The following is a 72,089-nucleotide window of genomic DNA, read 5'->3' as shown; positions in this document are numbered from 1 at the left end:
ATTTCTCAGGAATCATATTGTTTATTTTCATAATACAGGCAAGCTTACCTATCTCAATGTAACTCTTGTTAATTGACTTGGTGGTGTACATTTCCCCAATCATGTTATGGTATCCTAACCCCTTACCTCCCTGAGGCTCACAACTCACCACCCGGCAATCTGAGAATAGAGCGTATCTAAACTCCTCCGGGTAACCACCAACCCCCTGCTGAATTCCATGGAACACCCCCCACCCCCGCCAAAGTTCAGTAATGAAATGCATATTTTGCTAGCTATTACCATCCATCTTCAGGAAAGTGTTTTCTCGTTTTCTTTCTATCTTCCTTCCTTTCTTTTTTTCTCTCCCCCACCCCCCCCAGTATACCACACCATAGAAAACTGGTGGAAAAATACTTCTCCTTTTTCCTGACACTAGAAAGCGTTTCTCAATTCCTTGGATGTGAAGAGGAGATCTGACTCTGCTGCCTAATGATGGTGATCACTATATACTTAAGGTTTTTTTTTTTTTTTAACTCAAATTATTCTATTTTGGGCAGAAAACAGGATCAAAAACTAGGCAGAGGATAACATCATCACTATCAGAAGCATTGAAGAATATAAACAAACAACTATTTTCAGCTGTTTTCTAATTTTTACTATTCTTACAAACATGTCACCCACCAACTATGAATAAATATGTACATTTTAAGTGATACTGTAAGAAAGAGTATGCTATTGGACTGTCCTCCTAGACAAAGAAAGCAAGAGTGAATCTTTTTACATATGCTTATCAAAAGCCCTGGGAGAATATGTTGACTCACTTTTAGGACTCCCAGATATGCAAGAGCATAAGAATCGAGACATTTGGGTCCACTACTAAGTGGCTAAATAGCAGCATGTGTGTGGCTCAGTGAAGTATCTGCCTTCTGTTCTGGTCATGATCTCAGGATCCTGGGATTAAGCACCATGTCAGGCTTCCTGCTCAGTGGCGGTCTGCTTCTGCTTCTCCTTCTGCGCCGCCACCTCTACTCGTCCTCTCTCTCTAATAAATACATAAAATCTTAAAAAAAAAAAAAGTTTAATTGGCTAAACGTCCCCAGTTGGCAGTTAGCACACCTGCATTCATGCTTTGGTTTTGCCACTTCACTAACTATAGGGTGTGGGGCACATAAAGGGCACAAATTATAAAAGCCCATAGCAGAATTCCAAAGGAAGAGAACTACCTTTCAGAAGCAAATCTGACTGCTGACTTTGGTTATAAAATGATAGCCCTCGGCCTATTGTCAGGATGGTTGAAGACAGGAAAAAAAAAATCAAATAAAAATACAAATAGTTATTAGTTAATAATAATAGTTTAATTAATTAATTAAATTAATTATTAATTATTATTTAATCAATAGTTTCCAATAGCAGCCCAAGAGGAAAGGGATTGGGGCAGCAGTAGAGACGAGCACAGAAAACTGTAGAATGCAGGAGTGAAGCCAGACCAGCCAGAGGGCAAGGGCCAACCTGGGACACAAATGTACAGAACAATCTTTGACCAGTGTCCCTGGAAAAAAAGATGGCTGATGGAATTTTAGGAATAAGGATGTGTAACGTTCACTATTAAGCATTTTTTTTTTCAATGTTAGGTTATGCTATTCAACTTAAACCACTAAGGAAACAACTTTTCTTAAACATAGCTCCTCCAACCTGTCAAAGGACTGACAAATCATTAATAACTTGTCTCTTACTGTGTATAGGAGTGGGGTTGAGGAAATGCAACATGGCTGCCTCCCACGGACATGGAGTGGAAAGGAGGCCACAAGTAGTCTAAGGGAAAAGGAAGTTAAAAGAGAAAGGAATTTAGAGGAAAATGTGGCTAGGAGGAATTGCCATCAGTTGTGGGCGACACATTGGGACTTGAAGCCATTTTTATTGAAATATCAAGGGATCATATTCCTCCACCCACTGAGGCTTGAGGAAGCCCAGGCAGCTGGCATCCGGGCTACAACATGAAGTAATTAGCTTTGGGGTCCTGAGTCCAGTAAGCATTCACTAAGTCAAAGGCCAGCCAGAGAATGAGTACATGTGGCTATTGTGGGGCTATCTTAGCAATGTTTACTTTACAAGTGTATAACTACATCTTCTCTCTGCCTACCTACTGATAAAAAAATATAGCTCAAAATAGCAGTCATCTTCAGTTTAGTAGAAAATGTGATCATTCAAGAACCATAAGCAAAATAATCTGCTTTTGTCAAATTCTATCTTGAAGGCAACAGCTCTGAAACTCTTCAAGTTACTAAGAGGATCATAAACTAGACTCATAAGTTAATTAACAGGGAGACCCATAAGTTAGACTCGTAAGTTAATTAACAGGGAGACATATATATATATATATGGAGAGAGAGAGGGCAAAAAAAAAGTGTTGGTTCCCACAGCTGCCTACTCTCTATCTATAAGAACTTGAAAATAGACAAAATAATACTGTCCTATGAAAAATAAATTGTAAATTCAATCCACAATGATTCAGAGCAGAAGTAGTACAAAAGACTTTTAAAGGGATGTAATAACACAACCCAAGCAAGAAAATATTAGCCATGAAATAAAGGGGGGAAAAAAAAGGAGGTTTTTCAAAGAGGAAAGCTCTAAGTACTTATTGGAATACTTACTGAGAAAATAGTACCTTATCCCTAAAGTCGCGACTTGTTGAATCAATGGGTGTCAGGCACATTAGGTTCCCTCAGTTGGGCATCTTGAAACGTTCAGATCATGAACCTAACTCCACAATTACTCAACAAGCAAACTCCTGGGTAGAGTTTGGCTTTCCATGCAGCTTGTTTGGAAGGAGCTAAAACATTACTGTAGGTTAATAAATTGGCCCTTCTGTTTATACATCAGAGTTCTGAGTTCATAGTGTAAGTTTCTCCCTGAGAGACAAAGCCACTTTCAGAGAGCTGAAAAACAGGCTGCTGAGTCTAGAAAGCTGAGGGCCACGTTCTGGATCATTACAAACAACTCAAATAATAACCACCTGGAGAAATCTCTTGCAAAGTAGCAAGAGAGTCTCCATCAGGTGTGACTCTTACTGTTCAAAGGAATGAAACTGAACAGGAAAACACTCCCACTAACATTCATTATTTTCTCAATCTATAATGACTCAAACTAGTGCTCTCAAATATTCTTATCTCAGATAAAGAATTGGAAAATAATAAACTGTATTCCATTTAATGCAGTAAGCTATTAAAAACAGCAGAAATGGGTGTTAAATGTAACTGATGAATCCTTGAACACTACATCTAAAACTGATGATGTACTATATGTTAGCTTATTCAATTTAAATTAAAAAAAGAAAAACCAAACAGCAGAAATGGAATGGCTAGATTAAAATATATCCCCCACAAAAAAGCCCAAAAAACAAAAACAGAAAACAAAAAACAAAGCCCTGAGAAATTTAATTTTGATTTAGTTTGATTTAGTTTGAAAACTAATATTTCTTCATCTGTTACTACATATAGTACAATTTAGCTAATCGTAATGTAATATAGTAAGTTTAGGTTTTCCTTTTTTAAAAATGTGTTAAGCTCAGAGATCTAGGTAGCACCTTTGTGATGTTTTTTCTATTACTTCCCAAGTAGAGAAAAACTTTGTTATCTGGGAAAAACATTATTTTTGGCTTGATCTTGTGTAGAAGACTATAATGACACATGCAGCTGTTGAAATGTAAATGAGAAATAGGTTAACCACAGCTGGAAACTGCACTTTTTACTCCGGCCTTCTGCTCCTTTCATTTAGCCTGATAAGCTGTACTTAACCTTTGTTTAACGGAGAACACTATTAGGTATAAGCGATTTAGCTCAATTTCTGATATTTCATATTAATTATTCTACTTTCATGGGGTAGAATTGAAAGAGATCAGATAGTTTAACTAAAACGTGTCTTAAATGATACTCCATTGAAGGATATATGAAACACGTTTTATTTCCTTGTCTGGAAAAGTAGACATCGCTCCATGTAGAGTCTGTGTAAGCCGATGGGAAATATATTCCCAAGTGTAGTCCATGTCACCCACTGACCACAAGAATCAAGACAGCTGTCACTCGGCTTTGAGACCAAAACTCACAGAGCTTAACACATAAAAGTGAAATATAGATTATAAAACTTCTTTAAAATTTGAGAGCATTTTTTCATTCACTTAATAAAGATTGATCTTTAAAGTGCTAGAAATTATTTGGTGGGGGAGGTACAAACCCCTGGAGCTTACATTCTCAGGTGGAGATCAATCCTAAACCAAATAAATTAAAATGTACTGTCCACTAGATATGATACATGATAAGGAGAAAAGCAAAAAATGGAACCCACAAGAATTTTGGGGAGGTGGGTTTTGCAATTTTAGATAGGATAGCAAGAAAGACTTTCCTAACAGAAGACATTGGCGTAAAAAACTAAAAAGATAGCGTGCCTGGGGGGCTCAGTCAGTTAAGCGGCTGCCTTTGGTTCAGGTCATGATCCCAAAGTCCTGGAATAGAGCACCGCATTGGGCTCCCTGCTCAGTGGGGAGCCTGCTTCTCCCTCTCCTCTCTACTTGTGTTCTCTATCACTATCTCTGTGTCTCTCTCTGTGTCTCATGTCTCTAAATAAAATCTTAAAGAAAAAAAAAACTAAACTAAACCAAAAAACATGGGGAGGAACCCATGCAGATTTGGGGAAGATCACTCTAAGCAGAGAGAGCAAGTGTGTTTTTCTGACTGAGGTAGAAGCAAGCCCAGCCAGCCATTTCAAGGGTTTAACAGGCAAGTCGGAGCAGCTGTGTGGAGCAAGGGGAAGAAGGGAAGAGTAGGAAGAGATGCAACGAGAGAGGGAAGCGGCCAAGGTAAGAAGGGGATTCTGTAGAATCTCCTGGTAACAAAAGGACTTTGGTTTTCTGCATCAAATGAGAGCCACTGGAAGGTTCTGAGCATGAGCACCATGATCTAAATTATCTTTTAAGAGGATTTCTCAGGCTGCTGTGTTAGGGAGATAATGAAGGAGTCAAGAAACCCACAGTTGAAAAATGCTGGCATTTCGAAAGTTCTTGACTTTTCAGTCAAGAACTATTGCTTGAAAAAACTATATATATTTCTTGTGGGAATCATGAATATATTAGACTTCTCCAGAGGAACAGAACCAATAGGATATATATATACATGATTATGGAGTCTGAAGCTCTGAGATCTACTGGGAGAGTTCACAGGCTAGAGACCCAGGAAGAGCCTGATGTTTCAGTTAAAGTCCAAAGGCAGGAAAAAAGCCAAAATTCCAGTTCACAGGCACTCAGGCGGGGAGAATCCTCACTTACTCTAGGGTGTGTCAGCCTTTTTGTTCTATTCAGGCCTTCAAATGATTGGATGCAACCCAATCACATTAAGGAGGGCACTCTGCTTTACTCAGTCTGCCAATTTACATGTTAATCTTATCCAAAAAGATCTCACAGAAATACCCAGAATGGTGTTTGACCAAATAGCTAGGCACTCCAGGAGCAGTCAAGTTGACAAACAAAATTAGCCATCACAAGTGCAGCCTTTGTCAACATGGCCTCATACACCACTCCAAAATTATTTGGAGATTAATTTATACTTAATCTCCAAATACAGATGAGAACAGGTCATTATCCCATCTAACACGATAAAATATCTTACATACAACCAAGTATGCACTAACCACTTCCCCAAAAGAAGTAAAGTCCTTGAGTGATGTTTACTCTTCTTATAACTTAATACTATGGTATAAATTAGCATTACTTAAATACTATGACATTAAGTCAATACATCTTATGTCACATGATGAGGCGGTAAGAGAAAACACAGACATTATGTATATTATTGTGAATATTTTGTTGTGAATTATTTCTCTTGTGTATATACATAAATGTATCTGTAATACATAATATGGCTAAATACAAATATATTCACAAAATAAGAAAATATTCATGAAAATTACAACCTTCATTTCTATAACTGGTCATATCATAACTGGTATTTATAACTATCTTTTCCCATTATTTCTTCTGTATTTCTTTTTCCTTAAGCCTCTCAGCTGGTCATAGTTCTTTACCTGTTGGGGTAACTCAGACTTTCATTCCTGAAGGGTCATTAGTAGTTGTGCCTGGACTGTCTTTTAGTTTTTCATACACCTTAGCCACAGGGCATGGTAACATCAAGAAACACCCTAAGGAATTAGGAATTATATTCCAGACATACTCTCCTTTATACCCATTGTGGCATCATATACCAATTTCTTCAAGATGCTCAGGACCAGTCATTCCCAATCAGGCAGTAACTCTATGTTTTGTCTAATGGTTCAAAGGCCTGAGAAGTCCCAAATAGCCATGCTTCACTCTTAACTTTCAGTTCAGTGAAATCATTGTGTCTCCTGGTGGATGCATTCCTCCCTCTGGAAATCAGACCTCTAGGCCAGCAGAGCATAAGGGCGTGTGAACAGGAAGCAAAACTTTTGCTGTGAATCACTAGAAGTAATGATGAATGAAGCCACTCCCTTTTCCACCCATTGATTCCTGGACCCATGACTCCTGGCTATCAAGAAACAGCACCATATACTGGACACTAATTCAGAGAGCATGCAGCCTTCTGGGAAACCTTGCCCCTAGCCCTGTAAGGTATTGTCTTCAAGCTGGCACTATAGCTCAGTGCTCAATGGCCATTCCAAACTTCTGTCAAGTCAGCTGCCTGGAGGATGGTGAGCATTACGGTAAGACCAGTGAAGTTTATGAGCATAGGCCCACTTTACTTTCTGTGAAGTGAGTTCCTTTACAGAAAGGAACTTTTCACAGTTCATCGGAGGCAATGCAGTGTGGAACACCATGGCCATGGATAGGTAAGGCATTCTATAAGTCCATGAATGGTAATTTTGGAAGAATCACTGCATTCAAAGGAGGCAAATTTTTATTCAGACTGCCTATTCCGGTTAAAAAAAAAAAAATGCTGCTCTTTTCATGAAGGAAGCAGAGCAATATAAATGACCTGCCATAGGTATCTGGATAATCACCTTGAGGAATGGTGCCATACTGGGAACTTGAGGTTGATCTCAGCTGTTGTCAGATTGGGCACTTGGCAGTGGCTGTTGCCAGGTCAGCCTGGGTGAGTGAAAGTCCACGTGACTGAGCCCATGAGTCATCTCCATCCCTGCCACTGTGGTAATGACAGGGATGATTGGGGAAAGAGGCTGACTGGTATCCACAGCATGGGTCATCCTGTCAATTTGGTCATTAAAATCCTCCTCTCTTGAGGTCACCCGTTGGTCTCATTCACATGGGACACAAATAGCCTCACATTTATTGCCTATTCTGAGAAGACTATCCACATATCTCTTTACGAAGTTTCCTTGTGACTAATTTTCTAATCATGTTCCAAGTCTCCGACCATCCAACTGAATCATTGGCAACAGCCTGTGAATTGGTGTATAATCATATGCCTAACCATTTCTCCTTTCAAGTAAAGTGAACAGCCAGGGTGAACTACTTGGAGTACTGCCCACTGGGAGGATTTCCCTTCGTTGCTGTCCTTCAGAGTGTTTCAGAAAAGAGCAGTAATGCTGCAACTCGCCACTTTCAGGCGGTGCCTGCATATCATGCTGAACCATCTATAAACTGGGCCTGAGTCCTCTCGTCCTCTTTAGCTAATCACAGGGAAATTCCCTTGAGGTCATATGTGCAGGCTTAGGAGAGAAAAAGTAGCATGGTTGGAGAGAGGAGCATGAACATTTGAGCCACCTCTTCGTAGGGCCTGGTTAATCCTAATTATGTATGTATCACTTCTGTTAGAGGGAGTACTGCAATGCACACAACTATGTGGCCTGTTGGATCATAACACACAGTTTGTGATGGACAGGCCACATGGTAATTTGGTGACCCACAACAGAGCATTCAATCTCTTCTAAGTCCTAAGAGCAGTCCAAAAGTTGTTTCTCAAAAGAGTAATTATCTGTGAAGGATGATAGGGCTTGGCTCCAAAATCCCAAGGGCCTTGGCTGCAATTCACTTACAGGGGCTCCCAAAAGCATCCCTCTCTGTCATGGACACTTCAAGCACCATTGGATCTATTGGATCCTATGGCTAAGGTGGCAAAGCAGCTTGTACAGTAGCCTGGATCTGCTGCAGACCCTTCTCTTGTTCTGCACTTCACTCAAAACTAGTACCTTTTTGGATCACTAGATAAATGAACCACAGTAACGACCTAAAGGAGCACTATGTTGCTGCCAAAGCACAAAGAAGATGCTAAGCATTGTATCTTTTCTTGTTGTAGAAGGGGCCAGAAATAACAACTGACTCTCGAACTTAATTGGGAGAAGGGGGTGGGATTATGGACATTGGGGAGGGTATGTGCTTTGGTGAGTGCTGTGAAGTGTGTATACCTGGTGATTCACAGACCTGTACCCCCGGGGATAAAAATATATGTTTATAAAAAATAAAAAATTAAAAAAAATGTGTTATCTCAGGATGCCTCACACCACTGGATTCCTAGAAATTTCTGAGGTAGGGGATCCCTGCTTTTTTGTGGGATTCATTTCCCACACTTTGACATGCAAATATCTTACCAATAAGTCTAGAGTAGTTGCTACTTCTTACTCACTAGGTCCAAGCAGCATGATGTCATTAGTGTAATAAAACAGTATAATATCTTGTAGAAGGGAAAGGCAATCAAGATCCTTGTGAACTAAATTATAACATAGGGCTAAAGAGTTGATATACCCCTAATAAGGAAAGTGAAGGTGTAGTATTGCCCTTGACAGCTAAAAGCAAACTGCTTCTGGTGGCCCTCATGGACAGGAATGGAGAAAAAACACTTACCAGATCAATAGCTATATTTCCAGTACCAGGAGATGTGTTAATTTGTTTAAGCAATGGAACTACATTTGGTACAGCAGCTACAAATAGAGTCACCACCTGATTAAGCTTATGAAAATCCATGGTCATTCTCCAAAATTCATTTGTCTTCAGCACAAGCCCACCCAATATGTGAGTAGAATAGGAATGTGATAGAAATCACAACTCCTGCATCTTTCAAGTCCCTGATTATAGCACTAATCTCCGTAATCCCTCCAGAAATGTAGGGTTGCTTTTGATTTACTCTTTGCCTTGATAGAGACAGTACTAATGAATTTCATTTGCTCTTTCCCACCAGAATAGCCTTTCCTCCACAAGTCAGAGAACCAATGTGGGGATTGTGTCACTTAAGTCTGTCTATTCCAATGATGCATTGTGGGAACAGGAGAAATAGCCACAGGATGAGTTTGGGAACCCACTGGACCCACTCTGAGATGGACAGGAGCTTAAATTACATTTGTCATCTGAGCTCCATAAGCCCCTACTAGTAGACCACAGTGATGTTTTGGAATCAAATCAGAATTAGTATCTAGTAGTTCCTGAATTGTCTGATTATATCTTTTTCCTCAGAATATAGTTACCCTGAAAAAAAGCTTTAGGTCCCTTTGGGAAAGGCTGGAGAAAGATTAACAGCATGGCCGTGTTCCAGGATCCTTCCTCAAAGGGACTTGGTCTTCTATTCATTCAAGGGGTTTGAGGTCTGGCTCAAGTCTGGGAATTTATTGAGGGATCATTTCATGTTTTTATGAGTCAGTTTATACCTTTGTTCATTTAAACTAGAAATGTTCTGCATATATATATCAGGTAAGAATTTAGTAGGCTTCCTATCTATTTCACTTCTAGGAGCACCGTGATCAACTAGCCAACACCATAGATCTGTGTGAATCAGACTACTCAGATTGCTTTCATTCTGCTATCCATTACACTAACCACAATCTCCTTGCTTTTGGTGATTAAGTGCTGCAACTTAACCTCTACCACATAGGGATCCAATTACTGCCATGAATTTAGCTTTCCCAATCTGGTGACCTCAGTTCCCACCATGAGGTCTGTCCTACAGAGAAGAGTGGTCACGGAGCTCTTCAAGGATGCGGGGGCTCCCCTCACAAATTTATGTCTCAGAGTAGTGGTGAAAGGTATGACTTCTGAATCCTCCCAGAGTGGGTGAGTGGGTCTGAAGTGACAAATCCATTCTAATATTCTAATCTCCCTAAGCCTTTGAACACTCTACATTAAACAAAGGCAGGCGGGGCCTTTAACTCACTCACTCATTGACTATGGTCTAACATTTGGTCCATGTTTCAGCAACAAACCGTTTGACCCCTTTGAACTCCATGAACTGCAACAGTAAATTCATAATGTCTGCTTAGTAAGCCCCTGTCAAAAAATTCAGCCTGATCCAACTTAACATTTCTTCTACCATTATCCCAAACCCTTACTATCCATTCCCACCAATGTTCCCCAGATTTTTCTCTGTAGAAATAAAAAGCTCAAGCAATTATTTTACAGTGTAGCCCATGTCCATGTAAGTCACACTTTGTACCTCACCTTTAAGGGCCTTGAGTCTAGTTATGGGTGTAGAAGCAAAGACGGCTGGTAGAGGTAGGTGCTGAGGAGAATCAGCATTGTGTTGCAGGGCAACTACTTTAGGAAAAGCCACTACAGTTTCTTCAGGTGATGCAGAATTAATCTCCTCTGTCAGAGTGGTGAGGATCTTCAACTAGCAAAGAAGACTCATCCGATTTTAGGTGTTCATTGTCCCCACTTTCATCAGTCTTCCCACATGTACCCATTCCAACTTTCAGGATCCCATTCTTTTTCCATCAGTGTTCTTACTTTACAACTAAACACACTGCAAACCTGGGAGTTCAACTTGGATTACAGTTCAGCCAGTTGCAGGATGAGATTCTGGGTTTGACTAACCGATCAATCTTAACCTGCAGCTATAGGACATAAGGGTCTCCTTTGAGGAATACATGGGAACTTTCCTGTCACTTATGCCCCTGAGCTGGGAATTTGCATCTCTGAGCTCACCCTCTTCTTTCACCATTTTGTCCAGAGACATTAGGAGCAATCAGCCAACCTCATATTTATTTGTTTGATAAAAATATCCAACAATATTATACCCATAGTCCCCCAGATACTTGCTTCTTACAAGTGATTGATTACTGTATCAGACGGTAATATTTTGCACATCTCTATTCCCAGATCATGCCACAGAGTATTAGTGATCTCTTTACTACTATAAACAGAGTCACTGGCATCTTTAAATCTAATTACATGATAGAGCCAATCCCAGAAACCCCAGAACCAATTCATAAAACTCTTCCTTAAAGTTCTATTCCTCTAGGACCATTCTTGATACCAAAAACTGATATTATTCAGCATTCTTTACAGAAACAACTAATTATACATATTATATATACTAGCTATATCTCAGAAAGGGAGAGAAAGAGATTTATTTTAAGGGACTGGCTCACAGTGGAATCTAGCACAAGTCCTAAGACCAGTACGGTGTCAGCAAGCACAAGACCAAGGAAAGTCAGTGATATAGTTCCAGTCTGAAGGCTGGAAGCCTTCATAAGCAGGAGGAGTTGATGTTTCAATCTGAGCCTAAAGGCTGTAAAAAGCTGATATCCCAATTCAGGGGCAGTCAGGCAGAAGGAATTCTCTCACTTAGAGAAAGGTTAGCCTTTTTGTCCTACTCGGGTCTTCCCCTGATAAGATGTGGTCAACCCACATGCAGGAAGATAATTCACTTTATTTTGTGAACTTAAATGTTAATATTCAAAGAAACTCTCAGAGATGTACTCATAATAATGTATGACCATATATCTGGGTACCTCATGGTCTAATCAAGTTGACAATAAAGTTTACAAGCACAAACAGGTTTTAATGATAAAAAAAATTATCAAACATTTCTCTCTCATATACACGCTACACACATACAGGTATACCTCATTTTATTGAATTCATTTTATTGCACTTCACAAACATTGCACCTTTTTTTTTTCTTTACAAATTTAAGGTTTGTAGCAACCCTGCATCAAGCAGATCTATCAATGCCATTTTCCCAATAATACATGCTCATTGCATGCATCTGTGTCACACTTTCGTAATTTTCACAATATTTTGAACTGTTTCATTATTGCTATATTTGTTAAAGTGATCAATGATCTTTGATGTTATTATTGCCATCGTTTTGGGTTTCCACAAATTCTGACCACATAAGATGGCAAACTTAATAAATGTGAGTATGTTCTGACTGATCCACTGACCAGACTTCCCCATCTCTCTCATTCTCCTTGAGCCCCCCTATTCCATGAGACACGGCAATGCTCATATTAGGTCAATTAATAATCCTACAGTGGTTCCTATGTATTCAGTTAAAAGGAAAAGTCATGTGTCTCTCACTTTAACTCAAAAGCTAAAAATGATTCAGCTTAGGGAGGAAGGCATGTCAAAAACCAAGATAGGCTGAAATCTAGGCCTCTTACACCCATTAGCCAAGTTGTGAATGCAAAGAAAAAAATTCTTGAAGGAAATTAAAACTTCAACTCCAATGAACACACAAATGATAAGAAAGTGAAACAGCTTTATTGCTGATATGGAGAAAGTTTCAGTGGTCTGGATAGAAGATCAAAGCAAAGCAACAACTACATTCCCCTAAGCCACAGCCTGATCCAGAGCAAGTCCCAAACTCTCTTCCGTTCTGTGAAGGCTGAGCTAGGTGAGGAAGCTTCAGAAACAAGTTGGTAGCAGAGGCTGGTTCATGAGCTTTAAGTAAAAAAGTTAACATCCAATTTCATGGTAGAGCAGCAAGTGCTGATGTGGAAGCTGTAGCAAGTTTTCCAGAAGATCTAGCTCAGAGAATTAATGAAGGTGGCTACACTAAATGTTTTCGATGCACACAAACAGCCTTCTATTGAAAGAAGATGCCATCTTGCACTAGAAAGAAGTCACTGTCTTGATTCAAAGCTTCAAATGACAGGTTGAGGGGTGCCTGAATGGTTCAGTGGTTAAGCATCTGCCTTCAGGTCAGGTAATGATCCCAGGATCCTGGGATCGAACCCCGCATAGGTCTCCCTGCTCAATGGGGAGTGTGCTTGTCCCTCTTCCTCTGCCTGCCATGCCCCCTGCTTGTGCTCTATTGTGTTCTCCCTCTCTTTCTCACTGTTAAATAAATAAATAAAATCTTAAAAAAAAATAAAAAGGTCAGGTCTATGCATCTTAGAAGATAATGCAGCTGGTGACTTTAAACTGCAAATGATAGTGATTTTCCAGTCTAAAAATCCTAGGGCTTTTAAGAATTATGAAGAATCTATCCCACCTGTGCTCTATAAATGGAACAGTGAAGACTGGATGACAGCATATCTGTTTACAACATATTTACTAAGTATTTTAAGGCCACTGTTGAGAACTACTGTTCAGAAAAAAAGACTCTTTTCAAAATATAACTGCTCATTGACAATGTACCTGGTCACTCAAGAGTTCTGATAGAGATGGACAATGAGATTAAAGTTGTTTTCATGCCTGCTAACAAAACATCCATTCTGCAGTCCATAAATCAAGGAGTCATTTCAACTTTCAAGTCTTATTATTTAAGAAATACATTTTGTAAGGCTACAGCTGCCACAGATAGTAATTCCTCTGATGGACCTGGGTAAAGTCCACTGACAACCTTCTGGAAAGAATTCACCATTCCAAATGTTGTTTGTAATATTTGTGATTCATGAAAGAGGTAAAAATAACATTAACAGGAGTTTAGAAGAAGTTTATTCCAATCCCCATGGATGACTTTGAGGGGTTCAAGAATTCAGTGGAGGAAGTAACTACAGATGTGGTGGAAATCGTAAGAGAACTAGAATTAGATGTGGAACATGAACATGTGACTGACTTGCTACCATCTCATAATCAAACTTGAAATGATGGGGGTTTGCCTGTTATGGATGAGCAACAAAAAGTGATTTCTTGAGATGGAATCTACTCCTGGTGAAGATTGTTGAAATGACATAAAAGGATTCAGGATATTATATAAGCTTAGTTGATAAAGTAGCAGCAGGGTTTGAGGAGATTGACTCCAATTTGGAAAGAAGTTCTACTGTGGGCAAGATGCTATCAAACAGCATCACAGGCTACAGAGAAAGGAAGAGCCAACTGATGCCAAAAAAACTTCATTATTGTCTTATTTGAAGAAGTTGCCACAGCCACCCTAACCTTCAGCCACCACCACCCTGATGAGTCAGCAGCCATCAACATCAAGGCAAAACCTTCTACCAGCAAAGAGATTACAACTCCTGGAGAGCTCGGATGATGTTAGTAATTTTTTAGCAGTAAAGTATTTTCTAGTTAAGATATGAACACTTTTGTTAGACAGAATGCTATTGCACACCTAATAGACTATAGTATAGTATAAAAATGACTTTTATATACATTGGAAAGCAAAAATGTATTTGACTTGCTTTATTGTGATACTTACTTTATGGTGGTGATCTGGAACCAAATCTGCAGTATTGTCAAAGTATGCCTGTGCTCAAAATGATTCATAATCTGCATATTAATTAGGAGATCCTGTTTAAAGTCAATGCCTGGTCTTTTATATAGTATTAATATTTCTTTCAGAGTATGCCACAGACATTATGTGACAAATATTGTGAAATGTTTGTGATTTATCTCCAAGTATGAAACTAAGTCTGAGAATGATTTCACAAAATTTTCAGCTAAAAATATCTTATACATCTTTTAAATGTGTGAACTAAAACTTTAAATCTATTTTAGCTTATTCTTTATTTTGGTGATGATTTATTTATTTTTTTTCCTTTTTATAGAAATAATATAAGAGATTTTGCTGCATAATTTTGAAAATTATATAAAACTCTATAGATTTCTTCTACTATATGAAAAAAATTTACAACAGACAACACACTAGAGGCCAGGGTCAAAAGTCCCATGATCTAATGAAGTCTGATTTTAAAATATTCATGAACATGTCTCCTACTTAGTTTTGCTCTATTCTTACAAATCATCATAATTGTAATTTCACTTGTCCCAGTAGCAAAAGACTCACATTCTATAATGAAACTGTAGTTTTCTTTGTACTTACTGATTATAAAATATTTTTAACTGCAGCAATTGTACTATTATTTTGTTATTAATTTAGTACTTCAGCAAAGTATATATATATATGTTTTTTAAAGATTTTATTTATTTATTTGACAGAGCGAGATCACAGTAGGCAGAGAGGCAGGCAGGGAGAGAGAGAGAGGGAAGCAGGCTCCCTGCTGAGCAGAGAGCCCGATGTGGGACTCGATCCCAGGATCTTGAGATCATGACCTGAGCCGAAGGTAGCGGCTTAACCCACTGAGCCACCCAGGCGCCCCCAGCAAAGTATATTTTAATTGTTGATCCATTGTGAATTCAGGATATACTCGGTACTATGGTCTCAACAACATAAACAATAGGATTACTAATAAGCCAAGAATAATACATAAATGATATGAATATGTTACTTAAACTAATTCAGAGCTTGTAGCGCATATACAATCCTTGAAAACAAAATGATTACTCAGAACATAAAGGAAAATCATTACTATTATTTTATTTCAAATTTATGAAATTTATGTGATCAAATATTTCATGTTCTTGTCCTAAATTGCCTAAAGTCCTCTGAATCACTCATAGATCATCAGGGACCACCAGGGACCACCAGTGTTCCATGGACTGTGCTTTGAGAAATACTTCCCTAGGAGTTCATTGCAGATACCTTAGAGAATGCGCCAAAGGCAAGAGGAAGGAGAGGGGCTGACAGAACAGGAAGACATCTCATTTCAAAAAGAGGATTCAGCATTGATCTAATTTCCATATTGGGTTGACAAGAAATTTTTTTTATTCCTAGAAATATTTCTAGTGATTAAAAAAAGCTTAAAAAGTATAATGTCTAAGTTCATCAAGAAGGAGAAATACAAAACAATTGAAGACACATTACTTGAATAATACCGTATTATTAGCTACTTACATAGTTACAATAAGGACTTAAGGTCTCCTAACTCAAGAGAGTGTCCTCTTCACTGTGTCTTGTTCCCTTCTTCAGACAGGAAAAAGGAAAAAGGGGTAGGATCCTTTGAGAGCAAAAAGCTCTTAAAACTGTAGAAAGAGGATCTAAGGATCTGACTCAAGTGAATAACATACAGCATATCAAATAGTACTTCTGACATGAGCAAAATAAAGGGAACAGAAACACATGAGACAGATTTTATGTTATTTCTTGTTCTGAGAAAAGAAAATTAAGACAATTACTCCTGTTATACTGTTTCAGAATTTAAGAGATCAGCTATTATTTAAGATATTTAAGAGATCAGCTAATGTATTAGCAGATTTTGATGTATTGAACTGATTGTTCAGTAAACCTAACGGACCCATCATCTCTGATTTTTTTTTTCTTGCTCTGCTTTAAGCTATTTCTGTAGGAGACTTAGAATTCACTTGTCAGAGTTCCATTCTCTGAACATACTGTTTCCCAGCCAGAACGACGCTAAAAACAAGCATCAACTGCTGACCTTTTAAATTCATCACTCTTTGTAACTCCAATCACAGAAAAATACTTAGGAAAATGTGGCTCTTTCATCTCTGTGTGGTAGTGGATACACAGCTCTTCCTACAGAAGCTGGCAACCTCCAGTTCCTTTTCTCGCTTGGGAGAAATGCTTTGAAAAAGCCATTTCCAGCCAAAGTTCTCAGCCTTCTATTTCCTTCTTTATTTAAAATGAGGAAATGATTTGTAGAAAGGGGAAAAAAACAATAAAAGGATTCATTTATTGTCTCCTTAGCTGGTCTGAATTATCTCCTGATCCACATCTTTGCTGACTTTGGGAACTCCTTTAGTCCATTCTCAGCATTTGAGAGAGCCAGCTATTTTGTAAATGTTCATTCTCATAACCAACCTGGGAGTTTGTAAAACAAAATGCTAAACTTGCTTCAACATATGCCAAATGCTTAGGCTAAAATCACTATATAGAAAGGAGCTGAGAAACAGATAAAAATCAAAATTGTGTGTGTACATGTTTATAAACATGCATTCAAGACTGCAATACTTCATTTATTCTTACATCAAATTACATTTTTAACTATAGTTCTTTGAGTTAACAATTGAAGTGTCTTTGCATTTCCCAACTAACCACAGATTAATAACATCTAAAATTTACTGAGCACTTTTCACGTGCCCAGTTGTGCTGGACATTCTATGCTGCACAGTCTAATTTATTCCTCACCTCAGCCAACAAGGTGGACACACCTGACAAATGCTAACTATGGACTTAAATAAATTAAGTAAGTTTCCTAAGGCTACATAGCTATCCTTAAAGTACCCAGAGCCTGGATTCAACTCTAGGTCTAACTAGACAACACGTAACTATACAACACATACTATACTATACTCTGTCTCATAATAGGTAAGGATTCTGCAAGAATATTACTCATTAAATTGCCATTTCTTCTTTATAAAGACTCCTGGGAGATATCACTGCTGGTCTTAGCATCAAGACTAATTGTGCTTCTTTTAAGTAAATGATTATTCTTATCCTTACATTACCTGCTGAAAAAAGCACAGCCAAACTCATGGCCCTCTTGAAGGGATGAAAAAGAAACCTTAAAGATTTTACTCAGTCACATCTTCCTGAAATCCTTATTTTGTTCCTATTCTCATTTTCTTTGAGTCCATTTTCTTCATTTGTATAATGTGTTTTCATTTTATCTTGTGTTATTTTCAGTTTCCGTAATAGCTATGTGAAAGGTTTTCTGGAACAGAAAGGTGATGAATATATAACCACATAGACAAAACTGGGATGATAAGAGTCTAGAAACATAAAAGACATTATTATAGAAAAGGTATCACCCTATGATGAAAAAATCATTTTAGATAACTGACACATGGATAATTGACCAGTGTCAACATGAGAATTTATTTTGAGAGACTAACATGTTATTGGTAAGATGCCTTTCTCAGATGGCAAAAACTCAATTTTTCACAAAAGAGCTTTGCCATCTCAACAGAAAATTGGACATTTTAACCTAGCCTTTTCTCCGAAACAGTCTGGAAAGCATAGAAGTGGAGATCAGTGGTGAGGATGAGGGAAAGCTGATAAGAGAAGATATTGCTGCTGTATTTATTAGTCGTTCCTTCAGTGAGCACAATAGGTGAACCAGGGTTTTGTTTTTTTACCTCTCTAAAACTTTATATTGGAGTATATCTTAGCATATAAGTAAACACTTGCATTATTCTTCTCTTTAAAAAATAAAACAAAATAGCAGAAAACCCCAAAATGAAGCAGCTCTACTCTTCCTACTTCCTTTGGTAGTCCTCAGAAAACTAAAATGAAGCATCATTTCTCAAGTATAAAAATAGATTTATTTACCGGTCATTTCAACAATGACAGCACTTTGTAATTATTTGATATTTTGAAACCAGCAATATTATGACATTACACTATGTCAATATTGTTCTCATTACAGTAAAAGACCACTTAAACAAATTATCAATGGTCAGACCTTTTTTCTTTTAATATACTCTATAGAGAACACTATAATTAAAATAATTAAAGAATAATGTATCTCTGTGAACCAGTATAGAAAAAAGCTTCCAAATTTATCAAATTTTTCTCACTCTTCTCCTAATAGATATCCTTTATGATATATAGGTAAAATTTTTAAAAATTAGTATTTTACTTTTTTGACAATCACAGTATCCTCTCTGTAACTTTGATTTATAAAAAGTTGGCATTTTAACATATTGTTGAACAATTTATATATTGTGTTGTTCAGAATATATCTCCTGAAAAGAACTCATTCTATTTATGCAAAATTAAAGAGTAAGAGTGACTTTTATTTTTTTTAATTAGAAATTTTCTATGGGCACCGGGTGGCTCAGTCACTTAAGCATTTGCCTTCTGCTTAGGTCATAATCCCAACATTGTGGGATCAAACCCTACCTCAGGTTCCTGGCTTGGCCAGAGTCTGCTTGTCCCTCCTCGTCCTATTCATACTTTCTCTCTCTCTCGCTCGCTCGCTGTCTCTCCCTCTCAAATAAATAAATAAAATATTTGAAAAAAAATTTTCTAAGAAAAAATTCATAATTTAATCCACTTAAGAGAATAATAAATGTTCTGAGATGAGATATTGGCCTTTAGTTCAGTACTTTCTTGGATGGCTTACATTTGAATTCTAAACCTTATTTTCACCTAATTAAAGTGTTCAACTGAGAACATTTTCAGTAATTGTAAAATAAAGAAAATGTGTCTGAGGATTCCCTGACCCTTTAATCATCCAAATTCTCCCAGATCCTTGGAATGAAGGTCAATGAATCGCCTCACACCTTCCCATCATTAACATTTTCTACCAAAACTAATCAATCCCAAGATTCTTATAAAAAGGAGCAAGCATATAGAGCCCAGACTAAATCAGTCCATGGGAATACATACTGAATAGCCATCTAGAAGTTCAGACTGCTAAAACAAATACACAAAACCCAACTGTTTTCTTTCATTTCTAAACTCATTTTTCTTTCTTAAAGATGGACTTATTTTCTTTATGGAGATTCTTCGGTTAGAAACTTCCCCTGACTACACCATTGGTGGGAATGCAAGCTGGTGCAGCCACTCTGGAAAACAGTATGGAGATTCCTCAAAAATCTGAAAATAGAGCTACCCTACAACCCAGCAATCACACTACTGGATGTTTAACTTAAAGATACAAATGTAGTGACCCGAAAGGGCACGTGCATCCGAATATTCATAGCAGCAACGTCCACAATAGCCAAATTATGGGAATAAACTAAATGGCCATCAACAGATGAATGGATAAAGAAGATGTGGGGTGTGTGTGTGTGTATGTGTGTGTGTGTGTGTGTGTGTGTGTGTGATGGAATACTATGCAGCCATCAAAAAACCTGAAAGCTTGCCATTTGCAATAGCATGGATGGAACTAGAGGGTATTATGCTGAGCTAAATGAGTCAATCAGAGAAAGACAATTATATGATCTCTCTGATTTGAGGAATTTGGAAGACAGGGCAGGGGGATTTGGGAGGAAGGGAGGGAAAAATGAAACAAGATGGGAGGGAGACAAACCATAAGAGATTCTTAATCTCAAGAAACAAACAGGGTTGCTGGGAGGTAGGGAGGAGAAGAATAGGGTAGGTGGGTTATGGACATTGGGGAGGGTATGTGCTATGCTGAGTCCTATGAATTGTGTAAGAATGATGATTCACAAACCTGTACTCCTGGGGCAAATAATACATTGTATGTTAATAAAAATTTAAAAAACAACAAAAAAAGAAACTTCCCTAGAGAGGATTCAAGCCTGGGCTAAATATGGTCGGCTTGGACCTGTGGAGGGACCACTCCACTGACCACTGCAACAAACACTACCTGCGGGCCATCACAGCAGTTGTTTAATTAGGCACAGTACATATGCCGAGCAATTTCTAATGGGAAATGAAGATTCTACTCAAAATGGCTAGGGGCAGTAGACAAGCAAAATGTAATTATCTGAATTGAAATCCCGCTGACATCTCAAACAACAAATGCCGGGGGATCTCAAAGGATCAGATGCTTCCTCTGAAGTCAGTGCTCCAACCTCCAGCCTCCTCTACTCGCTGTCCTCCAAGGTGGAGAGAACACTCTACACTGAGTCACCAGCAGCGCTGAATCTGGCTGCCAATTCCTCTTTGCGCAGAGAAGGCCAGCTCTCTCCTAACAGAGTAACTGAGACAGTATCCAAATATTTAAGACCAAATGAATTTTGATTCCTCCCAAATTAAAAGGATTGTATAATATTTATAGAAGCTAGAATTCCGCTGTGCTGCCCTTCCTATCCCAGATAAAACCAATTTTCCTTGCTTTTTAAGGTATACCATTAGAGATAGGATATCTCAGATTGGTCTTTCTTTGGCCCCCTATGAAGACATTTGTTTAATTTATGTCTTTTCTAAGTCGATATTTTAAGAAGGAACTCTTGGACCTTTAAGCCACAGACTCGGCTTTTTGTAGGCAGAAAGAAAGTGAACAGTTGAAAATGAGGATATGATCTGAACTGCGCCAATGCTTGGTCTGAGGATTTTCAGTATCTCTAGTGTGATTAGTGACCACAATCACTAAGATGGGTTCTTCACGCTAAAAAATATAAATAAATATAAATAAACAAACAAACAAACAAATAAATGCTGGGAACTTCTCAAGATACTAAGAATTAGAAGTGGAAACCATTTCTCAGTTCAATCCTCTTTTCATAGTGAAGGCGTATTTTTTTTTTAATTTTTTATTTTTTTATAAACATATATTTTTATCCCCAGGGGTACAGGTCTGTGAATCACCAGGCTTACACACTTCACAGCACTCACCAAAGCACATACCCTCCCCAATGTCCATAATCCCACCTCCTTCTCCCAAACCCCCTCCCCCCAGCAACCCTCAGTTTGTTTTGTGAGATTAAGAGTCACTTATGGTTTGTCTCCCTCCCAATCCCATCTTGTTTCATTGATTCTTCTCCTACCCACTTAAGCCCCCATGTTGCATCACCACTTCCTCATATTAGGGAGATCATATGATAGTTGTTTTTCTCTGCTTAACTTATTTCGCTAAGCATGATACGCTCTAGTTCCATCCATGTTGTCGCAAATGGCAAGATTTCATTTCTTTTGATGGCTGCATAGTATTCCATTGTGTATATATAGCGTATTTCTTATTCTCCATTTCCATTTTCAGTATTTCAGCTCGTGTTTGGCTAAAATACCTTTCCCTAGGAATATATTTTATAATCAGTCTTGGCCGTTGGAAAATTTTCCTGGTACTTTACATAGTTCAGTTTTCCTTTGTTTACCTTCACCTATCAGTCTTAATTGCACTCACTGAACTTCTCTAAATAATTCTTTTCTTTACCTTTTGATTTGTCACAGGAAAAACACTGTTTACCCGCCAGACAAATTTGTCATTCTCCTTTGCATCACTTCTTTTTTTTTTTTTTTTTTTTTTTACTGTGAATCCTCTCCCCGGTGCCCCTTTAAGCACAGTGACTGGTGGTCCTGTTTTGTGTCCGCTATCCCAGCATGATTGTTAACACTAGGGAATTGATTTGAATGATAAATAATAGTTACCTTAATTTTATAGCAGATGAATTAGTTGAGATCACTGTCACACTGTGTAGAAAAGAAGATGGAAACTGAACATAAATGCCATTCTTTTATGCCCTATAGTACTGGTCACAATACTAAGACATTTAGTATCAATTATGTAACTACTTGTTGAATATCTGTTTTCTGCTTTAGACTGAAGCTTCATGACAGCAGGGTCATATTTCTCTGATTCTTCCCACTATCCTCAGGACCAACAGAGTGGCCGTGACATAATTGGTGATTAACAAATATTTGTTGAGTTAAAAAAGTAAATGCATTGGGATCTCAGAAACTCACAGAGACTTGTGTAGCCTGTAGTCTCCTTTGTCTTCTCTATGTTGCTCCAGCCTCTCACCAATCTCATTTTTAGTTTGATTTGTTTTATAAAAGTATTTGTCCTCTGACTGTTTATGGAACTGTGACTATTTATCAACAAACTCCATTCCTACTCTCCTGAATTCATGAAATTAAAACTCGAAGGAATCTGTGGTATTTTATTATTATTAGTCCACTATTCAATAGCATGAGCACATCTAGAAATCCCAGATCCTATAAGAGAAATTAATCTTATTTAAAATACTAGAATCCACCCTTTCACAACACAGAATCCTAGATTTTATTCTTCCCCAACTTCCAAAAGATGTTTCCCTGCATTTATTCATCTCCAATAGCTCCTTTCTCTCTACCCCTTTTGCCATCCTGTACTTACTCCCTTGCAACCTGAAAAGTATATTTGCACATCCCTACAGGCTTCCCTAAGTAACGTGCTCTTTCACTCCTCCGTTCATTGCCAGGCTCTTTAAGTGAACGGTCTAACCTTTAATTGAAACTTTCCACTGACTGCTACCAGCTCACCCCAAGCATGTTGGACACTGATGCTCATTGCCTTCTGGTTGCCTACTAGCTTTCTTCTCTGTCAGTCGTACCTCCACAGAGTTCTTCCAATCAACAAGACTCCAGATCCTAAGATGGTCTTTGGGCCAGCCTTCTCCTTTATCCTCTAATTTACCAACACTTCCATTCTCGCTCTGAGGATTTTCAGATCCATTACTTCCTTGTCATCCCCACTGATGACATCCCAGTAACATACAAGAGTTCCCTAGAGAAGCCTCATAGATTTTAGTCCACCCTGTTTATTACATTTTACCTCTATCATGAATGGAGCATCATCCCTGACTTCAACTTCTGTTTCTATTCTCATTTTCCTTTTCTTTCTCAGATACCCTAGGCTGCCTCTTTGGACTCATTTCCTCCACATCCCAGCATCTTGTTCACTCCAGCCCCACTGGCATAATCTTACCTCAGGATTTCTGTAAGTAAGTAATCTTCCCTTTGCCTAAAATGCAATATCCCTTCATCTCAGAGCTTGCTCCTACCATGTCTAGGTTTCTGCTTATCTTATCAAAAAAACTCTGTCTCATTCTCTGTCACTCTCTATCCCCCGACATTGCACTTTCTATCTGCCTATGATGTATTTATGTATTTATTGTTTCAGAACCCTACTCTCTAAGATACAAACTTTATGAAAAAGTAATTTTCTTTCATTTTGCAATCTTTGTGTTCTGAATTATCTCTAGAAACTTTGACAGAATAGGAGTTCAATAAATGTTTGTTGGATGAATAAATTGTTATTTTGTACCTTATATAAGACAATAAATTTTAATATTCTCATGTTCTCCATTATTCTGGGATCACCATTTCCCTTCCCTCACTGTAATACAAATATAACTGTTGCATGTTTTTACAAAATCCAGAAAGATAATGCATCAGAGGAGGGAGGAATTACTTTGCTTCTTCACAGTGATTTTCCCCTCTTACATCAAATTGCTCTACCAAGTTTCCCTTCAGTACTTCTGGTGTCAAATAAGCCATAACCCTCATTCATTCTCATTCTTTCAAATCTACTTTCTTAGAAAAGGTGGACCAGACTCTCAGACTTCCTTTGCATGAACAAAGGGGAATTTTTTTGGTAATATTTATTCATTTATTTGAGAGAGAGAGAGCATGGGAGAGGGGCAAAGGTATAGGGAGAGAGAAACTCAAGCAAGACTTTGCACTAAGCACAGAGCCCAACTTGAGGCTCAATCTCAAAACCCTGAGATCACAACCTGAGCCAAAACCAAGTTGGAAGCTTAACCTATTGCACCACCCAGGTGACCCAGCAAAGATAAATTTAATAGGGTCTCCCAAATAAACAAACGAACCTTGCTATCATCCCTGTATATTGTTAAATGTCTGACAATTTTCTTCCTGCTGTAATAGGTGATTAAAAACTAGTAACTCATATAGTGATTAAGATGAATTATTTATTCATTTCCCAACACACTTTCAGACCTTGCAACAATTCAATCAAGTATGTGATGTTATTTAAGTTTCCAGTAACAGATGAAGAAAATTAGTTTTAGAAATTTAATTTTAACTAGCTTAATGTCATGACTCAAGTTTGTGCAAAAGTCAGGAATCAGAGACCTGTCTGACTGCAAAGCCCACCACTACCCTATACTACTTCCATACTTCCATCATAAAGTGTGCTAATTATCTTTTATATCACGTGGGCAGCGAATTAATGAATAAATCAATGTTTAATTGCACCTATTTTCCATTTTATTAATGATGTCTAGTAGCCTGTTTTCAAGTTATATCAATGGAAAGGCTGGTTTTCAACGAGTGAGAGGACTGTGAATAATGCCCCTTATGCAGACAGAGCATGAGTGACCTTCGCCAAAGATTTAGCAGTTGATGTTTCTGAACTATGTAGGAGACATAATTCCATAATCTCTAATGTCTCTTCAAGATCAAGTAATGTATTCTGTAATTTCAAGAGGTTCTTATGAAGTGGAAAATTCAGAATCATAAATGACTGGCTATAGCCTACATAAAAAGAAGTAAAATTAATCTAACTTGGTCTTTCTTTTATGTTCTTCTAAAAATGAAAGAATCATTTTAGGATGAACCCAGGAGATAACAATCCGAATATCAACATTTTGAACTCTATCAGCTTTAATTCATTTTTTCCTTTAAGTTTGCACTTTTGTAGCACTGACTCTTCTCAAGAATCAGAGAAAATAACAATGGTAAATAATGAGCACTTCGTGTTCCTGGAACAAACTACCCAATGCTAGAAACGCCAGCTTCAGCATGTGCTGAGAAAGCATCCAGATGTTAGCCAGCTGAAACAATATATCCCAGTGCATCCAAATTTTTTTAAAAAATCATTTTCATTTAAAAATTGGAAATCAAAATGGAATTCAGGATTTCCAATAGGAGTAAAGAAACGGCAAATACTAATGAATCCATGAACCAGTTTTTGCCAGAAGTATCCATATTGTTCCTCAAACACTGAAAATTAAAAAGTAAATACAATTCTGGAGATAATAGCTTACCTCTGAATTCTGAATATTGGGTTGATAACAGTAAATATGCTTAATATTTCTTTGGTTAATTATTTGTGATTTTCACGTAAAAAATCCTGCCCAGGAGTTAGAAGAGTGAGATCATATGCCTCAGCACAGGGAGATGCAGGAGAGATGATAGAAGGATTATGCAAACCATTGGAAGAGCAGGATATGGGGAAGGGGATGCCCACACTCCTCAGGAAACTCTCTCAAGAAAAAAATTAATACAACTCTCAGACCAAATGTTGAGGAACCCTGAAAACTTTCAAAATAGGCATTAGTTCTCAGGTCACAGGGAAAAGAATAGACAATCTTATAGAAATTAGTTGAAGGTAAAATGGGATTTGAATTATAAATTGGTTTTTCACTAGAGCTCACTGCCGTCTGATGAGCTAAGATGAGCTAGAGCATGATTTTCAAAATATGGCCCATGGATCCCAACATGAAAATTAAAGGGGAGTTGATAAAAAAACATAAAAATAAATGCCAATTTCTAAGCCTCATATCAGACCCAATGAATAAATATTCCTAGAGACAGAGCTCAGTCTGTATCTTAAAATAATATGCCAGTAATTTTTATTTATACTAACATTTGAAAATTTAGAGGACTTGAATAACATCTTAAGGTAAGAAATATTTTTTAGAGAAATCTGAATTGTGAGGCTGTGATTAGAGCCAGCTTAGTTTTTAGAAAACAGCAAATTCAGCCAAAAAACAAACAAACAAAAAACAAAACCTGTTGGAATATAAAGAAAGGAGCTAGAACCAAGTTTCTCTTTTTAAATTTCCCTTTCTTTCTTCTTAGAACAAAAAAAGGAGAGATATTACAGTAATGTAATGTTGCCTGTTGAGATATGTGTAAAAATGGCAATAGTCCAGAGCTGATCTTGGGCAAAATTGTGAAATAATAACAGTTTTTCTAAGTAGTACTGAGAAGTTGCATTAGTTTCCTGGGGCTGCCATAAAAAGAAAGAAAGAAAAAAGAAAGAAAGAAAGAAAGAAAGAAAGAAAGAAAGAAAGAAAGAAAGAAAGAAAAAATCTCCACAAACTGCGTGTTTAAGACAACAGAGATTTATTATCCTACTATTCTAGAGGCCAGGAGTTCAAAATCAAGGTGCTGACAGAGCAACGCCCTCTCCAAAGGCCCTGTAGAAGAATGCATTCCATGACTTCCTCCCAGCTTTTGGTAGTCGCCAATTATCCTTGGTGTTCGTTGGCTTATGGATACATCAATCCAATCTCTGCTTCCATCTTTACATGTTGTTCTTCCCTCTGTGTGTCTCTGCCTTCATATGGCATTCTCCTCTCTATGTCTGTGTCCAAATTTCTCCTTTCTTGTAAGATCATTCATCATTGAATTAGAGGGCTACTCCAATCTAGTAGGACCTATTCTTAATTACATCTACAAAGATCCTATTTCCAAATAAGATCACAATCACAGGTTCGGGAGATTCAGACATGGACATATCTTTTGAGGGCCACCATTTAACCAACTACAGAAGTGATAGAATTTTATAACAGAGTAGATTTTCACCTGTCTGAAATTATTTTGCCTAAAGTGGAATAGACTAAATTACTCTTCAAGGCCATTCCCAGTTATTTTAATTTTAGAATTCTGTAATCATGTCAGAGTTTGTGTTTCTAAGACCTTGGCTAAGGAAGAGCAAGAAAAATCCTAGGCAAATCTATCATCAATAACTCAAACACAAAAGATTCTATTTTTTATAGATTTAAACTCACAAAAATATGTTTTATTATACAGGACAACATATTTCCATGCTCAAATTTGGAATAATGAAATTTTTATCAGTAAGGAATTTACTAAAGATATAAGTCTCAAAGATGGGCCAATCTATAGCCTGAATTTATATTTATTTAAGATTAATATTCTCAAGTCATTCACATGGGTCAGACTTAGAAAATTTTAAAGACACTAATATGTGCTAAAACAAACTCTTGGAGTGGATGTTTTGTCCTTTCTGTCTCCATGCCAACTCCTTCCCCTACCCCACTACTCAAAGTTTGGAAAATTCCCACATGTTTTGAAGGACATCATTCTAATGGAGATTTAAGGAAAAGCAGCAGAGCATTGTGATGAAATATATCAACAACCACCATCACTGTTTTTGAAACTTGAAGTGACTTAGGTGTTCTAAAGTCCATACTTTAAGTGCATGTAACCAAGAAGGTAAAGTAACCAGATTCAAATGAGAATAAAAGAGGGATGTCAAAATATAAGAAATTGAAAATAACTTCTACTTGACAGCATTTCCAAGGTCCATTTTTGGAATTTGCTTTTAATATTTGGAGTATTCAGAAATATTTCTGATGGTCAGCTAAACAAAAGATGACCTCACAAAATTCTCAAATTTAGGATTAAAGGGAGGAAAAAGCAAGATTTTTAAAAAGCAAAAAAGTACAAGCACATGTATGTGCATCCAAGATCATATCCTGCATTCAAGTCTTAAAGGTCAGTTCCATGAAACCGCCATACTGACCTGAAACCAAGGCAGCCCATGGAAATCTATAATTTGACAAGTCAAAGAAAATTTATATGACGAATTTAAGAGAATTTCAAGTGGAAGAAAGTACAGAACATCTATTTCTTTTCTTATTTCCTGGTTGTTCAATCAATAAGGTCTATAGCAGAGTATGCAAGAAACTGGGGTTAAAAAAGAACATTTACGGGGCGCCTGGGTGGCTCAGTGGGTTAAGCCGCTGCCTTCAGCTCAGGTCATGATCTCAGGGTCCTGGGATGGAGTCCCACATCGGGCTCTCTGCTCAGCAGGGGGCCTGCTTCCCTTTCTCTCTCTGTGATCTCTTCCCTTCCTCTCTCCTACTGTGATCTCTCTCTGTCAAATAAATAAATAAAATCTTTAAAAAAAAAAAAAAAGAACATTTACTTGTGCTTATTTTTAATCTTAAAACATAAGAAAAATTCAAGCTTTCCTTATATTTAAAATATAGATTAGTGTCTCTGTAACTTGTAAGTAAAAAATGTACTTATTGAGATGCATGCTTGTGATATTTTTACTTACATAGAGGCATGATGAGAATAATTTGGAAGCCCTTGATTTATTCAAATTTGTAATAATTTAATCATTTTTTCTTTCTTGTAAAAGCACCGATCTTTAAGTTTATAGTTTTCAGATATCTGAATTTTTATGAAAATAAACTATATGTTCTATATATTATATCCATTTAAGTATAGGTATAAATTATATAAAATATCCTGGGATTCTTCTTTTGGATCATTATAGACTAATACTGGTTCACATGCTCAAGAAGCAACCAATTCAAAGTGTGATACTTGCATTAAAAGCTCCCAACAAGTGACATCTCTAACAAAATATCTTTCCATGAAATCATACTCTAACTATGTAGTAGTTTAGAAAGTATAGACAAAGGAAAAAGTCAGGAAAAGGAAAAAGTTCAGCGAGTTCTTCAGATAAAATGTCAGTATTTACTAATGTTACATACAAGAAATCCTGCAATTTAAATATTGCAGTCTAAAACACAGGAGTTATTGGATTCTGTGTATGATAAGTTATCTTCCTTCCTTGACATTTCTAATTCGCCAGAGAAGCATGTGAATAATCTAAAGACTTGTCCTAAGAATTGACTATTTAGTTTTATGGGCAAGAACCATCTTTCACTTGTTTTAAATCTCACTAAAGTATTCTCAGCGGTAGTGTCAAGACAAATCGATGTGTCACAGTCACGTCATTGGGAGAAACAGTTCGTGCTTTCTGCCTGCCACCATCCCTTCTCCCTCTTCCAATGCAAAATCCTTCTTTTTGTTTTATGAAATACCGCCTGCTTTGCTTGGGTAGGCTGTTCTCCCCTCCCAGGAGGGGGCGCATGACTCAGCTTCTCCAAGTACTCCAAATGTCTGGACGCATTCCTTAGTCCAAGAAAGGACTACTGTTGAAACAAGGTCAACAAGAACCATTTTCAGTATTGAAATGAATGCTGGGGATTGAAGGAGTGTTTCTTTTCTTTCCAGGGCCATTGTGGTTAAGGGTTATTCAAGCTTGGTGAGACCAGTGCCATTTTTTGCTAAAAGGGGGTTATAAAATCTGCTTAAGTATATATAAGTCAACACAGGGGAAAACAGAGCTGAGCGATGGAGGGAGAGAGTCCCCTTTTACCCCGATACTCTTCCATTACATGGAGGTAATGAAGTCTCATTTAGGGTTGGATTTCCATCAGTTGCAACTAAAAAAGTAGTACGAATATAAGGATGATACAACAGAATATATTCAGGTTATTATTATAATAATGTCACTCCTACTTTCTAGATATATTTTCATGAATGGGTAAAAGGTAAACCTCCAAGTAACCTTAAATCAACAACATGACTGTGGCTGCATTTTTTGAGTGTGTCAAACATGTGACCATTATCTATCATATGTCACTGTTCACACTCTCATACACACACATACACACACACACACATATACAGACACTCACACAGGTCATAGAGTATTACCCTAATGTAGTTTAACAAAGAACATTACATATAACTGCTTTTCCAACAAGTGCAACTGACTGACCAACAATAATATAATGCTTGTATTTCCTCCAGTAATATCTACCCATTGGGCAACGTATTTATTTCTCCCTGGGCATTCTTTTATTTTCCTTCCTTATTTTTTGTTGTCCAGTATAACTTCTTCTAGGCTATAAAATATTTAAAAAGCAGTGAGTCCAAATTTTTACAATATTTTGAGATTTGACAGCCTTTACATGCTGAAGCTTACAGAATGGAAATAATCATTGATCCAAAAAAAAAAAAAAAACCCAACCTCAAACATTTGTTCAAGCCCTTAGTCAATTTGAAATATTTTGCTACGTCAACTAAATAAGCACTTTTCTTTGCAGAAAGCCAGCAAATGATTTCACCTTTTCTTAGATTATCTATTACCGGCATTTCTAAAAGAAAAGGGCTTAAGGGGAGCATTCTTTTAAAAGCGAAATAGAGTAAAATCTCTTTTAGATCTTTTTCAGTAGTAAAAGCTGGTTCTTCTATGAACCTCTTTCCCTCTGCTATGATGTATTATTAAAAATGGAAAGACATTGTTGATGGCATGTACTGTATCAATAGCATTGTGGGATACCATTTATTTTACTTTAAGGAGAGTTTATTTCATCTTGAGCCAACTTGGAAAGCCTTTCAGAGGCCATCAGCACACTGGCTTTCTTCATATTAGATAAAAGCAAGGACACTGTGTATACACATTGATCTGGAGTCATTCAAAGACTGAGTTGGAGAAGAGAGAATTTCCTTCCTTGGTACAGAGTAACTTTCATATCATATCAATACCTTCGAAAATCTGCAAAGCCTTTTTAAATCAAGAATGTCAGTGGGGAAATTTTACCTTTTCTGAGGTTTACTGGATCGTGGAGACAAAGTTTAATCAGAACAAAAAGAAATAGAATAAAAATAAATTTCAAAGAAAATAAAAATAAATGCCAACTTCAAATGTCAATATACTCTAAAATATAAATAGTGAGAAAATGGATTTAAGCCATACCAAAAACTTGAGTACCTTTAATTGGTTATTTGTAATCCATATATTATAGGTTTACTTATATATACATATGTTATACTGTTTATTTATAGAGTACTAAACATATGGCTGCCAAAGGATACTTTTCTGGCAAACTTTTTATTTAAATGGCCAGATAACAAATATTTTGGGCTGTGTGGGGTATCCAATCTCTTCTAAACTCTATGATGTAACATGAAAACATCCATAAACAATTCACAAACAAATGTGGATGTTCCAACAAAACTTTATATACAAAATAAGATAATGGGCCAGATTTGGCCCACAGTTTTTATTTTGTCAACTCCCTCTCTATGCAAAATTCTAAATTGTTATGTAAGCTGCAAAGAATAATAAAGTAGTTTATACGTTTAATAAATAGAAACATTTTCCTTAGAATTGGATGAATTCTCTTTCTAAATTTACCAATAATATATTTTAACCTATTTTTTTCCAAAACCTGCTCCCCTAAGGCTTAGTTTTCTTAAGAAGAGAAGGAGAGAAAATATTTTTCGTGAAGAAAATAAGCATGACTGGTCATGATCTGATCTGAAACAGACCAATTCTGCTTTTGTCCACTTCATATATCTGAGTTGTGCAAAATCTCACTAAAAAAGACTACTCAGGAGCCTATGTGGCTGCATCAGTTAAGTGACCAACTCTAGATTTCAGCTCAGGTCATGATCTCAGGGTTGTGGGATTGAGCCCCACTTCAGGCTCTGCACTGGGCATGGAGCCTCTTAAAATTCTCTCTCTCCCTCTCCCTCTGCTCCTCCCACCCCCTCTTCACTCTCTCCCTCTCAAAAGAAAGAAAGAAGGAAGGAAGGAAAGAAAGACTCCACTCAGAAAAAAATAGGAAAACCGTGCTCTAAATCATTTGTCTAAGTTAGAGCCAAGCCTATGTGCCACCTAAGTCCGTTTACTGTTGACCCCTGAACAAGAGAGTTTGGAATTGCATGGGTCCATGTATATGTGGATTTTTTACAGTAAGTTACTATAAGTGTATTTTGTCTTCCTTATGATTTTCTTAAAAATAACTTCCTTTCTTTATCTTACTTTATTGTAAGAGTACAGAATAGAATACAAAAAAGTATATAAAACATGTGTCAATCAAACATTCATGTTATCAGTAAGACCTCCAGTCAACAGTAGGCTATTAGTAATTAAGTTTTGGGAGACTCAAAAGTTATATGTGGGTTTTCAACTGCATAGAGGGTCATTGTCCCTAACTTCCACATTTTTCGATGGTCAACTATGTATGTCTTAAGATCAAAGGGACAGGAGCCTTATGTTTAAAGTGAATCTTGTGTAGAGGAAACTTTGAGAGATCATTATTTAAGGTGAAATGAAGACGTATATACTTGTCCAGTGTCCTAACAAGGAGCCTAGAGCAATGAGAAATAACAATAGAAGACAGATACTAGCAGTGTCAATACAAGGACACAGTCACCCAAATGCTTGCAACGCTAGCTTGCGAGGAGTATTCCACCTTAACTTTTTCAGACACAGAGTTTTATAGGCATCATGGAGCAAAGGCTGCAGCCTTTCAGCAATGTTCAGATCACATGTGATAGCCATAATTGAGTAAGCAAAGAGGGCGCTGAGAAGGGGGTAATGGGCCATGCAGACAGAGGGAGCACTAAGTAAATACTTAAGAGATGATTCTCATTGACAATGACGTGAAATTAGTAGATGTATGTTGAGTTTCAAACAACCTTCTGATCCAGAGACTGAAGTTACTATTATCGTTGTGACAGATCTGCAAAGGTGGTTATTTTTCAAAGACCACAATGCAACAAGAATTAAAATTCAGGATATAAATTCCTCCTTTTAAAAGAAGGAATTGATATATTTGATAGAATTTGGGAAAACAAAATGCTTTTTGTTAGATTAAAATATAAAAAGTTGTTCACTCACTGATCAGCTCTGGAACTCAGAGGAGTTTTGGAAGAGAATTTCAACACTGATACCCTGACTGTGTAAAACAGTATGGAGATTCCTAAACAAAATAAAAATAGAAATACCATAAGATCCAGTAATTCCATTCCTGGGTATTTACCCAAAGAGAATGAAAACACTTATTCAGAAATATATATATGTACACCCTTTTTTATTGCAGCATTATTTACAATAGCTAAGATAATGGAAGCAACCCAAGTATGCATTAGTAGATGAATGAATAAAGATGTGGTATAATATATATATAACATATATTACATATAATGGACATATATAAATTACACAAAATGGATATATGTATATAATGGGTAAAGAACATTGGTATATATATATACACACATACATATACACATTACATAAAATGTATGTATATAAAATGGATATGTGTATACAATGGATAAAGAATATGTGGTGTAGATATATATTACACATTATATATATATATTCTATTATATGTACACACACCTACATATGCATATGTACATTTGGCAACATGGATAGAACTTGAGAGTATTATACTATGTGAAATAAGTCAAACAGACAAAGACAAGTACCTTATGATTTCATTTATATGTGGAATCTAAAAAACCAAATGAACAAACAAAACAGAAACAGATTCATAAGTACAGAGAACAAATTGGTGGTTGCCAGACAGGAGATGGATGGAAGGATGGGTAAAATAAGTGAAAAGGATTAGAAGGTACAAACTTCCAGTTATAGAAAAAAAAAGTCATGGAGATAAGAACAGCATAGAGAATATGGTCAATAATACTGTAATAATATTGTGTGGTGGCCGATGGTCACTAACATTTACATGGTCAACATTAAGTAATGTAAAGAATTGTTGAATCACTATGTTGTATAGCTGAAACTAATGTAATATTGTATGCCAACTATACTTCCATAATAATTTTTTTTTAAAAAATAAAAAAAAAAACCTGATACCCTCAGAAAACACAATTTTAAGATCTTCCTGACTTTCACTTTCAGGGTCTCTGCTCACCTTTGGTTTGCACTTCACTCACTAACTTAACATTAACTGTCTTAACATAGCTCTGTCATTCTCTGCTCAACCTTAAATTGACCATTCCTTCAGGTTAAAAAGTAAACAAACTTTAGAAACTGACTTTACTTTGAGGTTTCAAAGAAAGCTCATGGTTCTCTTAGACACTATCCATCTAACCCTCTTTCTTCTTCAACAGGAGAGTCTCAACTGACCAGACACAATCTATCTAGGAAAAAACTGAGTTTGTCCCATGAAGTTCACAATAGTTCTCATTTTTCTCCAGAAGCAAAGCTGATGAAACAGACAGATTTATTTCCTCTATTCTGAATAATATATTCCTTCATTGAAAAATCCCAACAATCATCCTTAACTGATCAAGGTATTTCTAAATTGGGCACCTGGGTGGCTCAGCTGGTTAAGCAACTGCCTTTGGCTCAGGTCATGACCCCGGAATCCCGGGACGGAGTCCAACATGTGGCTCCCAGCTCCACAGGGAGTCTGCTTCTCCCTCTGACCTTCTCTCCTCTCATGCTCTCTCTCACTGTCTCCCTCTCAAATAAATAAATAAAATCTTTTTTTAAAAAAAGATATATCTAAATTAATAATCCCTTATCACACAAATAGCTTGTCACTCACATGTGGTTTCCACATATGTTTTAAGATTTCTACAACCTTGATTGATATAAAGAGATCATGTTTTCCTCTAGCCTTATGTTCCTCATCAAGTTAGACCTTGAAAATAAAATACTTTTAAAGGATAATGATTCTTCACAAAATATAAGGAGAGGTGTCAAATAATAAATACAATGTAACTAGAGAAGAATCCTGGATGCCTACAAAGATGCCTAAGAGTGTGTGTGTGTGTGTGTGTGTGTGTGTGTGTGTTTGCTTCTACCTGCATGCCTGCATGCACAAGCGAGAATTAAGAGAGAACAGAAATATTTATATTCCTTACAAGTATGTGAACGTGAACTTACGACAACGGGAAGGTGATAGGATGAGTGTAGGCATGCAGGGAGGAAGTAGGAGTCTACATGCAAAGTGTGGGCCAAATAATCATAGCAGGCCAAAGGATTTTCTCCAAACACAGGCAGTTTTCAGGTGGATCTAAAGTGATTCAATCAAAATATGTTAAATAACATTGATAACTAGGGGCAAATTGCAACATTCCAAAGCAATCTGAATTAAACTACATTCTCCTTCCTCCACACATTCCTGGGAGGCTTATCACAACAGCAACCATGCACATTATAAACAGAATCACCCTTCCACTGGACAATTGGCTCCTTTCCATGCAGTAGTGTGATTTGAAACTACCTCTGCTCCAACAATTGGTAAGATGTTTTGCATTAACTTTTGCATAGATATCCTCTGAAGGCAAAGACGGGATTCTACTGCATTCACAATTAGAAGTGCCAACGGCAACAGCTTTGACAAGGGCCATAGGACAGCATCATTTGGCATTACCAGTTTCTCATCAGTACAATAATGAGTGCACTGCCAGCATCTATGAGACAAGTTAGCGTACAAAAACCTACAAACCATGCAACAAATCATGAGAGTTTACGGAGAATTAATTACTGGGTTATGTATACTTAAACACAAACTTTAAAATCTGAAAGAAACTGGTAGAACTGTCAAATATGGCATTCACTGCATGTAGAAAGATGTTTGAAATAGATATAAAAATATGACTACATTCCAATTTAAACTTAAATCTCAGTAAATACCTATATTTAAAAGTCCATGGGGTGCCTGGGTGGCTCAGTGGCTTAAGCCTCTGCCTTAGGCTCAGGTCATTATATCAAGTCCCCAAATCGAGCCCCGCATCGGGTACCCTGCTCAGCAGAGAGCCTGCTTCCCCCTCTTTCTCTCTGCCTGCTTTTCCATCTACTTGTGATCTCTATCAAATAAATAAATAAAATCTTTTAAAAAAATTAAGAAGTCCATAAAAATTACTGGATGCATAGCCTTAAATGAGAATTATACTCTAGTCATACATTGAGTAAATGCTAATATATACTATGCATTTATTTCATAAACATTAATTAGTTGTCAAAAAAAAATTTTCTTAACCTTTTCACAGTGTAGTAAGACATGTGTAATGTGTATTACATAAAGTGACTGAAGGTAGAGTCTGGAAGATGCAACAAGCAAAAATAAAACCAGATGTCAGAGAAATTAACCCAGTGTGAGCTATCTCTTCCCTTGCTATTTCTCTATTACTATATTATGAAACTCCACATGGCAGAAAGCCATTATACTTAAGTAGTAGGAACCACCCAAAAGAAACAGATTTTTAAACTTTTTTCTAATCTACTTGGAACTTCCTAGAAATAGTAGCAGTAATATTATAAATTCCAGAAGTTTTAACATGTAAATATTCATCATAATCCCCTTTTCCCTCTGGTAAATCTAAAAAAGTGTCATGAAGACTGATAATGTGTTAAAAAAATTTTTTTTCGAAGAATTTATAACCACACAATTGCAGACTTTAGAGCAGCCATTACTGGTAAATAGTCCTTTATTGACCTCTTTGTTTCCATGTCTTTCTCAATAAAATGGAGGTAGCAATAGTGCCAACTTCATAAAATCATTGTGAAAATTGAATGAATGATTATTTTTTAATTAATTTTTTATTTTTTATATATCATATATTTTTATCCCCAGGGATACAGGTCTGTGAATCACCAGGTTTACACACTTCACAGCACTCACCAAAGCACATAAAAATTAAAAAAAAAAATTGAATGAATGAATTGGTATATGACTACAAATTCTCATAGACAGATATGTCTCCAAATTTAGAGTTATAACTTTTCTTTTAGAAAAATAACATAGTATATATACCATGTGTTATGTGACACTATAGTCAATCACAATGTTTCTTCAGAGCCTATAGTATTTACCTTGATGGAGCGAAGATTATAAATTAAAAATTGCCCATTCAGGACAATTCTTGCCACTGAATGAGTTCAGATGGTCTTGCTGCTAATTGAGTGTAACACAAACTTTTTTATTTTTAGAATCATCGACAAAAATTGCAGTCCCTTATATATAGAACACTTAGATACTTAGCACAGAACCTCACATATAGTGAGCATTAAGCATATGTTTTTAATTGTTATATTTTATATTATTATTATTATTAATTATTCAATTTGGAACTCAAGAAGTTTCTTCCCTTCTTTCCTTTCATCCTTTTCTCTCTTTCAACAAATAAGTATCCAGGACATTTTACTTATAAAGCACAATTCTACATGATGAGATAATTTGCCAAAAGTAGACTTACATAAAATGCAGTTCCTTTCTCAGGACCAAGGAGAAGTAAGATTCCTAAAAATATCACTTTTTATTGCTGTATTAAGCTGTTTACCACCAAAAACAAAGATTACACTTTATACAGCCATACTCAACAGCTATCACCCATACACTTATAAAGTCAATAACTGAGTTAAATTAGCAACTAAATGGCAGCTTTCCTAATGGTGTTATTGTAATGTTGACATAATTCTGATTACCAAGGTTTTCTCTGATCAACCACTTCTAACAAGGAAAAAGAAAGACCCTGGAAGAGTCTTCATAATTAATCTCTTCTTAAAATGAAAAACTAAATAATACACATTTAAGCCTTACTTTGATATTTTCCAAAAAATTTTCCCTCTTCCTAAATATGAGACTTCCAATCAAATTTCTAATTCAGTAAAAGGGCTGGTTTTTAAAAAGAAGAAACAACTAAGGTAATACTCCATAACTATCTAAAGAGTATTGATCAAAACCAAATCCTTATTGAATAACATTTTAAGAGTTAAAAAGCACAAATTCCCAGCTATAAAATAAATAAGTCATGTGGACATGATATACAGCACAGGAACTATAGTTAATAATACCACACTGTATATTTGAAAGTTGCTAAGAGAGTAGATCTTAAAAGTTTTCATCTCAAGAAAAAAAATTATAGCTATGTGTAGTGATGGATGTTAACCAGACTTATTGTGGCCCTCATTTCACATTATATACAAATATTGAATCATTATGTTGTATACCTAAAACTAATATAATGTTATATGTCAGTTATATTTAAATTAAAAAGGACAAATCCTTATTAAATAACATTTTACACTCAAGAAATGAAAATCTTCAAAGCATTCCCCATTAATTCCATGAGAGAGTTACTTATGTTTGGTCTAAATCTGTAGAGAAAAAACTCTTGGGGCAAAATGTTAAATATGTCTTTTAACATAATAAGAACCAGTCTTACCTCAGGTTCTCTCTAAATTCAATTCTAACTTCTAAACAGGACAGATCCTTCTGCCGAAAATGTTTTCACCATTTTTCCCAGTTATTCAACTGCTATGCTAACATGGTTATGGCCTCATTAAAAGACTAACCTGGGGCTTTTTGCATTTATAACTAACTTTGCCTATTTTGAATACAATATTTTGTGAAATGAGAATAATTAATTTTACCTCCTAGAGTTACTATGTGGGTCCAATTCAATCTCAACACATATTTTATTTCATCTCACTACTATTTGCCCATTAAAGTTATGTAAAGGATTGTGTAACCTGTAAAACAGCATAAAATGGTAACAGTTTACTCTTAATCTAATAGTGAAAAAAAATGATGTAGCGAATCACATTTATATATTTCTATTAGACAGGGACCTGTGGCAGATTCTTCTTAAAATTTTTAATTTGTGATTTTCTAAACAGCTAGATATAGGCTATTTTACATGTATTATCTTATTATTCCCTTTAGGAGCCCTTAAGGAGAAAGTTCCTAAACAAGTCTTAGTATCATCTTTGAACTCCACAGTTGGTGGTAGAACAAATCATCCCTCATTAATGAGTTCCTAGGTCCAGATATCAGGATATTATGTGAGTTTCCTGGGTGTTCCTAGTTGAAGCAATGTGTCTCACTAGAGAAGAGACCCAAATTCCCCTAAGGTCCCAAGGTATCTCTAGCTCAAGCAACTGGGCTAAGTGTATCACTGGAGTTGAATCAGATTTTATCCTCAGATAAGATTAGAATCACCCATTCCACTTAGTTTTGTGATTGCACTATTACTATATTATACATTTATACAATGGCATAGTATGACTAGAAATGTAATAGATATAAATAGAACAGAGTAACAAGATATGACACATGTGATAAATTCAACAACAACAAAAAATGTTGAACAAGGGACACCTGGGTGGCTCAGTCGGTTAAGCGGCTGTCTTTGGATCAGGTCATGATCCCAGGGTCCTAGGATTGAGTCCCGCATTGGGCTCCTTGCTTAGTGGGGAGCCTGCTTCTCTCTCTGCCTGCCACATCCCCTGCTTGGGCTCTCTGTCTCTCTCTGACAAACAGATAAATAAAATCTTAAAAAAAAATGTTGAACAAAATGGCAAGTTGCAGAATATATACAGTATTATTACATATATGTCATTTAAAATACACACAATGATTTTTAACATTATATATATACAAATATAGTACAAGTATGAAAATATAGATAAGAATGATCCAAAGGAAATTCAGCATGGCTTATTTCTAGAAAGGGAAAGAGATAAATGACATAGCAGAAGGGACACAGAGAGGGCTTCAACCAAATCTAAGAAACTTAACTTCTTTAAAAAAAAAAAAGATCTGGTATAACAAAATGCTGATTGGTTCAAACTAACTTTGAACGACCCAATGTATATATTTATTTCATAAATTGTTATATTAAAATATTTCATAATTTTAATTAAAAAATGAATGAACATGTGCATGCATGTTCATTGCTGATTGGTTCAAACTAACTTTGAATGACCCAATGTATATATTTATTTCATAAATTGTTATATTAAAATATTTCATAATTTTAATTAAAAAATGAATGAACATGTGCATGCTAGAAGGAAAAATAAACAAAGGAAGAGAGCATGTTACCCCTAATGGATTTTCTCTTAGAAACTGACAACTTATACACATCACTGATTTCCTGGTAATCTGTTTATCAGCAAAACAATGCCAGATTTTCCCGAAAATTGAAAAAAAAATTATAATATTGAACACTTTGTGTGAATCTAATTCTGTACAGCATGCTTTCATTTAACCATTCCAAAAATTTTGTCATAGTCATTATCATCCCCACTTTGTAGGGAAGGAAATTCAGAAGCAAAGTAATTTGTTCAAGGTCATACAGCTGCAGCAGAACAGAGTGTCAAATCCACACAGGCGTGGACTCAGAGCCCATTCTCTTTTGTCAGTACTACATTAGGAAACCATAAAAATCAGGCAGAGGAGGAAGGAAGCAACTCAAGCAGGTAGATTAGAATGGGAAGAACTGGAGATACCACTGAAGTTGAGTCAGTTAGAAGCCAGCTTAAGTGGAGGAATATTTTTAAAAGAGGAGATCTGAACCATGCTTTAAATGAGATGTCTTTACTGACTCAGAAGAATAAAATGCAACACAGGCGGTGAAGCAAAAAGGGAGGGTGAACTCATGGGAGAGAATGTTCATTTTTTTCAGAACAAGAATGGGAAGTGCAATTGACACAAACAAGAACACAGACAAGAGAAAAAATAGGCCTAATGGAAAGTTGAAAAAAAGAGGTCAAATCAGAAAAAAAAATTAAATGTGGGGGGTTAGGTGAGCTTGGTGGTGGGTATTATGGAGGGCACGTATGGCATGGAACATTGGGTGTGGTGCATAAACAATGAAACTTGGAACAGTGAAAAATTAAAATTAAATTTTAAAAAAGAAATTAAAAAGAAGAGAAATTAAATGATAGAAAACATATGAAGACTATTAAGACAGAAAAATAAGGAAGATTGAAGAATCAAGCATTAGCTTCTGAAATTTGAATCAAACCAAACTTTTAAAGCAGAAAGGAGAGCTGAATCATCCTATTTCAAAGGTAGGAAAATTGGAACAAATGATTAAATTGAAAAAAAAATGGGGAGCAGAATTGTGGTTTGTTTTTTTTTTTAAGAGGTTAAATGGAATACTCTTTTGAAACATGTATTAAAAGCATCTGATTCCACATAAGGAACTTTGAAAGTGAAACAGGGAAAAAAATTCTGCTTCTGTTTCTTGAGCCTTCTGAAAGTACTTAGATGGGTGTGTTTGGGTGGAAACATGAGCTTTTTCTTGAACTCCCTCTGATCCTCCCCCACCTGAACCTGAAATCCTAAAGCTGTGTTCATGACAACACAATCATTTCTACAGTAACTAAAGAGCTGTCAGCAAAAAAGGATTATTACTTAAGTTGAGAAATAAGCAACTAAAAAAAAACCCATAAACCACAAAGAACAGGTTCCCATGCCAATATTGAAAGTGACAAAGCCAAAGCAATGCAAATACGGAAAATGTTAAGTGCTGGGCAGCTCCAACTGATCTTCTAGCCATTGGTTTCCAAACTTTAGGGAAAGATTTCTAGAATTTAACCCAATATAGTCAGACTTTGATAAATTTTGCTGACTCCTCAGATGCAAAATTATTAATGGGTAGCCAAACTCAATGGAAGGCATTTGGTTTGTACACTACCTCCCACCCACCTGTGATATATTGAATTCAAATTGAGTCATTTGCATTGTCTAGGGTAAGAATTATGAATTCTTTGTAAGGGTTTAAGGTGGTCCAAATTCCAACAACATAAATAAATAAATTATACTGTTTGTTTAATGACTGTTGCCTAGGAGTTCTGGGGAAAATAATGATGTATTACTATTCCAGGAAAGCTATTAGACCATCTCCCAACATGGTAGTGGAAAAGCGACCACATGGTTTCTGCAGTGAGCTCACTTTCCTTCTCTTTGCTAATTCAGTTTAGAGTGCCTCACCCTTCTTTTTCTTTCCAATTTTGCTATTAGTAGAGAAGGGTTTAAATATTGTTTTCCAACAAATTACATGTTCAGTAGGTTATAGGTTAAGAAAAAAAGGCCTCTTAGCAGGTATGCGATCTCATGTCAAAGAAAAAAAAGATTGGAAAAAAAAATGATTATCTACCTTACCTAAGTATTTGTTCTAAATAAAAGAAGCTATGAGTTGCCCAGTTTACACTTTTTTAGTCTTGGGAAACGTTTCTTGGACCCTATGTTTCAATCTGCCAGACAGCAAGTGATAAATTGACACAGGACATATTGATATCATGAAAGCAATTTACTTTCAGTAATAGTAACTACAGTACTGGAGAATAAGAGTCTTCAAGGAATATTTTCAAGAATTTTTATGCCACCATTTATGTAATTATAAAGAAAAGGTAAAATTGAGGATTTTTCTAATGCTGAATAAACACCTTCCACAAAATTTTGGAATTTTCCATTTCTCAAATTTGGGCAATTTAGGGAGCTAGATTAACTCTGCTATGCCAGTAGGGTCCACTTTACAACAAAGAAGCTTGCTAGTTCTCTTAAAATGTTAAGGGGAATCACTGGATGGTTACTTGGAAAGCAGTGGCAGAAAAAGGTAGTACGGTCATTTCAAAAATGTGGAATTGAAGTTAGAAAATCTAGAATCTATTCTAACCCTAGCTATTTCTACCAGGCAGGGGACTTTGGTTAAATCAGTCAGTACACAGTTTCTTCATCAGCAAATCAGGGACAATACCAAACACACTTCTCTCACAAAATTGTGAGAATCAAGTTTCTTTAAACAAAATACTGTTTAGACATATCTATCTATGTGCATATGCACATACATTGGACTGAAAGGATTTCTGTGTGTCTGTGTAAGTAATAAAAATGTAGAAATCCTGGACAAAATGTGAGTCAGGAAAAGCCAGCAGATTGGCATGTAAAAATGCATGCCAAAAAATATGCAAAATGGTAGTGAGAGGGGTGCACATTTGGTGAAAAGACAGTTAGATTCCAATACATCAAATCCAAGGCAGAAAAATGAGAGAAACTGCGGGATACGTGATGTCCATCCATAAAACAAAATAGTGATGGAGTTGAGACCAAATTCTTTATGACACTAAAATAGGAGGAATTTCTCTAGTGGAACCTTTAAAAAAGTGTGCACTATATAAATAAAAATTGCCAAAGTCTTTCCAACTATTTCCTTGGATCCATAAGATGATAAATAGGCCCAGGGCTATTTATCATGAATCTTAGCATAGGCTAATTTAGGATTATAATGTCAAATCACAGTTTAATAGAAGCAACCTTTTGGCATATTAAAAAAAAAAAAAAAGTGTGGCACAGGTGCACAACTCTTTCCTGGGTGCTGTGAATACATATGAAGGTTTTTACTTAGAGCAGCAGATCTCAAACATTTGGGCCTCAGGATCCCTTTACATTTTTTTTTTTTTTTTTTTTTTTTACAGAGTGGTAACGTTTATTAGGAAGGAGGGATTCAATTTGTCTTCCACATCACACACACCAGAAACAGACTGTGACTTGTTTCTAAGAGGAAGAAGGGTGGGCAGGGGGCCTTGAATCCCAGCTGATAGGCAGTTTCAGCTGGGCAAGGCAGGGAGTATGGGCTTACGATGGGTAAGTCCGCTGCTCACCACACCCCTCTAGTGAAAGTTAGTGGCTAAAATACTACTAGCTACCCACCCCACCCCACCAAAGCCAGCACCCTAGAAGGCTGGGTGCTCAAGACACCGGGGTTCTGGTGGGTGGTGGGAAGGGAGGAAGAAAGTCTTGCTATCTCTTGCTGCTCCTCCGGGTTTCTTTGCCGTTACTGACAGGGCTGCTGGAGGGGCCAGGAGGGCCGGCAGGTGTGTGGTTGGGCTGGCTTCGGGGAATTCGGGTGCTGGGGGGATGCGAGGGTGTGTGAGGGGGGTGCGGGCCACCACCAGGACCTGGTGGGGCACTCAGTCCATTCCCGTTCTGGTTCTCGGAGGCTGGAGAAACAGCAGGGGGTCCGGTGGTAGGCTGGGGGGCCGGAGGGCTGCTATCGTTCTGCACCACCTTGTTGGGTGCCTGCTGGGCGCTGTACTCTGGGTTTGGCTCACTGAAGTTAGGAACCTCAGAATATACCATACAGAATTCTCCAATCTTCTGAAGATCACCCCCACGTCCAGTGTATAGTGTCTGACAACCTTTGAACACTAAAGCATACCCTTCGGTGAGCCGAATAATGTCTCCAGGCTGGATCAGGTTACCCACGTCGTCCCAGACAGAGATATTGATGCTGCCTGTTTTGTCTGCCACTTTGCAGGTCCGAACCTCGTGCCCGTCCTTTGTCTTGGTCACTCGACCTGTCTCCAGCACAAGGAAGATGAGGTTCAGATTCTTGAGCCCGGGCTTGATATCCTTCACGAAGGTCTCCGTCGTCATGCTGTCCGAGCCTTCCCACCACACACACTAGGTTGGGGTCAGGCAGCCGCAAATCCTCTAATTCTTCTAAAAGTTTAGAAACGAACTTCCCCAAGAGCCTCCAACTTCAAGATCAGAATTTGAGGGTCTCTGGATAGGCTGCTTTGAGGCCGGAAGGCCCCGTTCCGGGATGCTCTTGCAGTCTCAATCCCCGACGTCGGGGAGCTGACGGAGACGGGGGTAGGGAAACTGGTGCAGATCCAAGGAATGCAACCTTACTCGCCAAACCTTCCCGAACCCTCATCCGGACAACCCAGGACTGGGTCCATCCCCTCCCCCCCTCAGCCACTGCCACCCACCACCCACCCAGCCAGCGGGCAGGGATCCCTTTACATTTTTGAAAATTATTGTAGCCGCCAGGGGCTTTTGTGTAGTAAGGTTATATATACCAATATTAATCACATTGAAAATTAAAACCGAGAAATTTTTTAAACACATGAATACATCAGAGTGGTGATATTTTTACATGCTATATAGCCTCTCGAAAACTTCATGGTACACTCATGAGAGAATGAGAGGAAAGTGACAAATAATACCGTAACGTTAGAGAAACAGTCTGACGTTGCAGGCCTCCAGAAAGTGTCTTGGGGAACTCGAAGAGTTTCACATCATACACAGAAAGCAGCTAATCTAAAGAAACTGAAGATTTATGCATCCTTTGAGCAAGGCTTCATGAATATTATTTCTTGAAATCAAACCTTAGAACTAGGCAGCAGAAAATTTGAGATTATACCTCTGGAAAAAAAAACTTAGATGGCAGGCATTTTATAAAGTTCCTGGTTGTGAAAAATTCCATTTATTTACATGATCAACTGAGGAGCATTTTTTTTTTTTTGCTAAAATTAAGAAACTGAATCAAAATACCTCCATTTGAAGACAGACCAAGACAATTTCTCACAAAATTTAGTTGGGATATTATGGTCAAATGTTCTCCAAAGGACAAAACCATATACATACAACTTTAGTAGTTATTTCCAATTTCTCAACGTAGCCAGAAACAACACATTTAACTAGAGCACTCTGAGAATATTTAACTGTAAGCAATGCATCTCCCTGGTAAGTCTTAGATACCCAAATTGCTTAATGTAGCCCCATATGGTTGAATTAATGAGCTTGATGAACTATTCAATATATGCCAAGTAAATGTTGGAAGACATCTTTTGAAAATCCTAACTTTGATTTTGGAATAGTTGAACTTAATTCTTTTTTCTTTTCTTTTCTTTTCTTTTTTTTTTTTTACAAATACTAAATTGTCTTTGAGGCACTCTTGAGTGTCACTCAGTGATAACAATGATATCATAAACTGAAGGAAAACTCTTAATTCTATAGACTGGAGTAGAGGTAGAGCTGAAGGTAAGTCTTGCTTATTCAGAAAAGATATTGTGTCTTTACAATATAAGCTTAACAGTTCAGATTCAGAATATCGTCAAACAACACTTTAGCTTGTTTTTAAATCATCTTAGCCAGATAAAGGACTATTTTCAGGATTCAGGGGGGAGAAGGGAAAGGCAGCAAGGAATTTCACATCTAGGCAGTAAAATGCTCGCATATCCCTACTGGGATCTGGCTTCCCTTGATCTCACACTCCAAATTCATGCTACAGAGCCTCCACATGATCAGTTTTAATGTTTAGTTCAGATCTGCTCTTCCTACTCAAATTTATTATATCTGGTTTTTCCAAGGTATTGAGAACTTTATAGTAAGATTGAATTTGAATTCTGAGTAGCATCTTCCAAATTTCAATTAGCTATGGCTTTCTCAACCAGCAGTCCTGATAGTACCTGGCATTAGGAGAACAAGCTCTACATTTGATATATCCAAATTAAATAACCTTGTTTAAATTTAAGAACAAACCATTGGTTAAAAGTAAAAAGGAGACCATTTGTTCCAAGCACCAGAGGCAGAGTTCTGAACAACTTTCACATAGCAACAGATCAGCACTGGGATCCAGAGTATCTTTCCTAAAAGTCTTCAGGTTTTTTTCCAGCTTTATTTAAATATAATTGACATATAACCTTGCATAAGTTTTAGATTTACAACATAATGGTTTCCTACACATATATATTGCAAAATGATTACCATTATAGTCACCTGTTATAAATGAGCATGTGTTGAGAATTTTAAGATGCACGTTAACTGTGATCATCTTTCTCTACAGCATATCCCAAGAAACTATTCATCTTATAACTGGAAGTTTGCACCCTTTGACCACCTTCATCCTTTAACCTTCACTCCTGGTAACCACCCCTCCCATCTATTCTCTGTTTCTCTGAGTTTGTTTTTTTTAGATTCCACATATAAGTTATTTCACTTAGTTTGTGTCTTTCTCTGTCTAACTTATTTCAATTTATTGAAATTAGCTTATTTCAATTAGCATAATGTCCTCAAGGTCTGTCTATTTTGTTGCAAATAGCAAGATTTCCTTCTTTTTGTGACTAAATAATATTCCATTGTGCATATATCACACATTTTGTTAATTCATGCATCAACTGTCATGTAAGTTGTTTTCATATCTTAGCTATTGTAAGTAATGCTGCAATGAACATGGAGTGCAGATGTTTCTTCACGATCCTATTTCCTTTTTTTTTCCTTTGGATATATACCTAGGAGTAGAATTATTGAAATATCATACGATATTTCCATTTTTTAATGTTTTAATGGCTGCACCAATTCATATTCCCACCAATGGTGCCCAAGTGTTCCCTTTCTCCACATCCTCGCCAGCATTTGTTCATTTCTTATCTTTTTTATGATAGCCATTCTAACAGGGATCAGTCAGGTGATAGATCATTGTGCTTTTTGATTTGTAGGTCCCTGATAATTATGATGTACACCTTTTCGTGTAACTATTGGCCATTTGTATGTCTTCTTTGGAAAATTATCCATTCAGGTCCTCTACTTATTTTTAACCAGATTATTTTTGTATTATTGAATTGTATGAGTTCTTTTCATATTTTGGATAGTAACCTTTTTTTTTAATTTTATTTATTTATTTGACAGAGAGAAGGAGATCACAAGTAGGCAGAGAGGCAGGCAGAGAGAGGGGGAAGCAGGCTCGATCCCAGGACCCTGAGATCATGACCTGAGCCGAAGGCAGAGGCTTAACCCATTGAGCCACCCAGGTGCCCTGGATAGTAACCTTTTAAGAGATGCATGGTTTGCAAATAATTTGTCCCATTCCATGGATTACTTTATCATTTTGTTGGATTCCCATGGATTACATTATCATTTTTCTTTTGCTATGTAGAAACTTTTGACTTTGATATAGTCCCACTTGTTTTTGTTTTTGTTACCTATACTTCAGGTGTCATAGCCCAAAAATCATTGTCAAGACCACTATCAAGGTGGTTTCTTCTAGAAGTTTTATGGTTTCAGCTTTATTTTCAAGTCTTTAATCCACTTTGAGGTAAATTTTGTGAATGTCATAAGATAGAGGTAGACTTTCATTCATTTGCTTGTGCATATTCAGTGTCCCCACCACCATTTCCTAAAGAAACTATCCTATCCCCATTGAGTACTGAGAACACTTGATAAGTATTAGTTGACCATATAGGTATGGGGTTATTCCTGAACTCTCCATTCTGTTCCATTGGTCTATGTGTCTGTTTTTGTTAGTACCATACTGCTTTGATAACTATAGCTTTGGAATATAGTTTGGAATCAGAAAGTGTGATGACTCTGGACTTTTTCTTATTTCTGAAAATTGTTTCAACTACTTTAAATCTTTTGTGGTTCCCTATGAATTTTATGTTTTTTTTTTCAATTTCTGTAAAAAATGCCATTGGAATTTTGATAAGGATCATATTCAATCTGTAGATGGCCTTGGGTAGTATGAACATTTTAACAATATTAGTGTTTCTGATTCATAAACACAGGATATCTTTCCATATATTTGTGTCTTCTTTGATCTCCTTCTGAAGTCACCTCTGGCTGAGGGAGTGCCTCCCTGGCAGGCCGGTGCCACTGAATGACCTTCACAATTCAGCAGGACTGCAGCTGGACTCTGCAGTTCACTCTAGGTTGGGTGGGACTTCAGGCTATGTTGCACAGCCAGAAAGCATCTGTGGTTGCACGCCATGTTTAGACAGGGTGCACGCAGGGCTTTGTGGTCAAATGGGGGCCCAGATTGTGCTCTGAGATTAGGCAGGTCACACGCTATACCTCATATCTGGGTAGGGCTGCAGTCTGGGCTTTGCCATCAGGTAGGCTATAATATGTCCTCTATGATGAAGTGGGGCATCTGCGGCCCCACTTCCCAGAGGGCAAAACCAGACATTATGCAGGGAAATTGAGTGTGGCTTTGAATTTGCTTCTCTCTCTGTGTATGGCCATTTATGGCCATAAAATGGACTCCATGGCCTGTGCAGGCCATTTGGTGGATACCAAATCAGGCAGTACTGCTGGCTGAGCTCTCTGGCTAGATGTGGTCATAAGCTCAGCTCTGCAGATGGCCTGGGACACTGTCTGGGATCTCTGCCCAGACACCATCGTAGGTAGGAACTGAGTCTGCCAAAATCTTAGTGCTGGTTGCTGAAAGCCCTGCTCTCCTTCTCCATCTTTATCTGATCCCCAGTGGCCAAGCCTTGCAGATGTGTCGTATGATCCCTATGAGATGAGACTCAAGCAGGCATCCCAGGAATCATGTGCCAGTGTTGAGGAAGGTAGATGTCCACTGTGGGCTCTCTTTTCCCATTGGAGAAACTATAGACCCAGGGTAGCCCTCTCGGTGCAATACTATGCCAGCCTGGGGTGGGGGTGGGGGAAAATATGGTCAAAGTGAAATAATTACTCTCACCCTTCTAATGAGGTCCCTGTTCATCTCTGTGCTCCAAGAGGATACTTCAGCCTTACCCTTATGTTCCGGAATTTTTACAATGGTGTCTTGTCTATGAATAGTTGCTAGTTGGTTTCCGGTGCAGAGGACTAAAATTGGAAATGACCTATATCACCTTCTTAATAATATCTCCTAGTTTTTAAATTAGTTCCACAGTAAGCCTTTATACTTTCCACTCTTCTGGCGCTCCACACATGAGGGATATGAATAACATCACAAATCTTATTGCCTAGCTTGAATGCATCCGACTCAGGTCCCACTCTCCTGATTTGTTGGAAGATGTTTCAAGACTCCCTTACTCTTTTCAACCATTAATTTAGACAAATACAACAATTAGATAAATATCACTGTATAAAAGAAATATTTATTGATTACAAGAAATGTGAAGTTTAGAAAAGTATAAAACTATAATAAAAATTGTGCTAAGAGATACTCTTTTTTTTAAGATTTTATTTATTTATTTGACAGAGACAGATCACAAGTAGGCAGAGAGAGGAGGAAGCAGGCTCCCTGCTGAGCAGAGAGCCCGATGTGGGACTCAATCCCAGGACCCTGAGACCATGACCTGAGCCGAAAACAGAGGCCTTAACCCACTGAGCCACCCAGGCACCCCTAAGAGATACTCTTTAACATTTTAATATATATCCTTCTAGACTATACAAGTATATTTATAGAAAGAAATTAATACACACATAGAAACTAGGGTAAAATCGTAATAGATATATTCATATATATGATTAGCTTGATGTGAATAACATTATGCTAGCATCATGCCAATTACATATTAGCTGTTGATTTATTTATCAGAGAGAGAGAGAGAGCACAGGCAGACAGAATGGCAGGCAGAGGCAGAGAAAGAAGCAGGCTCCCTGTCGAGCAAAGAGCCCAATGTGGGACTCGATCCCAGGACGCTGGGATCATGACCTGAGCCGAAGGCAGCTGCTTAACCAACTGAGCCACCCAGGCGTCCCTAGCTGTTGATTTTTAATTAAAATTCCATAAGAAGCATTGTTTCTATCAATAAGTATCTTTAGAAATAATTTTAACTGAATAATCATAATTTTAATATTTGTCCTTTATTATTAACCATTTGGGTTATCTGAGAATGCTTTGAAACTACAGATCAATTACAAGTATATACATAAAAATTAACATGATTGCCATTGTAATAGCCCCATGAAGACTATAGTATAACCTGAGTATTATCCTTTGCTCTGAAAAGATGGCCATGTTATACATTAATATATGAATAAATTAACTTACTACTAGAGAAAATAATTTATTTGAAAATAAATGCTTTGACACCTAAATAAGTCAGTGAAGTTTTCTATAGACTAACAGAATGACCATAGAATAACTGCCCATTTTTGCCTTCGTCAGGGTTATTTCGTAATGAATTTTTCTAAGTGAATTGTCCTGTCTAATTTTATCAGTCTAATAAGAATCCATGCTTCAACTTTCTCACTGCTTTAGGCAGAAATTCCTGTGAACATGTCAAATGCATGAGTGAATGGACAAATTGGCATAGTGGGAGAGCACATACACAAAAGTGAGATGATGGCTGACCGATTTCCCTAATTACTGGAGTTTTAATGAGACGATAAAGCCCTTACTAAGGATTTCCTAAGTTTTATTAGAAGTCAATACTCTTTCTCCATTTGCAAAATAAGGGCAGCTCAAACCGACTCACAAAAGGGCAGTGTCATATTCAGTTTACAGCTGATGGCCATAGTGCCAAACGAAGCACTAATGCACAGAACTACTGAACACGCAAACACAGCAAAACAAAATTCAAAACGGGGAAGTGATCTCACACGGTAAGCATGCCCAAACAGCGAGGCCCAAATGACTGGATCGCACCTCTCCTTTAAAATCATAGCCCTGAGTCTTCACTCCTCTGAGCCTCTGATCCCACAAAAACAACTGAATCCTGTTAATTCTCCTCTAATTCTGGCACAGCACATCTCTTCAACCAGTAAAGATGTGAAGAATGTGATCCTTTCTTACCTAAAGGACTTGGGTTTTGTTCTAATTAATCCAGTTGGCAGCCTTTGTTCGTTATGCCCACCTTACCATTATTAGTTACTTACTATCATTACGTACTGGTATTAGTCTCTCAAATATCTATGTATTATCTCTAAACCCTAATTCTTAAGATTTCTCCTTTTTTTTTTAAGATTTTTAAAAATTTGACAGAGATCACAAGTAGGCAGAGAGACAGGCACAGGGTTGGGGGATGGTGGCGGCAGGGGCGGGTGTAAAGCAGGCTCCCTGCTGAGCAGAGAGCCTGATGTGGGATGTAGGGCTCAATCCCAGGACCCTGAGATAAAGACCTGAGCTGAAGGCAGAGGACTAATCCACTGAGCACACATGCCCCCTTTCGATTTCTCCTTACAGGTCGCTCTTACCTAGCTTCACAGTCATGAACACTTTTCTATTTTTTTTTTCCCCATATCAATGAAATAAGAAGAGAAAAATAATGAAGTCAGCCATTTATCTCCTTTATTTCTCCATGTTTCAGAATAACTCGTTACTTGAAACATAGGTGGCTTAATGGCTCTTACTATTAGTTTAGTACTCATACAGCAGAGGATTGAAGTTCAGCTCCCTGCCTCATAGACAAAATGTAGACAAATATGTCTGCTCAAGAAAATTGTCTATCCTCCGACCAGTGTGATTTATTTTCATGATCCTAAATTTCATGAAAATTATTTTCATGATCCTAAATTCATTAGGAAACAACCCTGACGAAGGAAAAAATGGGCAGTTATTCTATGGTCATTCTGTTAGTCTATAGAAAACATCGCTGACTTATTTAGGTGTCAAAGCATTTATTTACAAATAAATTATTTTCTCTAGTAGCAGGATTATTTGACATGAAAGTATATTAAGTGATGTGCATAGCCATTAACCCCAAGACAAGGTGGCACTCTAACTTTTTAGTGAACCCTAAGACTGGTTATTAAATTTATCAATTGCATAAATTATTTTTAAACTTTTAAAAGGACTTTTTATACATTATAAAAGGTTTACTTCAAAATTTGCCAATACTATGGCATTTACTGAATGTCATTTTTAAAAGGTGTGAAATGCATATTTAACTTCCCAAAGCTAAATTACCAAAATCTATTTGATATGCACAAAATACTGGCTTTGCGGGTAGGCTCATTTACTGAGTGTTCTTCCTCTTAGAAAAATCCTTTGGGGGTGGCCTTGGTGATCATGTTTGTTCAGGCAACACTAATTGGCTCCTGCAGCCCTAGGAGATTATGCCAGGGATAGACATCTGACTTAGATTCTCTTTCATAGGAATTTGGAATTGAGACCAAGAGAAAATAGTTTCCTCAGTTTGTAGATGGAACTGAATATTTAAACTTGGGTGGTATGGGACAGCCATATTTGTAGAGAAAACCATGCTACACAGAGAGTGAGTTTTGAAGACATACACAGAAGGAAAAAGAGACATAAGGCCATTAGATCATCGTTAGAGAGCCTGAGAGGATAGTTGCCTTAGTTTTTGGTGGTTTTCTAATTCTTGATTCCAAAGCCTTCATGGTATGATTAACTCCTGGATATTTATATTTCCTTTTTATTTTTAAGCTCACATAAAAGAGATTGTGTTACTTTTCTTTAGAACTGAAAGGACACTGAAGTTTATAGCTGTAGAGATGATGGTATTTTTCATTTTATACATCACATTTTTTAGTTCAAAAATCGCATTTCCTTCTTTTCTATGAGTTCCATTTTTCTGTTGAGATTTCTTTTTTGTTCCCTGATTATATCCATCCTTGTCTTCAATTCCTTGAATATGTTTATAAGAGATATCCTCTTTTACTTTATTTTTTAAAATTTTATTTATTTGTTTGTCAGAGAGAGAGCACAAGGAGGAGAAGTGGCAGGCAGAGGGAGAAGCAGGCTCCCCACTGGGCAAGAAGCCCAATGTGCAACTCGATCCCAGGACCCTGAATCATGACCTGAGCTGAAGGTAGATGCTTAACTGACTGAGCCACCCAGACATCCCTATAAGAACTATTTTAAAGTCCTTGTCTGCTAAGTACATTGTTTTTGTAATGCTGCATCTATTTTGTTTCTTTTGCTAATTTTCATCTAGCTGTGGGTCACTCACATTTTTTTCTTCCTTACATATATAGTAATTTTTTTTTAATTTTTTATTTTTTATAAACATATATTTTTATCCCCAGGGGTACAGGTCTGTGAATCACCAGGTTTACACACTTAACAGCACTCACCAAATCACATACCCTCCCCAATGTCCATAATCCCACCCCCTTCTCCCAAACCCCCTCCCCACGGCAACCCTCAGTTTGTCCTGCGAGATTAAGAGTCACTTATGGTTTGTCTCCCTCCCAATCCCATCTTGTTTCATTGATTCTTCTCCTACCCACTTAAGCCCCCATGTTGCATCACCACTTCCTCATATCAGGGAGATCATATGATAGTTGTCTTTCTCTGCTTGACTTATTTCACTAAGCATGATATGCTCTAGTTCCATCCATGTTGTTGCAAATGGCAAGATTTCATTTCTTTTGATGGCTGCATAGTATTCCATTGTGTATATATACCACATCTTCTTGATCCATTCATCTGTTGATGGACATCTAGGTTCTTTCCATAGTTTGGCTATTGTGGACATTGCTGCTATAAACATTCGGGTGCACGTGCCCCTTTGGATCACTACTTTTGTATCTTTAGGGTAAATGCCCAATAGTGCAATTGCTGGGTCATAGGGCAGTTCTATTTTCAACATTTTGAGGAACCTCCATGCTGTTTTCCAGAGTGGCTGCACCAGCTTGCATTCCCACCAACAGTGTAGGAGGGTTCCCCTTTCTCCGCATCCTCGCCAGCATCTGTCATTTCCTGACTTGTTGATTTTAGCCATTCTGACTGGTGTGAGGTGATATCGCATTGTGGTTTTGATTTGTATTTCCCTGATGCCGAGTGATATGGAGCACTTTTTCATGTGTCTGTTGGCCATCTGGATGTCTTCTTTGCAGAAATGTCTGTTCATGTCCTCTGCCCATTTCTTGATTGGATTATTTGTTCTTTGGGTGTTGAGTTTGCTAAGTTCTTTATAGATTCTGGACACTAGTCCTTTATCTGATATGTCGTTTGCAAATATCTTCTCCCATTCTGTCAGTTGTCTTTTGATTTTGTGAACTGTTTCCTTTGCTGTGCAAAAGCTTTTGATCTTGATGAAATCCCAGTAGTTCATTTTTTCCCTTGCTTCCCTTGCCTTTTGCATTGTTCCTAGGAAGATGTTGCTGCGGCAGAGGTCGAAGAGGTTGCTGCCGCCCGTGTTCTCCTCAAGGATTTTGATGGATTCCTTTCGTACATTGAGGTCCTTCATCCATTTTGAGTCTATTTTTGTGTGTGGTGTAAGGAAATGGTCCAATTTCATTTTTCTGCATGTGGCTGTCCAATTTTCCCAGCACCATTTATTGAAGAGGCTGTCTTTTTTCCATTGGACATTCTTTCCTGCTTTGTCGAAGATTAGTTGACTGTAGAGTTGAGGGTCTATTTCTGGGCTCTCTATTCTCTTCCATTGATCTATATGTCTGTTTTTGTGCCAGTACCATGCTGTCTTGATGATGACAGCTTTGTAATAGAGCTTGAAGTCCGGAATTGTGATGCCACCAACGTTGGCTTTCTTTTTCAATATCCCTTTGGCTATTCGAGGTCTTTTCTGGTTCCATATAAATTTTAGGATTATTTGTTCCATTTCTTTGAAAAAGATGGATGGTACTTTGATAGGAATTGCATTAAATGTGTAGATTGCTTTAGGTAGCATAGACATTTTCACAATATTTATTCTTCCAATCCAGGAGCATGGAACATTTTTCCATTTCTTTGTGTCTTCCTCAATTTCTTTCATGAGTACTTTATAGTTTTCTGAGTATAGATTCTGTGTCTCTTTGGTTAGGTTTATTCCTAGGTATCTTATGGTTTTGGATGCAATTGTAAATGGGATTGACTCCTTAATATCTCTTTCTTCTGTCTTGTTGTTGGTGTAGAGAAATACAACTGATTTCTGTGCATTGATTTTATATCCTGACACTTTACTGAATTCCTGTATAAGTTCTAGCAGTTTTGGAGTGGAGTCTTTTGGGTTTTCCACATAGAGTATCATATCATCTGCGAAGAGTGATATTTGACTTCTTCTTTGCCGATTTGGATGCCTTTAATTTCCTTTTGTTGTCTGATTGCTGAGGCTAGGACCTCTAGTACTATGTTGAATAGCAGTGGTGATAATGGACATCCCTGCCGTGTTCCTGACCTTAGCGGAAAAGCTTTCAGTTTTTCTCCATTGAGAATGATATTTGCGGTGGGTTTTTCATAGATGGCTTTGATGATATTGAGGTATGTGCCCTCTATCCCTACACTTTGAAGAGTTTTGATCAGGAAGGGATGCTGTACTTTGTCAAATGCTTTTTCAGCATCTATTGAGAGTATCATATGGTTCTTGTTCTTTCTTTTATTGATGTGTTGTATCACATGGACTGATTTGCGGATGTTGAACCAACCTTGCAGCCCTGGAATAAATCCCACTTGGTCGTGGTGAATGATCTTTTTAATGTACTGTTGAATCCTATTGGCTAGTATTTTGTTGAGTATTTTCGCATCTGTGTTCATCAAGGATATCGGTCTATAGCTCTCTTTTTTGGTGGTGGGATCCTTGTCTGGTTTTGGGATCAAGGTGATGCTGGCCTCATAAAATGAGTTTGGAAGTTTTCCTTCCATTTCTATTTTTTGGAACAGTTTCAGGAGAATAGGAATTAGTTCTTCTTTAAATGTTTGGTAGAATTCCCCCGGGAAGCCGTCTGGCCCTGGGCTTTTGTTTGTTTGGAGATTTTTAATGACTGTTTCAATCTCCTTACTGGTTATGGGTCTGTTCAGGCTTTCTATTTCTTCCTGGTTCAGTTGTGGTAGTTTATATGTTTCTAGGAATGCATCCATTTCTTCCAGATTGTCAAATTTATTGCCGTAGAGTTGCTCATAGTATGTTCTTATAATAGTTTGTATTTCTTTGGTGTTAGTTGTGATCTCTCCTCTTTCATTCATGATTTTATTTATTTGGGTCCTTTCTCTTTTCTTTTTGATAAGTCGGGCCAGGGGTTTATCAATTTTATTAATTCTTTCAAAGAACCAGCTCCTAGTTTCATTGATTTGTTCTATTGTTTTTTTGGTTTCTATTTCATTGATTTCTGCTCTGATCTTTATGATTTCTCTTCTCCTGCTGGGCTTAGGGTTTCTTTCTTGTTCTTTCTCCAGCTCCTTTAGGTGTAGGGTTAGGTTGTGTACCTGAGACCTTTCTTGTTTCTTGAGAAAGGCTTGTAGCGCTATATATTTTCCTCTCAGGACTGCCTTTGTTGTGTCCCACAGATTTTGAACCGTTGTATTTTCATTATCATTTGTTTCCATGATTTTTTTCAATTCTTCTTTAATTTCCCGGTTGACCCATTCATTCTTTAGAAGGATACTGTTTAGTCTCCATGTATTTGGGTTCTTTCCAAACTTCCTTTTGTGGTTGAGTTCTAGCTTTAGAGCATTGTGGTCTGAAAATATGCAGGGAATGATCCCAATCTTTTGATACCGGTTGAGTCCTGATTTAGGACCGAGGATGTGATCTATTCTGGAGAATGTTCCATGTGCACTAGAGAAGAATGTGTATTCTGTTGCTTTGGGATGAAATATTCTGAATATATCTGTGATGTCCATCTGATCCAGTGTGTCGTTTAAGGCCTTTATTTCCTTGCTGATCTTTTGCTTGGATGACCTGTCCATTTCAGTGAGGGGAGTGTTAAAGTCCCCTACTATTATTGTATTATTGTTGATGTGTTTCTTTGATTTTGTTATTAATTGGTTTATATAGTTGGCTGCTCCCACATTGGGGGCATAGATATTTAAAATTGTTAAATCTTCTTGTTGGACAGACCCTTTGAGTATGATATAGTGTCCTTCCTCATCTCTTATTATAGTCTTTGGCTTAAAATCTAATTGATATGATATAAGGATTGCCACTCCTGCTTTCTTCTGATGTCCATTAGCATGGTAAATTCTTTTCCACCCCCTCACTTTAAATCTGGAGGTGTCTTCGGGCTTAAAATGTGTTTCTTGGAGGCAACATATAGATGGGTTTTGTTTTTTTATCCATTCTGATACCCTGTGTCTTTTGACAGGGGCATTTAGCCCATTCACATTCAGGGTAACTATTGAGAGATATGAATTTAGTGCCATTGTATTGCCTGTAAGGTGACTGTTACTGTATATGGTCTCTGTTCCTTTCTGATCTACCACTTGTAGGCTCTCTCTTTGCTTAGAGGACCCCTTTCAATATTTCCTGTAGAGCTGGTTTGGTATTTGCAAATTCTTTCAGTTGTTGTTTGTCCTGGAAGCTTTTAATCTCTCCTTCTATTTTCAATGATAGCCTAGCTGGATATAGTATTCTTGGCTGCATGTTTTTCTCGTTTAGTGCTCTGAAAATATCATGCCAGCTCTTTCTGGCCTGCCAGGTCTCTGTGGATAAGTCAGCTGACAATCTAATATTTTTACCATTGTATGTTACAGACTTCTTTTCCCGGGCTGCTTTCAGGATTTTCTCTTTGTCATTGAGACTTGTAAATTTTACTATTAGGTGACGGGGTGTGGGCCTATTCTTATTGATTTTGAGGGGCGTTCTCTGAACCTCCTGAATTTTGATGCTCATTTCCTTTGCCATATTGGGGAAATTCTCCCCAATAATTCTCTCCAGTATACCTTCTGCTCCCCTCTCACTTTCTTCTTCTTCTGGAATCCCAATTATTCTAATGTTGTTTCGTCTTATGGTGTCACTTATCTCTCGAATTCTCCCCTTGTGGTCCAGTAGCTGTTTGTCCCTCTTTTGCTCAGCTTCTTTATTCTCTGTCATTTGGTCTTCTATATCACTAATTCTTTCTTCTGCCTCATTTATCCTAGCAGTTAGAGCCTCCATTTTTGATTGCACCTCATTAATAGCTTTTTTGATTTCAACTTGGTTAGATTTTAGTTCTTTTATTTCTCCAGAAAGGGCTTTTATATCTCTTGAGAGGGTTTCTCTAATATCTTCCATGCCTTTTTCGAGCCCGGCTAGAACCTTGAGAATTGTCATTCTGAACTCTAGATCTGACATATTACCGATGTCTGTATTGATTAGGTCCCTAGCCTTCGGTACTGCCTCTTGTTCTTTTTTTTGTGTTGAATTTTTACGTCTTGTCATTTTGTCCAGATAAGAGTAAATGAAGGGGCAATTAAAATACTAAAAGGGTGGCAACAACCCCAGGAAAATATGCTTTAACCAAATTAGAAGAGATCCAAAATCGTGAGTGGGGAGAAAGGGGATAAAAAGAGGTTCAAAAAGGAAGAAAGAAAAAAAAAACAAAAAGAAAAGAAAAAAAAAAGAAAAGAATTTTTTAAAAAAGAAAACACCTAAGAAAAATGTAAAAAAGAAAAAATATATATATTAGATAAACTAGTAAAAAATCGTTAAAAAAGAAAAAGGTAACAGTTAAAAAAAAATTTTTACCCGAAGGCGAGAAAAAAAAAAAATGAAAAAGAAAAAATTAAATTAACTGCAAGACTAAAAAAAATCACAGGAAAAAAGCCATGAGTTCCGTGCTTGGCTTTCTTCTCCTCTGGAATTCTGCTGCTCTCTTTGGTATTGAAACCGCACTCCTTGGTAGGTGAACTTGGTCTAGGCTGGATTTCTTGTTGATCTTCTGGGGGAGGGGCCTGTTGTAGTGATTCTCAAGTGTCTTTGCCCCAGGCGGAATTACACCGCCCTTACCCGGGGCCGGGGTGAGTAATCCGCTCGGGTTTACTTTCAGGAGCTTTTGTTCCCTGAGCGCTTTCCGTAGAGTTCCAGAGGACAGGAATACAAATGGCGGCCTCCTGGTCTCCGGCCCAGGGCCCCACCCCTCAGTGCGCCCTCAGAGAACAGCGCCCAGTTACTCCCGTCTGCCCGACCTCCGGCCGCGCTCCGAGCTCACCGAGCCTGCGACCGGTTCAAGGTAACACGGAGCTGCGAGCTTACTGTCGGCTCTGTCTCTGTAGCCGGCTTTCCCGTTCCAATACCCGCAAGCTCTGTGACACTCAGACACCCCCGATCCTTCTGTGACCCTGCGGGACCTGAGGCCACGCTGACCCCGCGTGGGCTTCGCCCCGGTTTAGCCTCTGGAGCGATGTCCCTCAGCGGAACAGACTTTTAAAAGTCCTGATTTTGTGCACGGTTGCTCCGCTGCTTGCCGGGAGCCGGCCCCTCCCCCCGGGGTCTATCTTCCCGTCACTTTGGATGCACTTCTCCGCCGGTCCTACCTTTCAGAAAGTGGTTGTTTTTCTGTTTCCAGAATTGCTGTTCTTCTTGTCTTCGATCTGCCGATGGATTTTCAGGTGTTTGCAATCTTTAGATAAGCTATCTAGCTGATCTCCGGCTAGCTGAAGCAGTCTCAGCTTGCTACTTCTCCGCCATCTTGACTCCTCTCTGGGTCACATGTTCTATAGTGATATATAAATCCAGACACACAGCATTTGGGTACATTCATACGTGATGTACCCAAAGTGATCTTTGTGAATACCTTAGCATTCTCCTATTTGCCAAATCACAACAGTGTATAAAGTCTTCATCACTGCCCCCATGAATCCTTCAGTAGCCTTTGCAATGCAAGAACAGAATTCAAAGCTACTATTACATAATTGTGGATCTAAAGCCCAAAAGGTCAGCCCCTTCCATCATTGGTCAATAGTAAGATTTGTCTAGCTTTTGGTTAACTCTTTTATAATTTTTCTATTATTGTTATGTACTTGGAGAAAAACATGAAATCCCTGAGCCATATTGACCAGAGTATTATCTCTAATTACCAAGTAGTCTTCTTTCTCTGAAGTTCCTATAATTTAAACATGAAGCACAGTAAGCAGTTCTGATTTTTATATAGTCAAAGCCTTATATAAAAGAATCAGAAAAAATAATAAATCATCAGAGAACATGTCTTCATCAGAAAGTAACACCCTCTATATAAAGCAATAGAATCATTACATGAACTGTAACTAAAGTTTTAAACCCCAGAACACTACCATTTTTGTTTTTTTAAAAGTTATCTCCTCCCTTTCTATACTCACAATAAACTAACATTGGTTAAAAAATGAAGTATTAGTTAGAATTACTATCATATGATTTATGTTTTGACATGGGTAGGCATAAATTTTAAAATCTGTCCCCTGCTATATATTCTTCAGGTAGAAAATGCTGGAGCTGAAATAAGTAATCTCTACTTTCTCTTCCACCTCTCCTGTTCTCCATATAAACTTATTGTCCCAACAGGAAATTACCATGATGTCTATGGTAGCCTTTGAGTGTATTACTACTACAAGGTAAACTGTTCAGAAACAGTCACTGCCCGAATTAAAATGCTCAAATCACAACTTACTGATTCCATTAAAAAAAATGAGAACCAAGGAGAAAGTGATGGGGTAGGTTGAAACACTTAGGACCAGATGCTAGCTAGACTTACTGTAGTGATCATTTTTTATAATATACAATATTAATAATATATTAATATATTAATATATTAATAATATATAATAATATATTAATATGCCAATTATACTTAAATAAAACACACACACACATACACACACACAAGACAGGGTACAAGTGGAGTAGAAGGACCACACCATCTGAGCTCTTTATTAGACCATGTATATGTACACTTCTCTCTCCCTCTCCTTCTACTCCATTCCCACCTCAGCAGCCAGCAGGGTTATAAATTCCAGAATTGAGGTTGAATAGCAGAGCTTAGCAGATTAAAGATGTCTGGAATAAACACACTCTTTCTCTCAGAAATAAGTACTCGGCACAATTCTAACTCACCAGACTAGCTGAGCAGCCATAGCTTTGATTTGTTTCAGGAAATGACACATAGAATCAGAATGGGTTGCTACCAATGGATGCCCAACGTGATATAACCTGCAAGCCATAAATATTCAGTAACTTTATTGGATTCTCCCCCCCCTTTTTTTTTGTATCCATGTCACATACATGTATGTTCTCTTTACTAACTCCTTTGGTTTATTCTGTGTTTAGCCTGCCACAGAAATGACTTCCTTACTTATTAACAATACTGAGTTTCATTTATCTTCTGGAAGTATTTGTTTCTCTTATTCTCTAGAGCAGATTTGAATATTTGTAATACAACAAATATTCATTAAAAATGTTTTCCAAAGTTCTAGTGATACCTAGTAATTATTTCGCATTAATTATGCCAGACACTTTAGTTGAGTATCACATAGTAGAATATCATATAGTAAAGGTCAGACAGACACTCTTTGTTACCTAACAGTCACTTTCTTCCACAGAGAAAGGACCCATTTGAATATCAGCCCACCATCACCATGTGCATATGGTGCTTGGTTCTGCTCCAAGCACAGGGGCAATATCATGACTGGTCAAAGCTCATTGAAACAATCTCATCCACGCAGCCAGGAAATGGCATTTGACACAGTTCTGGCCAATAAGATTAAATTGGATCTGCTATGGGGATTCTGGGAAAGATATTCTTCACTGATAATAAGAGCTTAGTGAAAACAATTCCCTTATCTGGACATTATTTTACCCTTTCTCAACTCTTATATCTACAGTAGCCTCTTACGATTGTGGTGACAGTCAGTTTATGAAAATAAGCCAAAAGGATGAGAATGGCAGAGCAGAAAGATGGAGAGAACCAGAAAATTTGATAATTCTGTTAAGCTACTGAATTAATCAACCCTGGAATGACCCAATCTCCAATATTCTTGTTATATAAAATTTTCCTCAATGTTTAAGGTACTTATGGTGGAATTTTCTGTGTACATATTTTTTTAATCCTGACTGATACAAAAAATAGGACTCCATTTAATTCTCCCCAAACCCCTAACATCCTAACATCACAAAAGTTGTAAGTTGCAAATTTGTGATTAAAATACAACTCTATCTGATTCCAAAACTCATATTCTTAAATGCCATGTCAAATCGATTTGCTAATAATACATTTAATACAAACAGTTCAAATGTTTTCATCCTCCTTAGTTCCTATAAGTGGATCTTGTCACTATTCTTTTCCCTTACCTACCTTCCATTCCTTCATATTTTTTATTTTTATAGGGTCGAGTAGAGTATATGCATAACCAGTTGTCAGTTTTCCTTTATTAATACGTTCATTAGTATTTTTTTCATTTTGTCTTGGACAAACCACATCATTGATCTTTAATGACCTCACTAACTAGTTAGTTACTAAAACTGGCATCTTCTTATTCAGCTGGAACTTTTTTCATATGAGAAACATAGCCCAGGGGAAAAAAACGCCTCTGGAGGAAGGCACTCCCTTAGGAGAAACCTTCTGTGATACTCTCTGTGTTGGCACGGGAATATTTTCTAAGTGACCTTGAGTTTCTTCACTCTTTTTTTTTCTTTTTCCCATGTAAAATCAGTTAGTGATTCACTATGAGTTGCTTATGGGCCTTACACAAAATGTCTCCAATTTTAAATGTGGGATTTGTGATTTTCATCCAGAAGATGGCAAATGATCCTGGAAACCACTTAGCTGAGTCACTTTGATACATCATGTGAACTTGCAGAAGTCCCAGCATATTTCATGGGGCACAGAGCCCTGCTGCCTGGGAAATTTTCATCTCCAAGATTTGAGTAAGACTGTCAGGATGAATTAGGATGAAATGCGACATTCATTATCCCTTCAACTTTCAAGAGGTGAGAAGGCAGATACAGCTTCTCTGTCAAAGGAGATTTGTCTTTTTGTGTAGTGAGATCAGCCAAGGAGTTACAGATAGGCTTGAGAGGACACATCTGAAAAATATTATATGACATAATATTTATAGTGGAAATCCCAAACATCTAAGGAGCTGCAAATAATAGGTAAATAAGAAAATAAGGTCCCTGATGAACAGCACTAAATCTCACAGTGTTAATTTGCTGTTAAGCTACATGCATCACTTTGAGAATAGGCCTTCAAGTTCTTACTCAGAAGCCATTACTCCTATTTTAGGCATCATTATAATAAATTGGGTTAACTTATTCTTGGTTCCTAACAAATGACACTCACAACATCAGAAGGAATGCATTGTTTCAAGGAAGAGGATGGTTTTAATAACATGCATGTTGAAAGCAAGGGGGAGAAAATGGACAAATGACAGACAGAAGCACCACTTCACAAAAGCATACTAGCCTATGGCTATTTATTAAGTGCGAACAAGTCAACAAGCTTTGAAATTTTCAGTGTTTTATGGCTCAGAATCATAATTAAAATTCATGTTTATGACTTTACATTAACAAGAAAAATTAATAATATTTGATACACTTGTTTTTTCAGCTTTAGCCATGATGATTGAATGAGTAGCAGTGACCAAGTTTTCTTCCACTAAAACCATATAAATAATTTAAATAAGAAAATATTCATTATTCAAAAAGATTAACAAATTATATTCAAGTAAGCATCATTGAACAAAACTAGCTATGGATCTTTGTAAATATTCTTCTGCAGTAAAAAACATAAGGATAAAAGCAACAAAAATTGTAAGACTATCTGGGTGAAAAAAGACCTGATTTATAAAGTATGCGATGGAGAGAGAGCGATAGCTGAACATCTGCAAAAGGACAACTTAGGGGATCCCTAGCAGACAGTCTGCCTCCCCCATAACAATCAGAGCCTTCCATGAACAAAAACAGTCTGGGAGGACTCTGGAGTCCACTTAGGAAACTTCAGCAACACATTAAAACCAAAAGTCTAAGAATAACCGAAGAAAAGGAGAAGGAAAACAGCTTCATTTTGCCTGCCTCATCCCGTGCCCCAAGCCAACGTGGCTCAAAACCAAAGGGGAGCTTCCCAGCTAGGAAGAGCTGCCCTCACTTGGAAGAGAAGAGTTGGGTGTGCAACCAGTTTAAGGTCCCACTTAAGCTTCAATCAGCTTCAGACGGGCAAATCTGAGACCTATAGAGGCAACTAGAAATGACGAGGGGTTTCCAGAAGCATCCGCGCAGCCGGAGTGATCACGGTTCACAGTGACCTGCTCTGCAGAGAAACCCTGCAGACTTTGCCAATGAAAAAACCAAAGGGCAGTGCAATCAAGGCAGACACCCTGAAGATTTCCCCAGCTTCTGCCCCACAGGTATTAGCAATTGCCATCTCAGTCCCTCCCACTTCCGACCCACCCTTCCCCACTCCCCAGCCCTGCTAGAACCCAGGAACTGCCCTGGCAGCCAGCCCGGCCTCCCCAGATTCATGAGTGCAGGATATTTCACTGGATTGCTGCAGCTGACCCCCCACTACCATGCATGTACTCAGGACGAGCCCCTCCAGCTGTGCACTTCATGCCACTGACCTGACACCTGTCACCACCCTCCACTGCAGTGCACACCTGCAAGGAGACTGCGCAACCACAGGAAAGCCCAGTGACAACACCCAGGGCCCTCACAGATGCCCCTGGGCCCCAGCCAAGCCCTGTCTTCTGTCACTGGCCTCCGCTGCCATGCCCTGTGGCAAAACCCAGAGAACAGAGTAACGCACACTGACCACCAGGGCTCCAGCGGCTACCAGAATACCCACAGTTGGCCCCAGCCCATGCTTCCTGCCCTGGGCCCCACCGGTACATGTGTGTCTGCAACCAGCCCCCCCACCACACAGGTACCTGCAGCTGGCCCCCAGAGCCGAGTGTACCCACGCCAATGGCTCTGGTCTTGTCCAGTCCACTGGACCTTAAGGCACTGCAGAGGACCGCAGCAGCCGGTAGACCCAACTATATCATATTCACATTGCCAATAAGTAACAGACATTCCCAAATAAATCAGAATGAATGAGCTAAAACCAACACCTGGAGGAGTAATGAGAGTATTGAGTAATAAGAGCACAGAAATCAAGCATATATAAGAAATATGGATTTAGGGATGCCTGGGTGGTTCAGTTGGTTAAGCGTCTGCCTTCAGCTCAGGTCATGATGCCAGGGTCCTGGGTTGAACCCCACATCAGGCTTCCTGCTCTGCAGGGAGTCTGCTTCTCCCTCTGCCTCTGCTGCTCCCCTGTTTGTGCTCTGACAAATAAATAATAAAGTCTTTTTTAAAAAAAGAAATATGGATTTCAATAAAAAACTTAATTGTATAAGTTTCAAGCCCAAAAGTCTTATCACGTTTATTTATTAAAAATCATATCACATTTCTCAGAAGGTATAACATATCACCCATATTGACTGAATATAACAAATTATCGTTCATCTGTTTCCACAACAGAAAGACATTTTCAGTTTTAACAAAGCCTTGGAAAATTTACTAACTTTTCTATAAAAATCATGAATGTGTATTCCAGAGAACTAATGATTAAATGTAAGAAAGAACACACGTGTGAAGACACTTCTATATTACAGATATATAATGATTATTGAACTGAAACTCCACAGGGTAAGAAGACTGATATGAGAAGAAATGTTGTTAATAAATATAATTATTAAACTTTTTGGGTTAAAATGAAATCATAAAAGATCATAGCTGCAGGATGTTAGAGTCGTATATATGAGAAACATCAGAGACAAATAAGCAAAGAAAGGCAAATCTAAGTACATGATTTCTTACTTTACTTATTTCCATTTACAGAGCCCCGTTACTTGCAAAATTATCCTCAATTTAAAGATTAAATTGGGCTTTTTGCCTTGTTGCATGCAAGAGCAAGATGGGTCCACCAGCAGCACTCTGGGAAGCCATCTGAGGAAATCTGGCCAGGGTTCTCATTCTTGACACGTCTGTTCAAACTGGCGCGGTCTGATCCAGAAATATGCCCTCCATTCATGCTGCCATGTTTCCATCAGTGCACAAAGGATTAAGTTGCCTTAAGGGAACTTCCTTGAATGGGTCACCCAAGAGACCTACCTTAACTGTGTAGATAACCAGCATAACTACCCTAATGCTAACTCACTGTACATAAAATAAAAATACTTCAATTATGAGTGTTTTAATGTGAAAAAAATTAAAAATTAAAATTAAATTGGGATATTCATAGAATTCAACATGTTTGACAATTTTTTTTAAAGTATCACAAGTTAATATTAAGTGTTACATTGCAGATCATCGTCTTTATTTTTTTAAATAAAAATACTTTGAATACCAAGAGGCTGATCCAAGTTTTCTTTTGTGGAGAAAAAGGAAATCATTACAGCGAATTTTAAAAACTAATGCCAAAAACATTTTAAAAAATACAAAAGAAACCCCATAAAATTCTATTAATTACTTAACAGACCTCCAGAACACTTTCTCTTATTTTATATCTGATATTTCTTTTTTTAATATCTGATCTTCTTGATCATCTATTTAGGGATGATTTTTTGTTTTGCTTTATTCATTTTTAACTTATACACCATATAGTGTATGTAAATTAAATGTACAGTTCTATGAGTTTGACACTACCACAACCAAGGTACAGAATAGGTCCATTGCCCCAAGTAATCCCTTCTGTGACCAGCTCCTCATAACCACTGACCCATTTTTTTTCTTCCCATAATTTTACCTTTGACAGAAACTGGAATCACAGAGTATGTTGTCTTCATAGTCTTGCTACTTTCATTCAGCATAATGCATTTGAAGTTCAACTATATTGTTAAATTTAGCAATAATTTTTTTTCTTTCTTATTGGTCGGTTGCATTCCAATGTATGGAAGTTCCATAAATGCTTATGAATTCCCCCTTTGAAGAATATTTGGGTTATTTCCAATTGGGAAATTTATGAATGAAATACCTGTAAAGTTTTTCATGGGAACACAAGTTATTTCTTTTGAGTGTAATACTGTGGAATAGTTTCTAGGTCGTGTAGTAAGTGTATATATACTGACTTTTACGTGGAACTTCTAAACTATTTTCTGAAATGTCTGTCTCTCATTTTGCGTTTTTACTAGCAATATATGGGAGCTCCCCTTGTATATTCTCACCAGAACTTGTAAGAGTTTTCTGTCCATCTGTTTGTTTTTCTCATCCTAATCTGTATTTAATGGTATTTTACCATTTTAATCTGCATTTTTCTACTTGCTAATCTTTTTATGCATTTATTTGTCAGCTGTGTGTGTTCTTTGGTGAGGTGTCTAATCTGATCTTTTACCCATTTTTAATTAAGTGTTTGCTTTCTTAATTTTAAGAGTTTTCATATATACTTAATACATCTTTATGAAATGTGTGATTTGAAATATTTTCACCCTGTCTTCGGTTTGTCTTTTCATTTTCTTGAAAGTGACTTTTGCAAAGAAATGTTTAATTTTGATGAAGTTTATCTCATTCACTTTTTAATTGTGCTTTTGTCATCACAAAGACACCAAATAATTAATTCTAAGAACTCTTTAAAAATAATCCAAGATCATAGAGACTTTCTCTGATATTTTCTCCTAGAAATTTAACAATTCTAGGATTCACATTTAAGTCTATGATCTGTTTTGGGTTAATTTTTGTATCGAGTGCAAGGCATGGATCTGTTGGGGGTTTGTTTTTGTGTGTGTTGTGTTTTCCTTTTTTTGTTTTTCTACCTGTGGATGTTTAATTATATTAGCACTATTTGTTGAAAAGACTCTTTTCTCCATTGAATTGCTTTTGTATCTTTGTTAAAAGCCATTTGACAATATCAGTGTGAGTCTATTTCTGGATTCTCTCTTCTGGTCTGTCTACACTAATACCACACACTCTTGATTTCTATAACTTTTTCGTAAGTCTTAAAATTGGGTGAGTTTTCCTAGCATTTTTCTTCACATTCAAAGCTGTTTGGGCTATTCTAATTCTTTCCGTATAAATTTTGGAATCACTTCATTACTATGTGCAAAAAAAAAATTGTTTCAGATTTTGATTGGGAGTGCATTAGATCTATAGATCACTTAAAGAAATTTGACATGTTAATAATATTGAATCTTCAGTCCATGGGCATAGATTTCTTTCTATTTATTTTCATCTTTTTTGATATTTCCCCATCAATCTTTTGTGGTTTTCAGCATACAGATTCTGTATATATTTTGATAGATTTATACCTAAGTGTTTTATTTTTTGGCATTGTATTTTTAAAGATTTTTAGTATCATTTTAACTCAATTTTCTATTGTTATTGCCAATATATAGAAATATAATTTATTTTTGTATATTCACCATGTATTCTATGACCTTCCTAAGCTCATTTGTTAAAGAGCTTTTTTATGGATTTCTAGGGATATATACTTAATTCTGGGGTGTATAAATAGGGATAGTATCATTTCTCCCTTTCTAAACTGTATACTACTTATTTATTTTTCTTTTTTTATTGCCTTGCCTGGGACTTTCACTATGATTTTGAACAGTAGTGGTAAAAGTGGACACCCTTGCTTTGTTTCCAATCTTAGTAAGTCAATCCTTCCCCATTAAATTTGAAGTTAGCTGTTGTTTGTTTTGTCTTGTTTTGTTTTGTTTGTTTCGTGAATACCTGTATTAATTTGCTCAGGCTGCCATAACAAAGTACCACAGTCTAGATGATGTAAGCCAGTGGAATGTATGTCTCACAGTTCCGAAGGGTAGAAGTCCACGATCAGGATGTCAGAAGGTTTGATTTCTTCTGAGGCCTCCTTCCTTGGCTTGCTGGTGGCTGCTTTGTCACTGTGTCCTCTTGTGGCTTTTTCTCTGTGTCCAAATTTCCTCTTCTAACAAGGTCCTTCATCAGACTGAGGAATTTCCTTGTTATTCCCAGTTTGCAGAGAGTTTTTTCATTGAAAGGATTCAAACTGTGTCAAATGCTCTTCTGCATGTTTCTGAAAAGATTGTATGATTTCTCTTCTTTAGTTTGTTGACATAAATTGTATTGATTGATTTCTTTAGTTCTTAATTAGTCCTGCATTCTCAAGATAAACCTCGGTCATGCTATGCTATCATATTTTATACTATTTGATATGCTAAAACAGCTAAAGCTGTTTGCATCTGTGATCATAACAGGTAGTGGTCTTTAGCTTTTTTTTTTTTTTCTTGAAATATCTTTGGCTTTAGAATCAGGGCAATTCTGAGCTCATTAAATGAGTTGATTCTCAGCTTCAGGAAGGCAACTCCTCCAGGCATTCCAACAGAAGAGTGCTCACCCGCATGCCTTGGCCTTCCAAAGGCCTACACCCTTCTCAGAAACATTCCTTCACCCCCAGAAACCTCTGTGTTACCTTTAAGTAAGCCAGATATTGTGGCTGATTTCATATTCTACATAACCCCAACAATTATATATATATATATATATATATATATATATATATGTACATATACATATATATATATATGGTTTTAAAATGAAAAAATGTCTTTATACACACACACACATATATAATATACATCTTATTTTCAAGGGTACATCAATATTCATGATATAACCATTTGCTAAGTCACCAAAAAAGTCTAAATATAATTTATGGGTATATTAATTCTTACTTTTAATGCATTGATTACAATATATCAATTTATAAATTAAAGGTAAAATATTTATAAATGTTTAGAAATATTTCCCAATGAAGTAATTGAATTAAAGAAAAAAAATCAGAATATTTAGGAAAAAATGAAAATACTGAACAAATACAGTATATAAATACAGAAGAAATAAATAAATGCAGTTAAAACATTTTTACTAAAAATAATTTTTAAATTTACATTCTCTTATTATTTAATAGACAATTCAACCAAATTTATAGAAAACTTGTGGTTTAAAATTTTTAAATATGAACAAAAATGTAATAAATTTGAAAATCAAAATGAGAATGATAAGCTTCTGGTAAATTTTAATCTGAAATCTCCAGAATTAAGTTAGAAACCTTACAAAGAATTATTTCAGTAACAAAGTGAAAAAGTCATCCAAGAGCTACTCTCAACCACACTTGTGGAAGGAGGTCAGTTAAACCTGACAAGCCCTTTGGAGAAAGCTTTCAAGCTTTCAAATTGATGATTTCCTTATAATTCACACTTAAAAGCCCAGGAAAAATTCTGAAATCATTTAATTTATTTCACAAAATGAACGTGGTCTTTCCCACCCAAATTTGTCTAATGTCAAAATGCTCTATCTCACTTATGAACATAGGTGTGAAAAATCTATTTTTATAATGATGGACTACCACATAGAATTTAGTTATACCATATAAAATAACCCACTATAACTAAGTGTGGTTATCTCAAAAATTCAAGAATTTCCCAATATGAAGAAGTCATTTTAAGTAGCATTTTAGTTCAACAAGAAAAAAATATAATAAATTTCATCAATGATGAAAAGATTTAGGGACAGACTGAGACTTGCCTGAGCCCCATCAAGAAGCCCCAGAGAGGAGAAGACTAACAGGTGCGTTCCAAGAGCCCTGCAGAAGAGGTTGCGGACATGTGTTTGTTTCTGAGCACAGGGAACCAAGAAGAAACAATTGCAGAGTCTGTGAATAAAAGCGGCTGATTAGAGCTGGGATAACGGCCAATAGCAGATTGTGCTAAAGAAAGTTGTACCAAGAGGAACCAGAACATGAGAATTACTATTTATGAGATGGGTGGTGGAAATAAAGTAAGGGTGAGCAGACTGAGAGTCAGGAGCCAGATCACCCAGGTTTTTCCTCTCACACGGTCTTGCAGGCTTTACTTGGCTGGGAGGGGCTTCCTAAAATTACAAAACTACGCCAGAGAAGTTTTCTAATAAGTTCCAATACATCATTCCAATGTTCGGTAACATAATAAAGAATACCTATGTTAAATACTGAAATGGCGTTTTGAAAGCATTTCTTTTAAATAAAAATATAAGTTTAAGTTTATTAATACTGTGATTAAAATTCTAGTTTTGCAATAAATGAAGAAATGAAAGTTCTGGTTATAAAATAAAGAAAATGAAAAAAAAAATCCTGTAAATACGGGGAGAAAAGCAATCATTTTTATTATTATTTTATCTATAAAACCCCCAAAATCAACTAAAACAAATTATTAGAGGGGCACCTGGTTGGCTCAGCTGGTTAAGTGTCTGCCTTCAGCTCAAGTCATGATCCCAGAGCCCTGGGAATGAGTCCTTCTTTGGGTTTCTGCTTAGTGGGGAGTCTACCTCTCCCTCTCCCTCTGTCCCTTGTGGTTCTTTCATGTTCTCTCTCTCTCTCTCATGTTTTCTCTCTCTCTCAAATAAATAAATAAAAATATTTTTAAATAAAATAAAACAAATTATTAGAATTATATTAAAAACTTAATAAAGTATCCAGATTTTTAAAAAAAACATACACACATCAAACATGAGTCATATGATGGGAACTATTCGGGGATTTTTCTTTCTTATTTGGAGAAGTAAAGAATTCATACTTTATTTCTGGATATGAATGCAATGAATATGGATATGAATGAATGAAATATCAGCTAAGTTAATGTATAAGTTTAAAGCAAGATCAATCAAAAATAGATATGTAGATAGGGATACAGACATACACATAACTATAGACATGGATGTAGTCGAATAAAGATATAGCTATAGGTGTAATTTATTTGATCAGAGAGAAGCCAGAAATATCAGATTATTATAGAAAAGAAAAATTAGAAGATATTTTAATAATATTTCAGAGCCTAAGAATAAATCTGATTAAATGTAATAATTTATTTATATGATAAAATATCTCCAGAAACAATAAAAAGAAGTCTTTTTTTTTTTTCATTAATTGAGTTAACAAGCTAGAAGTTTGGGAGATTTTTTTTTATATATATATGTCATAAATCAAAACAGAATTTTCTCTGACCACAAAATCCTAATTTCCCACACCTCCTGCTGATGCTACAGAATGTGCCCTTTAACCGTATATGATCTCTAGTCTCCTCATCCCACATACTGGCATGGTTTCATTGCTCCTCTGTGCATTTAGGGGCAACATTTTTAAGGCAGCCCACCCCAACATTACAGGAAAATTCCACCCTGTCCACTGCCTGTCTTGATCAAGTCCAACTACCAGTTTACTCTGTATGAAAGGACGTGTAAGTGAATTCTATAAACTGAAGATCACTCCATAAATG

At 37.0% G+C, this 72,089-nt stretch overlaps 1 protein-coding gene and 1 long non-coding RNA gene across 2 annotated transcripts in view; both read right to left on the bottom strand.

Annotated features, from left to right (window-relative positions):
* Positions 1-43,465: 43,465 nt before the first annotated feature.
* Positions 43,466-44,532, bottom strand: LOC101678256 (SOSS complex subunit B1-like). Its single transcript, XM_045078287.1, has 2 exons — positions 44,519-44,532; positions 43,466-44,196 (listed from the first exon to the last, which is right to left on the bottom strand). Exon 2 carries the CDS (start codon positions 44,171-44,173, stop codon positions 43,538-43,540), a length of 636 nt encoding a protein of 211 aa, XP_044934222.1. The 5' UTR covers positions 44,174-44,196; positions 44,519-44,532; the 3' UTR covers positions 43,466-43,537.
* A 17,721-nt stretch (positions 44,533-62,253) lies between these two features.
* The window catches only part of LOC101678579, a 14,349-nt gene continuing 4,513 nt past the window's right edge, over positions 62,254-72,089 (bottom strand). Inside the window, exon 3 of the long non-coding RNA XR_201304.2 lies at positions 62,254-62,913. This is a non-coding gene — a long non-coding RNA (uncharacterized LOC101678579). The remainder of the gene's footprint in view (positions 62,914-72,089) is intronic.

The sequence above is a fragment of the Mustela putorius genome, unplaced genomic scaffold, assembly GCF_011764305.1.
Source record: "Mustela putorius furo isolate JIRA1106 unplaced genomic scaffold, ASM1176430v1.1 tig00000242_pilon_pilon_pilon, whole genome shotgun sequence".
Lineage (NCBI taxonomy): Eukaryota > Metazoa > Chordata > Mammalia > Carnivora > Mustelidae > Mustela > Mustela putorius.
This window is presented reverse-complemented; position numbering and strand designations above follow the sequence as displayed.

Bases quoted from the DNA above. Each gene is read 5' to 3' on its own strand.
- LOC101678256 (XM_045078287.1), bottom strand. From the start codon at position 44,173: ATGACGACGGAGACCTTCGTGAAGGATATCAAGCCCGGGCTCAAGAAT.